This window comes from Papio anubis, chromosome 14 (assembly GCF_008728515.1).
Source record: "Papio anubis isolate 15944 chromosome 14, Panubis1.0, whole genome shotgun sequence".
In the NCBI taxonomy this organism is placed as follows: Eukaryota; Metazoa; Chordata; class Mammalia; order Primates; family Cercopithecidae; genus Papio; species Papio anubis.
This window is the reverse complement of record NC_044989.1, coordinates 65,490,794-65,562,479: the sequence shown is the minus strand read 5'-3', so window position 1 is coordinate 65,562,479 and position 71,686 is coordinate 65,490,794. Positions and strand designations below refer to the sequence as shown.

Below are 71,686 nucleotides of genomic sequence, written 5' to 3'. Positions count from 1 at the left end.
GCTGGGGAGGGCAGATCACCCGAAGTCAGGTGTTCAAAACCAGCCTGGCCAACGTGGTTGAAACCTCGTCTCTACTAAAAATATAACAATTAGTTGGGTGTGGTCGTGGGTGCCTGTAATAATCCCAGCTACTTGGGAGGCTGAGGTGGGAGAATCACTTGAACCCAGGAGGCGGAGGTTGCAGTGAACCAAGATCATGCCACCGCACTCCAGCCTGGGTGTTAGAGTGAGACTCCATCTCAAAAAAAAGAAAAAATTGGCCGGGCGCGGTGGCTCACCCCTGTAATCCCAGCACTTTGGGAGGCCAAGGCAGGCAAACCACAAGGTCAGGAAATCGAGACCATCCTGGCTAACACATTGAAACCCCGTCTCTACTAAAAATAAAAAAACTTAGCCAGGCGTCGTGGCAGGCGCCTGTAGTCCCAGCTACTCAGGAGGCTGAGGCAGGAGAATGGCGTGAACCCAGGAGGCGAGATTGCACCACTGCACTCCAGCCTGGGCGACAGAGCAAGACTCCTTCTCAAAAAAAAAAGAAAAAGAAAAAGAAAAAATTAAGTGGTGGTGGAAAGTATGATGGGTACAGGGGTTTCAGGTTGGAAGTCAGGCAGCCTGACAGTCCTACTACTACGTTGAAGTAGAAAATATTGACCATGTGACCACAGGCATAGCTTTCCTGACCATCCATTTCCTCCTCTCACAAATGGCCAGGGACAGTTTTCACTGCAGGCTCCGCTCTGGCTTTATGAAGAGTTCACTGCTGCCATCATTTCTAATTGGTTCTTGTCTCATTTAGACTGGCGGGGTGCCCAAGCCCAGTGTCTTTATTATCACCACAAAAAGTAGATATAATAACTACATTGCCCACCTCAAAGGATTTGGAAAGATCTTGTGCAGTAACTGAAAATACTTTCGGTCGGGCGCGGTGGCTCAAGCCTGTAATCCTAGCACTTTGGGAGGCCGAGACGGGCGAATCACGAGGTCAGGAGATCGAGACCATCCTGGCTAACATGGTGAAACCCCGACTCTACTAAAAAATACAAAAAACTAGCCAGGCGAGGTGGCGGGCGCCTGTAGTCTCAGCTACTCGGGAGGCTGAGGCAGGAGAATGGCGTAAACCCGGGAGGCGGAGCTTGCAGTGAGCTGAGATCCGGCCACTGCACTCCAGCCTGGGGGACAGAGCGACACTCCGTCTCAAAAAAAAAAAAAAAAAAAAAAAAAGAAAATACTTTCAAAAGCATAACAACTATAAAATGTGAGGTCCTGAGGAAGGGAGGGATTGGAAAATACTAAAGATGACAACCCAAAGACCAAAATCTGCATGGTTCCATCTGGGGACTTAGGGTGAGGTTATTTTTAAGTTTTTTTTTTTTTTTTTAAACTGAGTTTTTACTTTTTGCGGCCATTTAATTTGAAGGAAAACAAAGGCCATTATGGCCTTGAATTTTATCTCAGAGTTATTCAAATCCCTCTTTGGTCCCAGGAGAGTAAATTATAACAGAAAAGAAAAGAAAAAAAACCTCCTAAATAATTGGGTCGTCATGGCTTGGATCCATGTGAGCTCTTCTGGGACAAGATTTAATCACTTCATAAATTGCGTATGTTGATTGTGTTATAAATAATAATCCTGTGTGCCTCATTAAGCCCCAAATGCATGTTCTTGCGTGAAACGCATTCCTGTTCTTGCCAGCCTGACTAGATGCATTGTCTGTGGAGTTCCGTCTTGGGAAACAGGTGCGCCTGGCTCCATATTAGCCAGGTGCCAGATGTCTCAAGAGCAGTGAATTTATATGCTCATCAGTTTTGACAACCCATGCACTACATTAACTATCAAGACTTCTCTCGTTTAACTCCCACCTTAACTGGAGGGTCAATTAAAATTAATAAAAATTACTGGATAGGAAAAGTAGCTTGCCTCCTGAGACTTGGGGCAATCTGTCTTACGCTACATTTAAGACTTGAGATGGAGTTTTACAAAACGCAAGCCTGTCCTAATTTCTTCTAACAAAACCATTTAAAATGTATTTACCTTGAGCCAACTTTTTTTTTTTTTTTTGATGCAGCAATGTAAAATAAACCATTGGCTGGGTGAGGTGGCTCACGCCTGTAATCCCAACACTTTGGGACGCCAAGGTGGGCGGATCACCTGAGGTCAGGAGTTCAGGAACAGCCTGGTCAACATGGTGAAACCCTGTCCCTACTAAAAACACAAAAAAATTAGCCGAGTGTGGTGTCATGTGACTGTACTTCTAGCTACTTGGGAGGCTGAGACAGGAGAATCACTTGAACCCCGGAGACAGAGGTTGCAGTGAGCCGAAATTGTGCCACTGCACTCCAAAAGTAAATAAATAAGTAAACAAGTCATAGAAGTAGAATAGATTTTTCTTTTTCTTTTTCTTTTTTTTTTCTTTTTTTGAGATGGAGTCTCCCTCTGTCACCAGGCTGGAGTGCAGTGGCGCAATCTTGGCTCACAGCAACTTCTGCCTCCCGGGTTCAAGCGATTCTCTTGCCTCTGCCTCATGAGTAGCTAGGACTACAGGCGCATGCCAACACGCTCAGCTAATTTTTGTATTTTTAGTAGAGACGGGGTTTAACCACGTTTGCCAGGATGGTCTTGATCTCTTGACCTCATGATCTGCCCGCCCTGGCCTCCCAAAGTGCTGGGATTACAGACGTGAGCCACCGTGCCTAGCCCTAGATTGTCTTTTAATAATAAAGAATGTAATAAGGAATTCACATCTGTTTTATTTTTTTAATTTAATTTAATTTAGTTTTGTTTTTTTTTTTTGACAGAGTCTCACTCTCTGTTGCTCATACTGGAGTGTAGTGGCGCTATCTCAGCTCACTGCAACCTCTGCCTCCTGGGTTCAAGCGATTCTCCTGCCTCAGCTTCCTGAGTAGCTGGGATTACAGGCACCTGCCACCATGCCTGGCTAATTTTTGTATTTTTAGTAGAGACGGGGTTTTGCCATTTTGGTCTCGAACTCCTGACCTCATGTGATCCGCCCACCACGGCCTCTCAAAGTGCTGGGATTACAGGTGTGAGCCACGGCGTCCAGCCCCCACCTTTTTATACTGGCCACTTTACAAAAGATCTATTTACAGTAAAGTTGGACAATATGAAGTTTGCCTTCCTAAGACAGCAGCATAGGACGGTGCTAGTCAAACTGGGATCTACTGACTAGTACCAGTCTGCAAATGGTTTGCTACTTGTCCATGATAATATAAACACAGAAATTGAGAGTAACTTAATATCTAGGTAGATTTATAGCAATCTAAGTATGTGATTCTTTTTCTAGTACTTTATTTTCATTTCATTTCGCAAAAGCGTTGGTTCATGTTGGACTGGAAATTTAAGAAGCTGATCCTTCTCCGAGAGAGTGTTGTTGTGGGTGCTGTTGTGGGGACTTCTTTCAGCACTATGCCATCTTCTCCAAGTAGCACTGTCCTCGTACATGTTTTCAGGCACCAGAATTATGCTGTTCTGTTCTTAACTGTTCTGCTTCAAAGTGTGAAGACACACAACAACCAGAGTTTTCACAGAAGGATCATTTGAGGCCAGGAATTCAAGACCAGCCTGGGCAACATAGTGAGATCCTGTCTCTACAAAAAAAATTTTTTTTAATTAGCTTGGTGCTGTGCACGCATCTTTAGTCCTAGCTACTCAGGAGGCTGAGGTGGGAGGATCGCTTGAGCCCAGGAGTTCAAGTTTACAGTGAGCTATCATCATGCCACTGCACTCCAGCCTGGATGACAGAGCAAGATTCTGACTCAAACAAACAAACAAACACACAACAACAACAAGTCATGCCCTGTGTAAGGGGTGTGTGATACTCTGGCTTGGCCCTCTGTTTAGAGAGGTGCTAAGGAGTACCTTTTCTCTCTGGAGCCTTCATATTCCTCCCTTCTGTTCCAGGAGGTGGTATGTTTTTATCATTCTTGCATCAGAGATGAGTTTGGGCCGGGTGTGGTGGCTCATGCCTTTAATCCCAGGATTTTGGGAGGTCAAGGTGTGAGGATTACTTGAGCCCAGGAGTTCAAGACCAGCCAGGGGAACATGGTGAAACCCCATCTCCACAAAAAATACAAAAATTAGCCAGACATGGTGGTGCTCATCTGCGGTCCCAGCTACTAGGGAGGCTGAGGTGGGAGGACAGCTTGGGCCTGGGAGATGGAGGTTGCAGGAAGCTGAGATCTAGTAACAGAGTGAGACCCTGTCTCAAAAAAAAAAGGGGGGTGAAAAAGAACAACATATTAAGTCCTCTCTGGTCTTAAACTTTCCCCCTCTCTTCCCAGATGCATTTACTTTCACGAGGTTGGCAGGCACACTTCCTGTCTCTGTTTTTATACTTTCACTATTTTATTTATTTATTTGAACAAAAACTTACAGAGCACAATATCACTTTATTGCTGAATTACAAATCACTCCAAAACTTATTGGCTTAAAATAACAATTAATTGTATTATTATCTCTCACAATTCTCTGAGTTGGCTGGGCTCAGCTAGAAGGTTGTCTCATAAGCATGCATTCAGATGGCGGCAGGGGTTGTAGTTACCTTGAACGCTTCTTCATTCGTGGTGGGTGATGCTGGCTGTTGGCTAAGACCTCATCTGTGGCTGTCAGCTAGAATACCCACATGTAGGCCCTTCATGTGGCCTGGGCTTTTTCACAGCATGGTCACTAGATTCTAGGAGGGAATATTCCAAGAGGAGTAGGTGGAAGTTGTATTGCCTTTTATGACCTAACTTTGGAAGTCACATAGCATAATTTCCACCATAATCATAGGCCCACCCCGATTCAAACTCCTCTTCTTCTCTCTCTCTCTCTTTCTTTCTTTTTTTCTTTCTTTCTTTCTCTGGTCCAAAAATGACAGCCCCCATTTCTTGGTGAGATAAATATAAATGTCCCATTGTAAGAAGATGATGTACAATGAAAAATCCTGCCATGGCAATCTTGGAAAATACAGAATGCCACACACACTTATTATGTTTTGCATATCCATAATCAAGAGTGGTACTATTTTGTATGTTTTTAATTTTACATAAATGGCTTTATGTGGAATGTATTATTTTGTAGCACTTTTTGTTCAACTTCTAGTTTTAAGCTCTAGCAAGCTGATACATGAGGGCAAATTCATTTCTTTCTCTTTTTTCTTTCTTTCTTTTTCCTTTTTTGGAGACAGGGTCTAGCTCCATTTCCCAGGCTGGAGTGCAGTGGCACGATCTTGCTCACTGCAACTTCCCAGGTTCAAGTGATTCTTGTGCCTCCTGAGTAGCTGGGATTACGGTCATGCAACACTACACTCGGCTAACTTTGTATTTTAGTAGAGATGGGGTTTTGCCATGTTGGCCAGGCTGGTCTCAACTCCTGGCCTCAAGCAATCGACCCAAGTTGGCCTTCCAAAGTGCTAGGATTGCAGACCAAATTCATTGATTCTAATTTCTGCTTTGTATTGTATTCACAGTTGTACTGTATGATTTTTGCATTCGTTTGTAGGAATATACCACAGTAGCCGGGCGCGGTGGCTCAAGCCTGTAATCCCAGCACTTTGGGAGGCCGAGGCGGGTGGATCACGAGGTCAGGAGATCGAGACCATCCTGGCTAACATGGTGAAACCTGCCTCTACTAAAAAAATACAAACTGAAATGGGCGTAGGTGGCGGGCGCCAGAAGTCCCAGCCAGTCCTGAGGCTGAGGGCGGGAGAATGGCGGAACCCGGGAGGCTGGAGCTTGCAGTGAGCCGGGACCAAGCGCCACCGCGACCCAGCCTGGCGACACAGCCAGACTCCGTCTCAAAAAAAAAAAAAAAAAAAAAAAAAAAGGAATATACCACAGTATACCGTGTGTTTATTCCCCATGTCCATATATCATCTTTTTTTTTTTTTGAGATGCAGTCTCACTCTGTCGCCCAGGATGGAGTGCAGTGGCAGGATTTCGGCTCACTGCAACCTCTGCCTCCTGGGTTCAAGCAATTCTCTTGCCTCAGCCTCCCAAGTAGCTGGGACTACAGGCATGCGCTACCATGCCTGGCTAATTTTTCGTATCTTTAGTAGAGATGGGGGTTTCACCAGGCTGGCCCGGCTGGTCTCAAACTCCTGACTTCGTGATCCGCCCACCTCGGCCTCCCAAACTGCTGGGATTACAGGTGTGAGCCATCTCACCCAGCCCCATCTTCATTTGTAAATGAAATCATAAACGGGTGCGGAGGCTCATGCCTGTAATCCTAGCACTTTGGGAGGCAGAGTCGGGTGAATCCCTTGAGGCCAGGAGTTTGAGACCACCAGGGCAAAATGGTGAAACCCCATCTCTACAAAAAAGAGTAACCAGGTGTGGTGGTATGCCCCTATAGTCCCAGCTACTCAAGAGGGTGAGGTGGGAGGATTGCTTTTGCTGTGGAGGTGGAGGTTGCAATGAGCAGAGCTTGGGCAACAGAGTGAGATCCCATCTAAAAAAAAAAAAAAAAAAAACAAATCATACAGTACATTTATCCTTGAAAAAACCTACAGTGTCAGCACTTTCCCATGCCACCAAATATTCTCCCAACACAAAATTTTTAGTGGCTATGTTGTATTCATCTATTTTTCATGTGAATAGAACATAAACATTTAACTAAACTCTAAAACTTGAACTTTTAGGTTGTCTATACTTTTTTTCACTATTATAAATAAAGCCACCACAACTATCACTACATACAAATATTTGTGTGTATATACATATATATATAAGTTTTTCTTTGATTCAAGGGTAGATTGATAGAAATGTGTGTATATTTTTATTGTTTCCTTAGGAAAAACTCAAGAGGAATTATCAGATGAAAAGACTTAATCAATTTTGAGGCTTTCAATACATAAATAAGGGGGGCTGGGCGCGGTGGCTCACGCCTGTAATCCCAGCACTTTGGGAGGCTGAGGTGGGCAGATCACGAGGTCAGGAGATCGAGACCATCCAGCTAACATGGTGAAACCCCATCTCTACTCAAAATACAAAAAAGTTAGCCGGGCGTGGTGGTGGGTGGCTGTAGTCCCAGGTACTCGGGAGGCTGAGTTTAGGAGAATGGCATAAACCCAGGAGGTGGAGCTTGCAGTGAGCTGAGATCGCGCCACTGCACTCCAGCCTGGGTGACAGAGCGAGACACCATCTCAAAAACAAAACAAAACAAAAATCCATAAATAATGGATCCACATTTTATTTATTTGTAGATTGTAATTAATGTCAGAAACACCTGGGTATGCTCCACCTGACTGAAATAAAACCATGCCCATCAGCTGTAAGCTTCTGTGTGCCCTTCCCATTTGATATGATTTGGCTCTGTGTCCCCGTCCAAATCTCGTGTTGAATTGTAATCCCCAATGTTGGAGGAGGGGCCTGGTGGGATATGATTGGATCATGGGGGCAGGTCTCCCCTTGCTGTTCTCAGGATAGTGAGTGAGTTCTCATGAGATCTGGTTGTTTAAAAGTGTTTGGCACCTGCCCCCGCCCTTCCTCCTTCTCCAGCCATGTAAGACATGTCTGCTTCCCCTTCACCTTCTGCCACGATTGTCAGTTTCCTGAGGCTTCTTCAGCCATTTGTCCTATATAGCCTGCAAAATTGTGAGTCAATGAAACCTCTTTTCTTTATAAATTACTCAGCCTCAGGTAGTTCTTTATAGCAATGCAAGAACAGAGGAATACACCATTCCATCCCCCTTCCTTCCTCCAGAAAGCCCCACTATGCCAATTTTTTTTTTTTTTTTTTTTTTTTTAGGCACGGTCTCACTCTGTCACCCAGGCTGGAGTGCAGTGGTGCGATCTTGGCTCACCACAACCTCTGCCTTACGGGTTCAAGTGATTCTCCTGCCTCAGGTTCCCAAGTAGCTGGATTACAGGCGCCTGCCCCCATGCCTGGCTAATTTTTGTATTTTTAGTAGAGACAGGGTTTCACCACGTTGGTCAGGCTGGTCTTGAACTCCTAATGTCATTATTCGCCCGACTTGGCCCCCCAAAGTGCTGGGATTACAGGCATGAGCCACCACACTCGGCCATATGCCAAATTTTGTATTTATTATTCTCATGTACTTATAGGAACAAAATAAAAATATTTATCCTTTCCATGTATTTATATAGTCATATAAATTAAATCATACTATATGTATCCTTCTGCAACTTTGCTCAACATTATGTTTGTGAGATTTATTCATATTGACACATATAATACTAGTTTTTCACTTTCATTGCTCTGTAGTATTCCATTCTATAGATGTATGAAACTTCCTCTGCATCTATCTTTGCAATTTTTCTATACATTTAAAATTATGCCAAAATAAAAGTTTGAAAAATACGATTGCAATGAAAAAAATACTGAAATACAAAGAGGTGAGTTGATTGCTCAGGATCACACAATGAATACAATGGTTTATTGTATTCATTGGTTTATTGTATTCATTAATCTGGAACTAGAATCCAGGTCTCCAAACCAATGATACTTTTTCCTACGTGTCTCCAGTAGTCTGCCCTATTCCTGGTATCCATTTTTCTCCTGTTTGTTTATTTAATTTAATTCACTTATTTATTTTGAGACAGAGTCTTGCTCTTTTGCCCAGGCTGGAGTGCAGTGGCGCAATATCGGCTCACTGCAAACTCCACCTCCTGAGTTCAAGCGATTCTCCTGCCTCAGCCTCCCTCGTAGCTGGGATTATAGGCACATGCCACCATGCCCAGCTAATGGGATTTTGCCATGTTGGCCAGGCTGATCTCGAGCTCCTGACCTCAGGTGATCTGCCTGCCTTGGCCTCCAAAAGTACTGGGATTACAGGTATGAACCACTATGCCTGGCCATTCTCCTGTTTATATTGGAGATATATTAATAAATTAAACTTCTTTGGATCTTCTGAGTGAGAATCCGATAAGGTTGGTCTAACTACAGTCTTTCCTGCAACACTGAAGCCTACTCCCCCAATCTCAAAAACAATCATTTCAAACTTTCCCCCTGTCTCAATCCGCAGAGTCTACCACATTTCTCCTCACTTCCTCAAGGGGCCAGATCTAATTCCCAGCAAGAACATTCACCATCAGGGGAATTCCCCAACTTTTTATGACCCAAACTGCAAACCTATTTGTTTCCTCACCTGCCTGCCTTTCTCCAGCCATTAGCACTTCACCAGAAGGGGCACTCCCCATGCTGTCACAGGTTACACTCTTCACCTGTGTCCTGAATTTTCCCTACTGCCACCATCTCAGGGACCCATCTAGCAATAATTCTCACTCTTCTGTTCTCTCCAAGTTCTCCCTCTCTACTGAGGCCTTTAGACATATTCTGTGATCTTCTATTTTAAAAATAATTATTGATACTACATCTACCTTAAATACCTCCCTGGCCCTTCTTTCACAGCCAAACTTCCTGAAAACGTCATCTAACTTGTCTCTCCTTCACCTCTCACTTCCCCGTTCTTTTCCTATTTGATTTCTCTGACCATTTGACACTCTTAACTGTGTGTATTAGTCTCTTCCACACTGCTAATAAAAAATACCCGAGACTGGGTAATTTATAAAGGAAAAGAAATTTAATGGACTCACAGTTCCACATGGCTGGGGAGGCCTCACAATCATGGCGGAAGGCGGAAGGCCCACCTTACATGGGGGAAGGCAAGAAAGAATGAGAGCCAAGCAAAAGGAGAAACCCTTATAAAACCATCGGATGTCGTGAGACTTATTCACTACCACGAGAACAGTACAGGGGAAACTGCTCCCATGATTCAATTATCTCCCACTGGGTCCCACCCACAACACGTGGGAATTATGGGAGCTACAATTCAAGCTGAGATTTGCGTGGGGACACAGCCAAACCATATCACCATGCCATTCTTTTTCAAAAAGCAACTTTGGCAGAGCATGGTGACTGGCTCATGCCTGTAATCCCAGCACACTGGGAGGCCCAGGCAGGTGGATCACTTGAGGTCAGGAGTTCAAGACCAGCTTGGCCAACATGGTGAAACCCCATCTCTACTAAAAATACAAAAACTAGTCAGGCGCAGTGGCAGGCACCTGTAATCCCAGCTACTCAGGAGGCTGATGAAGGAGGATCACTTGAACCCAAGAGGCGGAGGCTACAGTGAGCTGAGATTGTGCCACTGCAATCCAGCCTGGGTGACAGAGCGAGACTCCATCTCAAAACAAAAACAAAAACAAATAAACAAACAAAAAATACCAGTTTTATTGAGATATAATTCACAAACCATGTAATTCATCAATTTAGGGTATACAATGCAATGGTGCACTTAGTGTGTTTACAGATATATGCACCCACACCACAGTTAATTTTAGATCATTTTCACCACTTCACAAAGAAATCCAGTAACTTTTACAATAGCTATCATGCCTTTTTCCCTCCACATCTTCCCACCACTCCAAGCCTGGAGCAACTATTAAACTTCTGTTTCTATAGATTAACCTATTCTGGCCGGGCGCAGTGGCTCACGCCTGTAATCCTAGCACTTTGGGAGGTTGAGGTCGGCAGATCACGAGGTCAGGAGTTCGAGACCAGCCTGCCAACGTGGTAAATCCCCATCTCTACTAAAAATACAAAAATTAGCTGGGTGTAATCTCACCTCCTTGTGAGGCTAAGGCAGGAGAATTGCTTGAACCTGGGAGGCGGAGGTTGCAGTGAACTGAGATCGCGCCACTGCACTCCAGCCTGGGTGACAGAGCGAGACCCCATCTCAGAAAAAAAAAAAAAAGGAGACCTTAAGACTGACAAAACACTCTTTGTAGCAATAAGATTGTTTCACGTGTCCGTGTGAAGAGACCCCCAAACAGGCTTTGTGTAAGCAACATGGCTGTTTATTTCACCTGGGTGCAGGTGGGCTGAGTCCGAAAAAGGAGTCAGCAAAGGGTGGTGGGATTGTCATTGGTTCTTACAGGTTTTGGGATAGGTGGTGAAGTTAAGAGCAATGTTTTGGGGGCAGGGGGTGAAGCTCACCAAGTACATTCTCAAGGGTGGGGAGAATTACAAAGAAACTTCTTAAGGGTGGGGGAGATTATAAAGAACCTTCTTAAGGGTGGGGGAGATTACAAAGTACATCCATCTGTTAGGGTGGGGCAGAAACAAATCACAATGGTGGAATGTCATCAGTTAAGCTATTTTCACTTCTGTGGATCTTCAGTTGCTTCAGGACATCTGGATGTATACGTGCAGGTCGCTGGGGATATGATGGCTTAGCTTGGGCTCAGAGGCCTGACGAAGATACCAACATGACAGAAAGCAGACCCAAAAAGAAACGAAAGTGTTTTACCCCAAAATACATTTATTTGACATACTTTGAAATGACCCTGCAAAACTGTCCCTTGTGGGGAAAATCTCCATTCTCTAGAGAATCCTCTTCCCTTTCTAGTTGTTTCCTGATCCAGGAAAGAATTATCTAAGAGTCTGACATCTTTTTAAGTCTAAGAAAGATTTACAATTCTATTCTCTCTGAGCCTGCTACCAGGAAGCTTCATCTGCATAATAAGAACCTTGGCCTCCACAACACCTTATCCACTTTATGGATACTTACTCCACTTTTATGGATTCCAGGTCTTTTAAGATGAACTCTTTCTACCAATTACCAATCAAAAAAATCTTTGAATCTACCTATGACCTAGAAGCCACTCCGCCCACCCCTTTGAGTTGTCCACCTCTCCAGACTGAAGCAATGTACATCTTACATGTATTGAACAATGTCTTATGTCTCCCTAAAATGTATAAAACCAAGCTGTAGCCCTACTGTCAGAGGTGTTCAAACAAGAGTGACTCTATTTTGAGTGAGGGCTAGGAAAATGAGGCTGAGACTTGCTAGGCTGCAGTCCCAGAAAGTTAGGTATTCCTAGCCTCTAGATGTTTACGGTTAAGGGAACAAATTAATAATGTTTACTAAAACAGACCCAGAGTTGGGAGTGTCCAGATATCCCGATATCTGGAGGACAAAGGCATTCCTAATTTTGCTTTAAAGATAATATCAATTCTTGCAAAATACAGTAATTAAGAAAATTAATCCTTTATCACAAACCATTGTAGCACAGCACATCTCCCCATATATACAAGCATTGTACCCAGGGTGGATGCATTGCTCCTCTTACTTTCGGGAACATCCTACTCTCTCTGTGGAGTAGCTGTTTTTTCACCCCTTTACTTTCTTAATAAACTTGCTTTTACTTTGCACTGTGGACTCACGCTGAATTCTTTCTTGCGTAAGATCCAAGAACCCTCTCTTGGGGTCTGTACTGGAACCCCTTTCCTGGAACACTATTACCTTGGGCACATATTCTCAGGATCTCCTGGGGCTGTGTCATAGACCATGGCCCCTCATATTTGGCTCGGAATAAATATCTTCAAATATTTTATGGAGTTTGACTCTTTTCGTTCACACATGCTACTTCATGTAGCATGGGAAACAATTCTCCAGGGGTCTCTCACATTTTTGCATGTATCCTAACCAGAGGCACTGACAGTCTCTTCCTTCCTCCCTTCCTTCCCTCCCTCCCTCCCTCCCTCTTTCCCTCCTTCCATCCTTCTCTCTCTCTTTTTTTTTTGAGGTGGAGTCTTGCTCTGTCTCCCAGGCTGGAGTGCAATGGCACAGTCTTGGCTTACTGCAACCTCCCAGGTTCAAGTGATTCTCCTGCCTCAGCCTCCTGAGTAGCTGGGACTACAGGTGTGTGCCACTACACCTAGCTAATTTTTGTATTCTTGTAGAGACAAGGCTTCACCACGTTGGCCAGGCTGGTCTTGAACTCCTGACCTCAGGTGATCCGCCCACCTCGGCCGCCCAAAGTGCTGGGATTACAGGTGTGAGCCACTGTACCTGGCCTTGTACTAGCTTTTCAACAATAAGAATGCCTCGGAAGATGGAGATAGCACCTTCCACCAGAGCAGAATGTAGGTTTGCTTGCTGTCCAGTATAATTAAGAGTGTTTCCCTCTTAGGTGAAGGTTGGGCAATGTGTTTGCTTGCAGCCCCCTATACAAAACTAGGGTTTTCTAAACTAGGGGTTTATTTCCTATAATGCAACCCACCAGGTGTGCAGGCATCACCTGGACCTCATTGTATCACCTATAGGAGGAATTGGGTGTTGAGGAACGAATGCAAGAAAATGACGATTCTTTGGCTACAACTATTGCTGTGAGTAATAAACTATCCTTTGACACAGATTTGTCGTTGGTCACTATCCACAAAATTGGCAGACCATTTGCAGCTATTTGCAGCTACTAGCTATTTGCAAGTAGAATAAAATCTCAAGCCCTTCACAGTTATTGACACAAAGCAGCTATTTATTAACATTCTTGGAGACTGGGCACGGTGGCTCATGCCTATAATTTCAACACTGTGGGAGGCCTAGGCAGAGGATCCCTTGAGCCCAGGAGTTTGAGACCAGCCTCGGCAACATAGGGAGACCCCATGTCTATAAAAAAAAAAAATACAAGAATTATTAGCCAAGCATGGTGGTGTGCACTTATGGTCCCAGCTACTCAGGAGGCTGAGGTGGGAAGATTGCTTGAGCCTGAGAACTTGAGGCTGCAGTGAGCTGTGATGGAGCCACTGCACTCCAGCCTGGGTGACAGAGCAAGACTCTGTCTCAAAAAAAAAAAAAAAAAAAAAAAATCACATTAATTATTTGGTAATCTGGAAGGAAATATTTTAAGCATTTTATACCTTGATATAATTAGTTGTCACTTATATATAGGTACTCTATGGTGTTTTATTTACGACATAGAAAGTTTTGGGTTAATGTGTAACCGATTACACATTTTCCTCTTTAAATAATACAAAATACTGAAGTGGGCAGATCTCCCGAGGTCAGGAATTTGAGACCAGCCTGGCCAACATGGTGAAACCCCGTCTCTAATAAAAATACCAACAAAAGTCAGGCATGGTGGCGCATGCCTGTAATCCCAGCTACTCGGGAGGCTGAGGTGAGAGAATTGCTTGAACCCAGGAGGCAGAGGTTGCAGTGAGCCAAGGTCATGCCACTGCACTCCAGTCTGGGCAACACAGCGAGACTCCGTCTCAAAAAAAAAAAAAAAAAGAAAGAAAAGAAAATAATAATAATACAAAATAGCCTCCCCATTTGAGTTTTCACACCACACAGAAAAGTTTCTGCTTTTCAAAAGAGTTTCTCTGCTATTGAGTGGTAGAAACCTGTGTATTTGTTCATACTTACTGGTATGTTGTTCCGGAAGTAACTTAACTCATCTTCTCAGGCATAAGCTTAGCAATGCCACAACCACCCCAAAAGCAAGAGTCGCATATTTTATTCCTTTGCATTCCCCTCATACTTCCTATATGCTTCTGCCCAAGTATAATCACTATGTCAATAAGGTGGATTGTGCTTTCCCAAGACGGCAGCAGTGATATTTCCCACTCCACACGCTTTTGTGCAATGCAACCATGTCACTCCCTTTCCAAGAGGTGGAGTCTATTTTTTTATCCCCTTGAATCTGCAAAGGCCCTGTGACTGCTCTGACAAATAGAATATGGCAAAAGTAACACTGGAGAAGTTCAGGCATAGTCCTTTACTGGCCTGGCAGCTTTTTGCTCCTGCCTCTTGGAACCTTTAGTTTCTGGGCTGCTTCCTCTGAGAATTCAACCTTCATGTTGTGAGAAGCCCAGGCCACACAGGGAAGCCACAAGTAGGTGGGTGCCCTGGGTGGCAGCCTCAGCTGTGCTCTTAACCAACAGTCAGCATCAACTACCAGATAGGTGAAAGAGCCATCTTAGATGTCTAATCTAGTTGAGTCTTCGGATGACTGCAGTTCCAGTTGGTGTATGACTGTAACTGCAAGAAAGACACCGAGCAAGAACTGCTAAACTAAACCCAACCAACTCCAAAAAACATAACAAAGTGTTATTTTAAGTGACATTGTTTTGGAGTAGCCTGTTGCACAGCCATAGATAACGGGAACAAAGAGGCCCCTGAATAAAGAATTTCACTTAAGCATGTAGTTTTAAACCCATCCTTACATCCTTAAAGGCAGGAAGCAAGTTTTACTCATGACCCAGCATGTCAGCTTGTACTTAGTAGACATTATTTAAGCATTTTTATGAATTAATAAACGTCTACAAAACTAAAATCACTATAAATGATGTATCTTCAACCCAAAACCATTTTGTTTGTTTTTGTTTTGTTTTGTTTTGTTTTGTTTGAGACAGAGTCTCCTTCTGTTGCCCACACTGGAGTGCAGTGGCGCGATCTCGGCTCACTGCAACCTCCGCCTCCGGGTTCAAGCGATTCTCCTGCATCAGTCTCCTGAGTAGCTACAGGCACACACCACCGTGCCCACTAATTTTTGTATTTTTAGTAGAGATGGGGTTTCTCCATGTTGGTCAGGCTCATCTCGAACTCCTGACCTCATGATTCATCCGCCTTGGCCTTCCAAAGTGCTGGGATTACAGGCATAAGCCACTGCTCCCGGCCCTTTTTTTTTTTTTTTTTAAAGAGACAGAGTCTTCCTCTGTCACCCAGGCTAGAGTATAATGGCACAATCATAGCTTACTGCAGTTGGCAGAGCATGGTGGCTCATGCCTGTAATCCCAGCACTTTGGGAGGCCAAGGAGGGTGGATCACCCGAGGTCAGGAGTTCAAGACGTACCTGGCCAACATGGTGAAACCCTGTCTCTACTAAAAATACAAAATTAGTTGGGCATGGTGGCACATGCCTATAAAAAATTCCAGGTGCTCAGGAGGCTGAGGCAGGAGAATTGCCTGAACCCGGGAGGTGGAGGTTGCAGTGAGCGGAGACTACGCCATTGCACTCCACTCTAGGAGACAAAGCAAAACTCCATCTCAAAGACAAAAAAAAAAAAAAAAAATTGTTTGCTTTCAAACCAAGCACTTAGAAATAGCTCTTCTTCCTTAATTTAAATTTATCTGGTTTCTTTTTGCTTCCTCTTGGGCATGGCCAGATCTCCAGCCCAGAATCCAGACAACCTGTTTGACCACAAGTTTGGGCTCATGTAGGAGGATATTCTGGAACTGGTTCTGCTCTGGTTGGGCAACAATTTGAATCTGATGTTATTGTGGTAGCTCAGCATGGAGGCTCATTCGCCAATGTTTTGAAGGGCTTGAGAGTGTTGATCATAATTCTGGAAATACAATCTTCAGATATCAGAGCATAAAGCATTTTTGTCTCAAAAAATAGTCATTGGGAAACATAGCAGTGGACAGTGTTGGGGTTCAGAAGCCAATACCCTCAAATATGGTGCTTTGACATCCTTACCTGAACCAGCAGCTTCCAGGCCTCTCTGATCTTCTCCCTGACCCCCACCCACCATCTCTCCCAAAGCACAGTAAAGTCCTTTATCTGCCTAAGATCTGGAACCACCAAAAGGAATAATTGTTTTTCTCCTAAGAATGTAACTATACCTGGGCTGGGCGCGGTGGCTCACGCCTGTAATCCCAACACTTTGGGAAGCCAAGGCAGGCGAATCACGAGGTCAGGAGTTTGAGACCAGCCTGACCAACATGGTGAAGCCCCGCCTCTACTAAAAATACAAAAATTAGCCAGGTGTGGTGGCACATGCCTGTAATCCCAGCTACTCAGGAGACTGAGGCAGGAGAATCGCTTGAACCCTTTGTATGCCTTTTCCCCTATTCATCTGCCTTTGGTGAGTTGAATTTTTTTTTTTTTTTTGAGATGGAGTCTCGCTTTGTTGCCCAGGTTGGAGTGTAATGGCGCAATCTCGGCTCACTACAACCTCCGCCTCCCTGGTTCAAGCGATTCTCCTGCCTCAGCCTCCCGAGTAGCTGGGACTACAGGCGCCTGCCACCACGCCCAGCTAAGTTTTTGTGTTTTTAGTAGAGACAGGGTTTCACCATGTTAGCCAGGATGGTCTCAATCTCCTTACCTCATGATCTGCCCGCCTCAGCCTCCCAAAGTGCGGGGATTGCAGGTGTGAGCCACTGTGCATGGCCAGTGAGTTGATTTTTTTTTTAGCAACTCTTCAGAGGGCAAAGGGGAAGTTTCCCTTGGCCTCTACAACAGAATGCTCTCCACCCCCTCCATCAGCCTTCATGCTGTGCCTCTACCCTGTCACTTCCTGTGCTCCAGCCCTGCTGATTTTGCAAGTCCTTAAATACATCATGTTCCTTCCTGCCGCAGGACCTTTGCACATGCTATCTCATCCTGCCACATCCACCTCTCCACTTCATCAAGCCAAACTCAGCATTTTGCATTAGTTCAAAGATGAGTTTCTCAAAGATGCTTTTTTGACCTCTGCAGAACTGGTAGGGTGCCCCAGTTACATGTTCCTATTGCACCCTGTATTTCTCCACAGCATGTTTTGTAACTGTAACTACATATCCTTAATTGTGTAATTACTTTATTTCTCCAAAGGTGCACATTTTTGACATGTTTATGACATAGCTTACCCTAAACATTAACATGGCTTACTATTGTACTGCCATCTTCAACGTAACTTTACTATTCCAGGAAACGCTGACTAATGAAGATAAAAGTTGAAAATAATTTTATTATTGATTTCAGGGACTTCCAGAAAGACCTGTCAATTCTTTAAAATAAGGCATCAAATGACAAATTGTATCCCAAGATTCTCTGAACCCCTTGCCTCAAATTGCTGTGCTTACCAATCCTAAATTATTGTATCATGACTCTTATCTTGGGCCAACCAAGTCTTCCCTTTTCCCTCATTAAAAGATTCTCCTTAAACCAAACTTGTACAGCTCAATAAATAGCCCAATCTTGCCCTTACTCTCCTCTGAGATGCTACAAAGACTGTCTAGAAAGTGCTCTGCCTTACCACAATAAGCAATAAACTAAATTTTGTCTCAGTGACGTTGCTTTGGTGATATTTTGGGGAAGGCATTTGTGATACTAATATCTAATCAATGTGTATATTTAATGTGGTAACACTTTTTTTTTCTTTCCTGAAAAGCTGTTATGAAACCCATTGTGGCAATCAATGGTGCCTCAGATTTGAGGAAATACAGTAATCGATCAATAGATGTCTCTCATGAGATTTTGTTTTTGTTTTTGAGACAGAGTCTTAGTGTGTTGCTCAGGCTGGAGTGCAATGGTGCGATTTCGGCTCACTGCACTCTCTGCTTCCTGGGTTCAAGTGATTCTTCTGCCTCAACCTCCCAAGTAGCTGGGATTATAGGTGCATGCCACTATGCCCAGGTAATTTTTGTATCTTAGTAGAAGTAAGATTTCATCATATTGGCCAGGCTGGTCTTGAACTCCTGACCTCAAGTGATCCACCCGCCTCAGCCTCCCAAAGTGCTAGGATTACCGACGTGAGCCACCACGCCCAGCCTCTCATGAGAATTTACATTCTCCATGAGTGTCTAGACTTGGTGAGTTTTGATCACTGGTATATCTCCATATCAGAACAGAATAGGTAGTTAATACATAATTGAGTGAATGAGTGGATCAATGAGTAGATGAAAGATCAATACAGAATGGATTTCATGGAGTATGCAAAGGCAACTCTTACTGATAAGACTTCCTGGCTGACCCTCTTGTGGCAAAGTGAGTAGGAAAAGATAACTGCACTTTCTTACCCTTCCACTCTAACCCAATTCCAGAGAATATTGCTCAATATATAACATTTTACATGGAGCTCTGGTGTGAACTCATATTGTCATGTAGCTGCTTATCTGCTGGTTCAGGGTTCTGATTTGCCCAGCCTAGTTATGTGGTATCACCATTAGATGAAATAAAAGTTGTCCACAGGATTGTCAATGACAAGGGAACGAAGATGGGTTCTTTGTAGCACATAGCATGTTGTTATGGCTTGACTGACAGAAGAGTGTCAGCCGACATTGAGTAACCAGTGAGGAAGGCTATGGTGCCACACCCACAGGTGGTGCCACAGCAGCAGCAATCTGTCATAAGAGAGCCATTATTGAGATTTATCAAACAATGGTTTGGTTGATACAAGCCTCTCATTGTTACATACATATTAGAATACAAGTGACCAGAGGACTGTTACTTGCTTTTTTATTGGGTTTATCTAGAAACTTCACATACTAAACATTTCCTCAGGGCTTAAAACATCCTCGGCACTGTGTAAAGTGCTTTCAGATATATAATTTTTTTTTTTTTTAGAGATGAGGTATTGCTGTGTTACACATGCTGGAATGCAGTGGCACACGACATCCCCCAAACTCCTGGGCTCAAGCAATCTTCCTACCTTAGCCTCCCAAAGTGCTGGGATTACAAGGCTGAGACACCACGCCCAGCTTTAATTACCTTTTAACTAATTTTCCTACCTCCAGTTTCCACAGAGCTCCCAAGAGTTCCTTCTAGAACACTGAACTGGGCCAGGCATGGTGGCTCACGCCTGTAATCCCAGCACTTTGGGAGGCCAAGGGAGGCGGATCACGAGGTCAGGAGTTCGAGACCAGTCTGGCCAACATACTGAAACCCTGCCTCTACTAAAATGCAAAAATTAGCCAGGCGTGGAGGCATGCATCTGTAATCCCAGCTACTAAGGAGGCTGAGGCAGGAGAATTGCTTGAACCCAGGAGGCAGAGGTTGCAGTGAGCCAAAATCGTGCCATTGGACTCTAGCCTGGGCGACAGAGCCAGACTCTGTCTCAAAAAATAAAATAAAATAAACACTGAACTGATGACCTCACATCCCTTCCTTCTCATTACTCTTCTTGCTCTCCACTGCCTACTGAATAGAGTCTAAATCCTTTAGCAGGCATCAGGGCTCCCCATGATCTGACCTTAGCCTAAATTTCTCCCACCTCATCTCCCATGGAACCTGTGATCACTATTCCTCAAACACATGTGCATTTTCACACATTTGTGATTCTGCTTACATCCTCTTGTCATTCTGAGATAAATGGCCTCCTCACTCCCATTTCTGCCAATGATCAAAATTGTATCCTCTTTTTAAGGCCTCACTCAAATACTACCTCCTTCATGAAACTGTTCCCAATTGTTTGAGTTGGAATTGTTTCTTTCCTCTGTACTTCCACTTTCATTTTTTTTAAGATGGATTCTCACTGTCGCCCAGGCTGGAGTGCAGTGATGCAATCTCAGCTTACTGCAACCTCTGCCTCCTGGGCTCAAGTGACACTCCTGCCTCAGTCTCCCAGGTAGCTGGGAACACAGATGTGTGTCACCACACCAGGCTAATTTTTGTATTATATTTTTGGTAGACATGGGATTTCACAGAGTCTAGCTCTGTCGCCAGGCTGGAGTGCAGTGGCCCTATCTCGGTTCACTGCAACCTCCGACTCCCTGTTCAAGCGATTCTCCTGCCTCAGCCTCTGGAGTAGCTGAGATTCTGTAATCTCACGCGCCATCACGCCCAGCTAATTTTTGTATTTTTTGGAGACGGAGTCTTGCTCTGTGGCCCAGGCTGGAGTGCAGTGGCGTGATCTTGGCTCACTGCAATCTCCGCCTCCCGGGTTTACACCATTCTCCTGCCTCAGCCTCCAGAGTAGCTGGGAGTACAAGCGCCCACCACCACGCCCGGCTAATTTTTGGTATTTTTAGTAGAGCCAGGGTTTCACCGTGTTAGCCAGGATGGTCTGGATTTCCTGACTTTGTGATTCGCCCGCCTGGGCCTCCCAAAGTGCTGGGATTACAGGCGTGAGCCATCGCGCCCGGTCGGAGGTAATTCTTCGTTGGGAAAGAAAATAGTTCATTAAAGGAAGTTTAGGAGTATACTTCCCAGGGAAGGACAGGCTGTATTTTTGGCTGAGGACGAGTTCTGGACAGTTTTCTGAGGGGTGTGTGTGTGTGTGTGTGTGTGTGCCTTTACTAGTGACTCAGGTCACAGTTTTCTGAGATTTTTTCCCCCCCAAGATGGAGTCTTGCTCTGTCGCCCAGGCTGGAGTGCAGTGGCCTCTCAGTTCACTGTAACTTCCGCCTCCCGGGTTCAAGCAATTCTTCTGCCTCAGCCTCCCGAGTAGCTGGGATTACAGGCACGTGCCACCATGCCCGGCTAATTTTTGTGTTTTTAGTAGAGAGGGTGTTTCACCATGTTGGCCCGGCTGGTCTTGAATTCCTGACCTCGTGATCCGTCCTCCTTGGCCTCCCAAAGTCCTGAGATTACAGGCGTGAGCCACCGCGCCTGGCCAGTTTTCTGAGTTTTTATTTGAAATCACAATAAGCAAGAAGGGTCATGGGCTTTAGAGTCCAGGTTAACGAACACTTTTTGGTGCCTATTACTGAACCATTCAGGGTATTCCTGGGGTGGTGACGGTGTTCATTTCAGAAGCCAACATGTGAAGAAACTCGGGTAACTTTTGATAAGTTCATCAACTAAGGCCCATGGCAGAATTTGAGGGTTAAGAGGTGTAATTAGTGTATGGGTAGAAATAAGTGCCTTCTTTCTATATTTTGGCGTTGTAGGAATCTAAAGTAATTCTGCGATAAGTCTCAGTAGACAATTTTCTTAGTTCTTAGAAGTTGGAAGATAAACTTTGGACAACGTATTACACTATGCCCTTTGTAATTAAATAACTCAAGATAATGTGTTAAAGTTTAGTGGAGATTTAAATTACTGAGCTGATTAAAGAGAGCTGTTAAGACCACATGTTTTTAAAAAATGAGTTAATATTACTCCCAGAAATTGTAGGCACCATATAGTGATGAATTGCATGTTTTTATTGCTTACTATTTTCCAGTCTTGCAGAAAGGCTCAGGATTAGCAGCAACTATAAATAATACATTACAATTCAACCTGAAGGCTGGGACGAAGGGAGGAGGACTTGAATTTTAGGCTGGCTCTGGGCTGTGCCTCTCCCATCCATGGGATGTGGAGCCATTGAAGGTTGTGGGGTCACGATGGAGGTGCTGTCTCAGAAAGATACATTCGACTGTGTGTGCAAATGGGCTGGGGCGGAGGAGAGAGAGAGAGAGGTAGAGTCCATCTGGAGACTACTGCAATAGCCATGCTGACGAGAGCGGGGCACAGTAAGAATGGGAAGAAATCCAATAAGAAAATGGCAGTGCGCGGGGCCAACAATGGACGATGACCGAATAGAGGTGGGTCTGGGTGAGTGACGAGAAGTGAAAGAACTGCTCCGTGCTGTCCAGGGAGCCCCTTGACTTCCCTTCTGTCCTTAGAGCGGACGTCCTCCGACCAGCCTCCAACCAGCGCCACCAGGGTGGCGCAAGCCTCAAGCTGGTCAGGTCAGCAAAAGTCGCACGGGAGGCAAGAGCCGACACGCGTGTCCCCCGGCCCCCTCTCCGCTCCCGCACGCCGGCAGTCCCTCAGTTTGACCACTCCCTCCGGTCCTTTGCCTCCCCCGACCCCCAGCCTCCATCGGCCGCCTGCACCACCCTCCGCCCCTCTCCGCCCCCTCCTCCGTGGGGCGCTGACTCGCCCGGCTGCCACGTTTCACTGATGACATCACCAGGGCCGCTCGGCCTTAGCCAATCCGCCAGGGGGAGTCCGAGCGAAGTCCTAGCCAGCGAGTCAGAGGGGAGGGGAGCAGGGAGGGGCGGAGGGTGGGGAGGTGAGGGAGCGGGGAATGGGGCGGACGACAACCCTTCAAGTACGCATGCCCCAGAGGCGCGGCGCTTGGCGGGAAGCTGAGTCCTGGCCTCCACGCCTCACTGTCTATCCTCAGCTCGCGTAGCCGCACTCGCGACTCCCTTTCCCGGCATGCCAGGCGGTGCGGCCGCCCTCTGGGCTGTGTAAAGGCCCCTCGGTCTAAGGCTTCCCTATTTCCTGGTTCGCCGGCGGCCATTTTGGGTGGAAGCGATAGCTGAGTGGCGGCGGCTGCTGATTGTGTTCTAGGGGACAGAGTAGGGGAAGACGTTTGCTCTCCCGGAACAGCCTATCTCATTCCTTTCTTTCGATTACCCGTGGCGCGGAGAGTCAAGGCGGCGGCTGCGGCAGCAAGGGCGGCGGTGGCGGCGGCGGCAGCTGCAGTGACATGTCCAGCATGAATCCCGAATAGTGAGTTCAGGAGAGCACCGGTCGGCTGGGTCCGTGGGCCAGCTTGGGGGATTTTAAAGGGGGCGAGGAGGGTTGGGGCGGAAGTCGGGGCATCGGCTGGGGTGAGGCGAGGGTGATGGGTCAGGAGAGGCTGGCGGCCGGGAGTCGGGCCCCATTGTCTGACGCGGAGGGGCGGCCGGGCGGGGGAGGGGTCGGGTCGGAGGGGTGAGCCGCCCGGGCCTGGACCGGGTCAGGTTGGAGGGCCTGACTGCGGGGCGGGTGCTGAGGAAGTCTGCCCAGGGGCCTGGGGCGGTGTGAAGAGGTAGCTTGTCTCGGAGGCAGTGACTTTTGAAGGAGGACTTGTTTCTAAGAGGAGGGGATGGGGTGGGAGAACCCTTCTAGAGGGCACTGGCAGACCCTGCGCCCGCACTCTGCGGAGCTGTCAGGATCCTCGGGGTGGAAACCAGCTTTACTTGTAAATCCTGAGCTTGTTGGCTCTCTCTTCTTCCATCCTCCCCGCCAGGTTTCAGGTAATATGGATGCTTTTCGGGACTGCGTGGGATTGAGGGGAATGAGTAGATAGGGAGAAGCAACTGAACATTTTTTAGTTCTCTTTTTGAGTTGTGCCTTGAACGAGTTCTTTAAGAGCTCGCCGGGTGCATTGCCCTCCTAAAAACCTGGGCATTTGTGAGTTTTTTTGTTTTGTTTTGTTTTGTTTTTTAAAGAGGACACCTAAGTCATTTTGTCTTCTGTAGGTCAAGGGAAAAAAAACCCAAAAAAACAACTAAAGCCAAGGAGTGTGTTTCTGATACTCGCAAATTAAAGGAAGCTTGCTGTCAAGTTGAAAGAGAAGCGAATGAGACCTATGATAGATCTGTATGTAGTTTTAGATTACCTGCTTGGATGCTTGCAGATAGGTAATGAGGTTCCATGACGTGTCATGAAAAGTTAATGCATTTCTTTTTCTTGCTTACTCAAGAAGTCACCACAGCAGATGTGACACACCTGGCACCTTTCCTGGGAACTGGTGTTCACTTCCTTTGGGTAGAGTTTGTTGGACTCTCCTCAGTGGCCATTTAAAAATTTCCTCTACAGTTTACATGTATGTAAAGTAATGAATAATTGTAAGAGACCGAATTGGTATTCCTTTTCAGTGTCAAAGGCCTTTGAGGGATGGGGGAAAATCAGTATTTGTTGTAAAAGTTGAGTTTATTTGCTGCTTTGGTCAATTACTGCTAAACATTTCCCCCTAAAAGGTCCACTCACCAGTTTAGCTGACTGTCATATGTGTGTCACATGGCTCTTGCAAAATGCTTTCTTCAAGTTTTGTAATACTGTGGCTTGATGCTGAAATCTCTTGCACTATACAGAAACCATAGTATTTTATTAGAATTTCATGCTTTAGAAGTTAAGGATAGTGTTGTTGTAGTGACATTTGCTGTGTTGACAGTTTAAAACAAATTTTTTTTTTCAAGGGCTCCAAGGACAAAGTTGGTTTTGCACAGTTGAATGGAGTTGAACTTGAGGTTCTTAATTTAGTAGTTTTCTTGGTAACAATAAAGAACATGAATTTACTGCTTTATCGAGGTTTATAGACCTCTACTGTTCAGGAAATTTTCTGAATTTGCTATATATATGTATGTTTATTACTGTAAATAAATCTTCAAGATTAGTCGAGAACTTTGACAAGTTACTCAGCCTCTGAATTTTTTTCCCCTTTTGTAAAATAGGATAATTGGAGTCATTATTCCTGTCAGGGTAGTGGTGAAATTCAAATGTATATAAAAGAATTTGGAAAACTGTATGAGCATTCTTCAGGTTGTATGCATCATTTTCATGAAAGGCATTCTATTAGTACTAGGATTTAGAAATATAATCCTTGCATTTAAGAAGTTTAGATATAGGCGGGGCGCCGAGGCTCAGGTCAGTAATCCCAGCACTTTGGGAGGCCAAGGCGGGCGGATCCCGAGGTCAGGAGATAGAGACCATCCTGGCTAACACGGTGAAACCCTGCCTCTACTAAAAATACAAAAAAATTAGCCGGGTGTGGTGGTGGGCGCCTGTAGCCCCAGCTACTCAGGCTGAGGCAAGAGAATGGCGTGAACCCAGAAGGCGGAGCTTGCAGTGGGCCAAGATCGGGCCACTGCACTTCAGCCTGGGCGACAGAGCAAGACTCCGTCTCAAAAAAAAAAAAAAGAAAAAAAAAATAATTTTTTTTTTTTGAGAGGGAGTTTCAATCTTGTTGCCCAGGCTGGAGTGCAATGGCGCAAATCTTGTCTCATCGGCACCTCCGCCTCCTGGGTTCAAGTGATTCTCCTGCCTCAGCTTCCTGAGTAGCTGGGATTACAGGCATGTGCCACCACGCCCGGCAAATTTTGTATTTTTAGTAGAGACGGCGTTTCTCCATGTTGGTCAGGCTGGTCTCAAACTCCCGAGGTGATCCGCCCGCCTCAGCTTCCCAAAGTGTTGGGATTACAGGCGTGAGCCACCGCACCCGGCAGAAATAGGTTTTATACATGTCGAATACCAGTAGATATAGCAAATTCCAGATGTATGGCATGGATGAGAGCAACAGGATTTCAGGGGGATGGTGGGTTGTGATTGGCTATCTGGGTTTTGAAAGACTTTATAGAAAAGAGACCTGAAAGGGAATTGTCAGCAATTAGATTTGGAGGAACAGAGGGAGTGAGGAGGAATTTTCAAGGAGGAGGAGGAGGAGGAGGAATGGCTCATAAATGGCAATGACAGTAATTAATAAGTAAATACGGTGTCAAATCATCCTTTCTTTTGAAGACTGACCTCAACGGGATCAAACCCAGAAACAGTTTTTATATTTTTTTCTGGAATCAAATACATGAGTATCTGGCCTACTATCTTTGTATTCTAGACTGTCTAGTAAAATAATACAGGAATTTGGGAAAACCTTTGCAAAAGTATTAGTGAAAATTACTTAGGAGGGTGAGAGGAAGTGAGGGATATTTTATTAGGGGAGGTCACAAGGGCAGTGAGCAATCAGATTTTCAGCTATCTGACTTTAGCGGTTTCTTTTTGTTTTAATGGAGCTTGTTATCTTTGTAAAAGTAATTAGAGAAAATTTGGAAAATAAAGGAAAGAAAGAAAAGTTCTTTCTTTGTTTATCACTAAAGTACAAGTTCATTCTTTTTTTAACATCTTGTTCCAAACTCCAAAGTCTTATGCTTTCTCTTCAATTAAAACTTTAATGGGTGGATGCTTTTCCTGCTTCCAGTATGTTATCTTAGTAACTTAACAATAGTATATTAGCTAATGTTTACAAATCTACTCCAGATGTTCCTTAACTTACTTTGGTTTATCATTACTAATTTATATTGTTTCTTTTAGAAATTTATAATCTGTGTTATGGGTGCTGCTAAATTTGGTAGTGAAAATGGAATCTTGACAAAAAAGATTCTGAAGCAACAGAATTTTTAGATTTATCTTGGTTTACATAAGGGTTGGTAGCTGTATTACTTTTTTTTTTTTTTGAGATGGAGTCTTGCTGTGTTGTCCAGGCCTTGGCCTCCCAAAGTTTTGGGATTACAGGCCTGAGCCACTGCGCCTGGCCATTTTTTTTTTTTTTTTCTGTTTTCTTTTCTTTTTGTTTGTTTTGAGATGGAGTCTCACTCTGTTGCCCAGGCTGGAGTGCAATGGTGCAATCTCGGCTCACTGCAATCTCTGCCTCCCAGGTTCAAGCGATTCTCCTGCCTTGGTCTCCCGATTAGCTGGGATTACAGGCATGTGCCACTATAACCAGTTAATTTTTGTATAGAGTACCTAGCCATCTCTACTAAAGAGATGTTGGTTAGGCCGAGGCAGGTGGATCACCTGAGGTCAGGAGTTCAAGACCAGCCTGGCCAATATGGCAAAACCCCATCTCTACTAAAATTACAAAAAATTATTTGGGTGTGGTGGCTGGTGCCTGTAATCCCAGCTACTTGGGAGGCTGAGGCAGGAGAATCTCTTGAACCTGGGAGGTGGAGGTTCCTGTGAGCCGAGATCACACCATTGCATTCCAGCCTGAGCAACAGAACAAGACTTGTCTCCAAAAAAAAAAAAGCAATTGAAAGTATAACCTGAACAGTTAAAAAAGTAGATAGAAAGGGCCGTCAAAGCTTTTTTTTTTTGAGGATCTGAAGAAAAATAGGGATTATTTTTGAGCTACGTTTTGAAGCAGGCAGTGATTATTTCAGCACATTAAGAAATGCTTAACATGGCCAGGAGCAGTGGCTCACACCTGTAATCTCAGCACTTTGGGAGGCCGAGGTGGGTGGATCATTTGAGGTCAGGAGTTCATGACCAGTCTGGTCATGGTGAGACACTGCCTCTATTAAAAATAAAAAAGTTGGCCGGGCGCGGTGGCTCAAGCCTGTAATCCCAGCACTTTGGGAGGCCGAGATGGGCGGATCACGAGGTCAGGAGATCGAGACCATCCTGGCTAACACGGTGAAACCCCGTCTCTACTAAGAAATACAAAAAATAGCCGGGCGAGGTGGCGGGCACCTGTAGTCCCAGCTACTCGGGAGGCTGAGGCCGGAGAATGGCGTGAACCCGGGAGGCAGAGCTTGCAGTGAGCTGAGATCCGGCCACTGCACTCCAGCCTGGGCTACAGAGCGAGACTCCGTCTCAAAAAAAAATAAAAAAATAAAAAATAAAAAAGTTAACCGGGTGTGGTGGTGCACGCCTGTAATCCCAGCTCCTCGGGAACCTGAGGCAGGAGAATCGCTTGAACCTGGGAGGTGGAGGCTGCAGTGAGTTGAGATCATGCCACTGCACTCCAGCCTGGGAGACAGAGTGAGATTCCTTCTCAAAAAAAAAAAAAAAAAAAAGAAAGAAATACTTAACATTATTCCCATGATTATTCTTATAACATTTTCCATAATCCACTGGCTTTTAGTGGATTTTTTTGGTGTCAAGAAAATAATTTTGATTGCTTCGTCTTTAAGGAATGTGTTAAGAATAAAGCATGTGTACCTGTCTTCAGTATACCAGCTAACTATAGGAGGAAGAAATATAGTAGTCTACTTGGATCAACTATAATTCTTTAATGCAGAAAAAGTTCGATTACTTTATTTTTAGTCCCTATCCCCTTAAGTATATCATGGCTCCAGAATCTCTCAAAATGTTATCAGTCTTTCAGACTTTGCTCTCCTTTCATGTTAGACTCAAGAAACATTTGACCTTTTTTTTTTTTCTTGCATTGTGTTTCAAATAATGTTTTTAAAAACTTAAGTGTTTGAAAGTGAAATCAGGTTGCCTTTGTGACTTTTGGTGGTGGTTTGAAAAACTCAGAAAAGTTTATAGAAGAAAGATAACTAGTATTCTTACTGTCCAGAATATGATTTTTTAATGTCTGTAGAATATCAACATCTGTAATTCTTCGGTAATTTTTCAGTAGTTGTATAGAGCCTTTAAAAATATATATATTGAGAATTTTGTGTGAATAAGATGATGAGATGATCTTGTAGGATCATATAAAGATAAGAACTGAGGCCCAGCACAGTGGCTCATGCCTATAATCACAGTACTTTGGGAGGCCCAGGCGGTGGATCACCTGAGGTCAGGAGTTTGAGACCTACCTGGCCAACATGGCAAAATCTGAAGTCAAGAGTTTGAGACCAGCCTGGCCAACATGGCAAAACCCCGTCTCTACTAAACATAGAAAAATTAGCTGGGTGTGGTTGTGCCTTCGTGTAGTCCCAGCTGCTTGGGAAGCTGAGGCAGGAGAATCTCTTGAACCCTGGAGGCGGAGGTTGCAGTGAGCTGAGATCAAGCCACTGCACTCTAGCCTGCGCAACAGAGCAAGACTCTGTCTCAAAATAAAATAAAATAAATGAAGATAAGAACTGAAATTTCATGTTAAAAATTTTTTTGTAGCGACTGGGCCTCCTATGTCGTGCAGGCTGGTCTCAAACTCCTGGCCTCAAGCGATCCTTCCGAAGCACTGGGTGGGTCACCATGCCCAGCCTGAAATTTTGCATTTAAAAATTTCCCCCTTTCGGCTGGGTGAGGTGGCTCACACCTGTAATAGCACTTTGGGAGGCCGAGGCAGGCGGATCACTTGAGGTCAGTTCTAGACCAGCCTGGCCAACGTGGCGAAACCCTGCCTCTACTAAAAACACCAAATTAGCTAGGCGCAGTGGTGTGCGCTTGTAGTCCCAAGCTACTCGGGAGGCTGAGACAAGAGAATCGCTTGAATCCGGTAGGAGGAGGTTGCCGTGAGCCGAGATTGGCCACTGCACTCCAGCCTGGGTGACAGAGTGAGATTCTGTCTCAAAAAATAAATAAATAAATAAATAAACATTTCCCGTTTTCATCAAATTAAGGGATGTTGGACAGTTTTTAACCATCAAATATTTTATTTTATTTTATTTTTTTTTTGAGACGGAGTCTTGCTCTGTCACCCAGGCTGGAGTGCTGTGGCCGGATCTCAGCTCACTGCAAGCTCCGCCTCCCGGGTTCCCGCCATTCTCCTGCCTCAGCCTCCGGAGTAGCTGGGACTACAGGCGCCCGCCACCTCGCCCGGCTGGTTTTTTTGTATTTTTTAGTAGAGACGGGGTTTCACCGTGTTCGCCAGGATGGTCTCGATCTCCTGACCTCGTGATCCGCCCATCTCGGCCTCCCAAAGTGCTGGGATTACAGGCTTGAGCCACCGCGCCCGGCCAAATATTTTATTTTATTTTATTTTTTACGTTGTCTTAAAGATGGAAGTGCTTCAAAATCAAATCTTCCCTTGCCAGTTCTCTACTTGGCTTCTTTTTTTTTCTTTTTGAGACAGAGTCTCGCTTTGTCGCTGGAGTGTGTTGGCATGATCTCGGCTCACTGCAACCTCCGCCCTCCAGGTTTAAGTGATTCTCCCGCCTCAGCCTCCCGAGTAGCTGGGAGTACAGGTGCGTGCCACCACACCTGGCTAATTTTTGTAGTTTTAGTAGAGACGGGATTTCACTATGTTGGCCAGGCTGGTCTCAAACTTCTGACCTTGTGATCCGCCCACCTCAGCCAAAGTACTGGGATTACTGGTGTGAGCCACGCGCCCGGCTGCTACTTGGCTTTTAAAGGGAATTTTGCTTTCTGAGTAATTTTATTTCTCAGATATCTTGGTCTTTTTAATTCTGGAAGCAATCTTAATAATTTACGTATGTGCTAACCTCCTGCTGTATTCACATTCCATAGCAATCTGTTGACTGTGTGTTGTGTATGTGTGTGTGTTTTCTCTCCTGGGGAGTTTTGACTATACCTATGTGATGGTTTCACTGTTTGTAGTTGCAATAGTTAAGTTTTATTTTGGATAGTAAAGAATAACTTTCTTTTTTTTTTTTTTGAGACGGAGTCTTGTTCTGTTGCCCAGGCTGGAGTGCAGTGGCACGGCCTTGGCTCATTGCAACTCTGCCTCCCGGGTTTACAACATTCTCCTGCCTCAGCCTCCCGATTAGCTGGGACTACAGGTGCCTGCCGCCACGCCTGACTAAAGTTTTGCATTTTTTGCTAGAGACAGGGTTTCACCGTGTTAGCCAGGATGGTCTCGATCTCCTAACCTCGTGATCTGCCCACCTTGGCCTCCCAAAGTGCTGAGATTCCAGGCGTGAGCCACCGCGCCTGGCCCGAGTGTCTGTTTTTTGAGATACAGGGTCTGACTTTGTCACCCAGGCTACAGTGCAGTGATGCATATAGCTTACTACAGCCTCCAACTCCTAGCCAGGTTTCAGTGATCCTCCCACCTCAGCCTCCTGAGTAGCTGAGACTACAAGCACATGCCACCACACCTGGCTATTTTTTTTTTTTTTTGTAGAGACGGGATTTCAATATGTTGCCCCAGGCTGGTCTCAAATTCCTGGTCTCAAGAGATCCACCTGCCTCAGCTGCCCAAAATGCTGGGATTATAGACATGAGCCCCATGCTTGGCTGAGTGTCTTAAGATGAAGAAAAACTGAAAATGGGTGTAGTGTGCCAATGCATGAGGTATTTTAAATGCATAGCTTACCAGCTTTTTTTTTTTTTTGAGACAGTCTCGCTGTGTCACCCAGGCTGGAGTGCAGGTGGCATGATCTTGGCTCATTTGCAACCTCTACCTCCCAGGTTCAAGCATTTCTCCTGCTTCAGCCTCCTGAGTAGTGGGGACTACAGGCGCCCACCACCGCGGCCACCTAATTTTTGTATTAGTAGAGGTGAGGTTTCACCATGTTGGCCAGGCTGGTCTCCAACTCCTGACCTCAGGTGATCTGCCTGCCTTGGTCCCCCAAAGTTCTAGGATTACAGGCGTGAGCCACTATGTTCAGCTGCTTATCAGCTTTTTACCACTTTGTCGGCACTACATTTTGGAATTTTCCTTTGAGAATTAGGCAAAATGCCCAGACTCCCCCCTCCCTTTAGAGGGAGAGGGGAGCAATTAGATTATTCCTTTGTTTCCCTATAGAAGGTGGAGCTGAGATTACTGCTTTGATATCTGGAATGTAATTTAGGGAAGAAAATTTAGGTCTTGGCCTTTCTTTGGAACCACCCTGGGAGTGTTGCAGATTATAAATAGGGTAATAGTGGAATGATATTAGGGAGAAAAAATGGTCCTGAGGAGCCAGAGAACTGTTGTTAGTTTGTTGACTGACTGAAACATGTGAGAAATAGGGTACGGAAGAAGTAGGAAATAAAGTTTTCCTTGGTCCTTTTGTGACAGGTTGGCTCAGCTGACTGGAACACCCTACACTGCTTTATTAAATCCAAGGTTGTGATAGGTTGCAGTTAAGTTTACTGTGTTCTATGCTTGTAGATTTCCTAATTAGGACAAGTAGTGTTACATATGCATGCCTTTATTCACAAGAGGGACCATTCTTTTGGAAACATCACTTTTTAATAATACTGGGTACTATTTAGCACTTACTCTCAGTGCCAGCCACTTGGCTATTTTTTTTTTTTTTCCCCGAGACAGGGTCTATCTCTGTCTCCCAGACTGGAGTGTGGTAGCACAGTCATGGCTCACTGCAGTCTCAACCTCCTGGACTCTAGTGATCCTTCTCTGTCAGCCTCCTGAGTAGCTGGCACCATGCCTGTCTAATTTTTTTTTAAGCGATGATATGTCAGTATGTTGCCTATCCTGGTCTCGAACACCTGGACTCAAGTGATCCTCCCACCTGGGCCTCTCAAAGTGTTGGGATTACAGGTGTGACCTGCCTCACTCGGCCATCTGTGGTCTTTACATAGGGCATTTTGTACAGTCTGCACCTCGAACTAGTGATCTTCAACAGTGAAACTCAATGAATTATTTAATTCATGTTTTCCAAGAACAATGATGAATTTAATTTCTCTGAATGTATTTCCTTTGTATAACAATAGTACTTAAGTGGAATTACTCTTTGTCCTTTCTACTCTGTGTATAGATATTTTCTAGTATCTTGATTTGGGACAGTTACATTTAAACCATTTATGGCCATGTAGCCATACCCACATTACATTTAATGCATCTGCTCCCTTTGTGTCTGTATACTCATAACATTTTGCATAAAGTTATAGGCGGTTCACACCAAGTCTGTTCATGAACCTCAGATTAAGAATACTTGATTTAGGAGATTGAAAACAGAAAAGAGAATGTTAACTGTCATTATCAGTATTAAAATGTGAAAATGTGAGAGTGACAAAGCTTAGCTTTAAATCTGGTATCCCAAACTAATTTGAGTTGTTTTTTTTTTTTTTTTGAGACAAGGTCTCGCTTTGTTGCCCAGGCTGGAGTGCAGTGGCGCGATCTTGGCTCACTGCAACCTCCACCTCCCAGGTTCAAGCGATTCTCCTGCCTCAGCCTCCAGAGTAGCTGGGATTACAGTCTGCGCCACCACGCCCAGCTAATTTTTGTATTTACAGTAAAGATGGAGTTTCACCTTGTTGGCCAGGCTGGTCTCAAACTCCTGACCTCGTGATCCTTCCACGTCGGCCTCCCAAAGTTCTGGGATTACAGGCATGAGCCACTGTTCCCGGCCTAATTTGAGTTTTAAAATGTGGAGTTTAAGATGTTAGTCTTGGCCGGGCGCGGTGGCTCAAGCCTGTAATCCCAGCACTTTGGGAGGCCGAGACGGGTGGATCATGAGGTCAGGAGATCGAGACCATCCTGGCTAACATGGTGAAACCCTGTCTCTACTAAAAAAATACAAAAAAACTGGCCGGGCGTGGTGGCGGGCGCCTGTAGTCCCAGCTACTCGGGAGGCTGAAGCAGGAAAATGGCGTAAACCCCGGAGGCGGAGCTTGCCGTGAGCTGAGATCCGGCCACTGCACTCCAACCTGGGCGACAGAGCGAGACTCCGTCTCAAAAAAATAGATGTTAGTCTTAAAGTGGGTTAGATGAAATTTATAAAAATAGTCAAATAGCTACATTTATAAAAGGCCATTTGAAACAATTTTGTGAAATATATAATGTGGATAATTATGTAGTGCTTTATGTGTAGATTGGTGGTTAGCATCTATCCTGATGAAGAGCAGTTGGATTCATTACTTACTAAAGCTAGTGAAATCTGAACTCCAAATTAGGCATTTTCACCAGGCTCTTTTGAGCTGAGCTAACTTACTCTCTCTTTTATTTTTATTTTTTAATTAACTAATTTTTTTTTTTTTTTTTTTTGAGACAGAGTCTCGCTCTGTCGCCCAGGCTGGAGTGCAGTGGCGCGATCTCGGCTCACTGCAAGCTCCGCCTCCCGGGTTCACGCCATTCTCCTGCCTCAGCCTCCCGAGTAGCTGGGACTACAGGCGCCCACAACCGCGCCCGGCTAATTTTTTGTATTTTTAGTAGAGACGGGGTTTCACCGTGGTCTCGATCTCCTGACCTTGTGATCCGCCCGCCTCGGCCTCCCAAAGTGCTGGGATTACAGGCGTGAGCCACCGCGCCCGGCTTTTTTTTTTTTTTTTTTTAGAGAGGCTCTCTCCATGTTACCCAGGCTTGTCTCGGCTCAAGCAATCCTCCTACCTTAGCCTCCCAAAGTGCTGGGATTAGAGTTGTGAACCACTGTGCCAGGTTGACCTTATTCTCTACTAACACAAGTGTTCTAATTTAATTTAAGCAGTGAATCACACTTTTCTTTGTATTTGGTCAGGTTCTGGGTGCTAGTTTATTTGATTCATTCTGATAGGCTTTTTGTTTTTGTTTTTGTTTTTTTGAGACAGAATCTAGCTCTGTCACCCAGGCTGGAGTGTAGTGGGGCTCGATTTCGGATCATTGTAACCTCTGCCTCCCAGGTTCAAGTGTTTCTCCTGCCTCAGCCTCCTGAGTAGCTGGGATTACAGGCGCCTACCACCATGTCCGGCTAATTTTGTGTATTTTTAGTAGAGATGGGGTTTCGCCATGTTGACCACGCTGGTCTCTAACTCCTGACCTCAGGTGATCTGCCTGCCTCAGCCTCCCAAAGTGCCGGGATTATAGGTGTGAGCCACCACACCAGGCGTCAAGAACTTTTTATTTTTGAGACAGGGTGTAACCCTGTCACCTAAGCTGGAGTACAGTAGTGAGATCACGGCTTACTGCAGCCTCAACTTGCCAGGCTCTGGTGATCCTCCCATCTCAGCCTTTGGAGTAATTAGGACTACAGGCACATGCCCATACCTGGCAGTTTTTGTTTTTGTTTTTTTTTTTCTTTTTCTTTTTGTAGAGACTGAGTTTTACATGTTGATCAGGCTGGTTTTGAATTCCTGAGCGCAAGCGATCTTCTCTTTGACCTTCCAACATGCTGGGATTACAGGAATGAGCCACTGTACCTGGCCTTTTCTACATTAAATATTTGTTATTAAAAAACAAACCCAGGCCGGGCGCGGTGGCTCACGCCTGTAATCCCAGCACTCTGGGAGGCCGAGGCGGGCGGATCATGAGGTCAGGAGATCGAGACCATCCTGGCCAACATGGTGAAACCCCATCTCTACTAAAGATACAAAAAATTAGCTGGGCGTGGTGGCGGGCGCCTATAGTCCCAGCTGCTTGGGAGGCTGAGGCAGGAGAGTAACATGAACCCGGGAGGCAGAGCTTGCAGTGAGCCGAGATTGCGCCACTGCACTCCAGCCTGGGCGAGACTCCGTCTCAAAAGTTGTAGTTGTCTATACATACATACAAAGGTACACACATGGAGAATTTTATCTTGGAGGAAGGCTTGGTAAAGAATATAGCCCTTTTGGCTGGGCGGGGGGCTCACGCCTGTAGTCCCAGCACTTTGGGAGGCCGAGGCGGATGGATCGCCTGAGCTCGGGAGTTCGAGACCATCCTGGGAAACACGGTGAAACCCTGTCTGTACTAAAATACAAAACATCAGCTGGGTGTGGCGGCATGTGCCTGTAGTCCCAGCTACTCAGGAGGCTGAGGCAGGAGAATTGCTTGAACCCTGAAGGCAAGGGTTGCAGTGAGCCGAGATTGTGCCACTGCACTCCAGCCTAGGCGACAGAGCAAAAAACTGTCTCAAGAAAAAACAAACAAAAAAGGAAAATAGCCCTTTTCTATCATCAGAGTACTAAGAGTTGAGTTTTTTTTTCCTGTTTTTTAAAAACTTTTGTTGTTGCTTGTTTTAAATTACGAAACATGGACTGTGGCCGGGCCTGTAATCTCAGCACTTTGGGAGGCCAAGGCGGGCGGATCACAAGGTTAGGAGATCGAGACCATCCTGGCTAACACAGTGAAACCCCGTCTCTACTAAAAAATACAAAAAATTAGCCAGGCATGGTGGCAGGCGCCTGTAGTCCCAGCTACTCCGGAGGCTGAGGCAGGAGAATGGCGAGAACCTGGGAGGCGGAGCTTGTAGTGAGCCAAGATGGTGCCACTGCACTCCAGCCTGGGTGACAGAGCAAGACTCCGTCTCCAAAAAAAAAATAAAACATGGACTGTGCTCCAGGGGCTTACAAATTAGTTAAGAAAATGACTCATGTTCAAACAAACATAATCAATATAACGATTAATACAAGTTAAATATTGTGATATGTTTACGAAACAGCGTGGCAAAATAGTGCGAAAGATTGGAGGAAGGCGCCTATAATTTCTGTTAACGAAAGTTTTAGTTATGTTGATTCAACTGGAGAGGAACAGAGCTCCCAAAGGACTCCCAAAGGACTCCAGAACACTAGATGTTTGTCTGAGTGGGGTCAGCAGAACTGAGTTCCCATCAGCCAGAAAGTTTATGTGTGTACATTATTTCCCTTAACCATCACAATAATCCTGTGAAGAAAATGTCCTAGTTTTACAAAACCAGCCGGAAAGTTTATGTGTACATTATTTCCCTTAACCGTCACAATAATCCTGTGAAGAAAATGTCCTAGTTTTACAAACAAGGAAACAGAGGCAGAGAAGAGTTAAATGACATGCCCAATGGCATTCAAAGTAAGCAGCTGAATTGGAATTTTAACTCAAAGACTTGGATGTCACAGTACAAGTAGGCTCTTTCTGCTTTACTACGTGTGGTTACTTCTAAGAATTTAACATTTTAGACTGGTTGTGGTGGCTCACTCCTGTAATCTTAGCACTTTCAGAGGTTGAGGTGGGTAAATCGCATGAGCCCAGGAGTTTGAGACCAACCTGGGCAACATGGTAAAACCTCGTCTCTACCAAAAATAAAAAAAAACTAGCTGGGCATGGTGGCATGCGCCTATGGTCCCAGCTACTTGGGAGGCTGAAATAGGAGGATTGCTTGAGCCTGGGAGGTGGAGGTTGCAGTGAGCCGAGATTGCACCATTGCGCTCTAGCCTAGGTGACAGAGTGACAGCCTATCTCAAAAAAAAAAAAAAAAGAAAAAAAAAATTTTAGTCAAGTAATTAGGCACTAACATTTTGTGGTCAGTTACTTTAAGAATTCATGATTGGAGGCCTGGTGTGGTGGGTCATGCCTATAATCCTAGCACTTTGGGAGGCTGAGGCAGGAGGATTGCTTGAGGCCAGGAGTTCATTCAAATCAGCCTGGGCAACCTAGTAAGATCCCCTCTCTACAAAAAATTAAAAAATTAGCTAGGTGTGGTGGTGTGCACCTGTAGTCCCAGCCACTCGGGAGTCTGAGGTGGGAGGATTGCCTGAGGCCAGGATTTTGAGACCTGGGCAACATATGAAGACCCTGTCTCAAAAAAAAAAACTAAAAAACTAAAAAAATAGCCAGGTGTGGTCGGTGTACTTGTGGTCCCAACTACTCGAGAGGCCGAGGCAAGAGGGTTGCTTGAGCCCAGAAGTTGGAGGCTGCCGTGGGCTGTGATTGCGCCACTGCACTTCAGCCTTGGTGACATAGCAAAACTGTGTCTTTGTGGTGGTGGTGGGTGGGGGTGGGGGAAGGATTTAAGAAGGGTTTGTGAGGTATGTATTATTTATAAATGGGCTTTTAACTTTACCCTTCACATCTTGGGTTGAAATTAATTGTATCCATTCTCAGTTTTTCTGTCTTGTTATATATTTAAACTTGGAGCCTTAGAAGTCATGGATGTCTTTCTATGAAAAGCAAATGAAGCAGAGAGCTGCCTTCTCTTGCAGTAGAGGGCACACTTTCAGAGCATGTTACTGTTTTATGCATTACTAGGCTTTGGGAGTTGTGACTTGTATGATCATAGTACTTATAACTGTTAGGCAATTTTTAAACTTTAACTTTAGATTATATATGTGTATATATATGTATTATATATCTGTGTTCCTTTGTCACCGATAATCTGAACAGAAGCTTTGGATAAATAGCTTCAAAGTTTTTGTCCAAACCTCTGAAATTTGTATTGTTACCTCATGGTTTTGGTAGGAGGAAGGAGAAATAACCATGGCCACTTATTGTGCTTCTGTATGTGCCAGACAGTATGTGCTAGATGTTTCAGAAACGTGATTTATAATCCTGACAAGAAGCCTAATTGGGTGGTAGTGGGTGCTAATTGAACCTTATAGATGAGGAAATTGAGGCTCATGGTGGTAAGTGAGTAACTTGCACCAAGATCCTATAGCTAGTATGCAGTAGAGCCTGAATTTAAGTACAGGTCTTCCAGGTCCAAACGCATGCAGACTTTGAGAGGTAAGGAGGTAGAGAACATTGAACACACCCTTCTTGGTGTGTTTTTCAGCAAATACTTGTTGTATGCAGATTAAAGACTGTCTACCCTTTTGTCATCTTGTGTCACTTGCTGCTTCCTTTGGCACTACCAAAATTTCTTTCAGAATTTCAGCTTTGAATTTTTATTTTTATTTTATTTATTTTTGTTTTGAGAAGGAGTCTCGCTCTGTTGCCAAGGCTGGAGTGCAGTGGCATGATATCGGCTCACTGCAACCTCGCCTCACAGGTTCAAGCAGTTCTCCCTGCCTCAGCCTCCTTAGTAGCTGGGACTAGAGGCGCCCACTACCACGTCCGACTAATTTTTGTATTTTTAGCAGAGATGGGGTTTTACCATGTTGGCCAGACTGGTTTCGAACTCTTGGCCTCAAGTGATCCACCCACTTCGGCCTCCCAAAATGCTGGGATTACAGGCGTGACTCACTGCACCTGGCCAGCTTTGAATTTTTAGAATACTGTTCTAAACATAACTGTATTGGAACCTGGAAAATTAATCTATTGTCTCTAAATATCAAATAAAAACATGTAATTTTAGTGGTTGATTATGGGAACCATTTTTTTTAAGATGGTTCATCTGAATGGAAACTTTTTTTAAAATTGCTTGACTATTTCCTTAAATTTGGAGAAAGACCATTGCCCTCTCAGATTCCTGGTAATTGATCATATTGACCATTTATATTGACTGGCAGGCTGCTTGTCCACAGCTGAATGTTTGTTTAATTTTTTTTTAATTATAAAAGTAATATGTGCTCACTGTAAAATTCACAGTACAGAAGCATATGAACTAACTAAAAGTTCTTACCTCTTGTCTCCAGCAAGGAGTGTTTCAACCTGAAGGTCGGTTTTGAATTGTGTTCTGTGGAGTGTACTTAAAGTGAGTGAAGAAGAAACATATATGTCAAACATGATCATTACAGCTGAAGTTTTTATTATTTTATACCCCAAGGTTATTAAAATAGTATGTAGTTTAGTTGTCTTGATAGTTTTCCCTTAAACTTTATTTGGCCAGTGTATCAGGATTTTGTTTTAAATTTGATATGTGAGCTTAGTCTTATGCTATTTTCAAAGAAGACATTTAGAAGAAGATAAAATAACATTCCTGTCTTAGTCTGTTTTCTGCTGCTATAACAGAATAGCACAGACTGGGTATAAACAGTAGAAGTTTATTTGGTCTGTGGTTCTGGAGGCTGGGAACTTCAAGAGCATGGTTCTGGCCTTTGTGCTGTTATCATATGGTGGAAGGTAGAAAGGCAAGTGAGTATGTCAAGACAGAGAGCACGAAGGGGCTTGAACTCACTTTTATAACAGAGTGACTCAGGAGAAAGCTAACCCACTTTTGAGAGAATGCATTAATCCATTCATGAGGGCCGAGCCCTCGTGACCTAATCACCTCTCATTAGGCTCTGCATCCTTACACTGTTGTATTGGGGATTAAGTGTCTAACACAGGAACTTCGGAGGATACATTTAAACCATAAGAATTCCTGTCATGCAAATGAATCCATTCTAGATGAAAGAGAATAAATATAGTTTCCATTGCGCTTTTTAGAATAGGCCTTTTCTAAGGTACTTACAGCTGATATTATAAAGTTTGTATTTCTGTTTGTATAAATTTATATTTGTATTTCTGTTTGTACAAATACAACTATACACTATAGTTCTCTGCTGTTAGACTTTTTTTCTTCCTTAGCATGTTTCCAAAGGGTGGAATATTGAAAGTTGGGTTAATGTCAAATAGCTTTCTTTTGTAAAGTGTTCATTGACATGTGAACCTTGTCTGAGAATCTAGATTTTATTTCATGAAAGAAGAAAACAGTATATTCTCATTTAACCCAAAATTTAACTTCATGTACTTGTGGCTGTATTGGGAGTATGCCATTGCTATCTGTTTACAACCTTGACCTACTCTACCTACTTAGAAGTAATTTGTGTTATGATCGGTGTGCTATGCTGACATATGCTGAACACATTTGTAAGGGTGTTAAGTCATTGAATAAAATGCTTTTCTTCTCCTTTCAAATAACATTTTTTTTCTCCTGGTTATAAAAGTCATACAAGCTTATTGCAGGTTGTTAAAAAGGTATAAAGAAGAAACCATCAATCCATTATAATCTTGCAGTTTAGATTTCCTGCTCCAGCCTCTGAGTGCTGAGATGAGCTAGCCATGCCTAGCTCCTCTAAAGACTTTTTAAAAAACAAAAATGAGGTTATACTTAAAAAAAAAAATTCCGTAATCCTTTCACATAACAGTGTTATTTTGGAGGTTTTAGAATTTCCAGTAGCATGTTAGATTCGGAAACAAGCTGATTCATCCTCTACTTTGTACTGTAGGCAAGAAAAGAATTTTACCTAAATAGAATTTTGAACCGAAAATCTGTTTTTCTAACTTTTTATTTAAAAAATATTGTTCCATGCTTTCACAATAGTGACTTTTAATTTATATATATATATATATATATATATATTTTTTTTTTTTGGAGACGGAGTCTCGCTCTGTCGCCCAGGCTGGAGTGCAGTGGCCGGATCTCAGCTCACTGCAAGCTCCGCCTCCTGGGTTTACGCCATTCTCCTGCCTCAGCCTCCCGAGTAGCTGGGACTATAGGCGCCCGCCACCTCGCCCGGCTAGTTTTTTGTATTTTTTAGTAGAGATGGGGTTTCACCGTGTTAGCCAGGATGGTCTCGATCTCCTGACCTCGTGATCCGCCCCCTCGGCCTCCCAAAGTGCTGGGATTACAGGCTTGAGCCACCGCGCCCGGCCCTAATTTTTATATTTTTAATTTAGAGATGGGGTCTCACTCTGTTGCCTAAGCTAGAGCAAGTGCAGTGGTTCTATCCTAGCTCACTGCAACCCGGAATTCCTGGGCTCAAGTTACCCTCCTCTCTCAGCCTCCTAAGTAGCTGGGGCTACAGGTGTGCACCACTGTACCAGGCTTTTTTTAAAAAGGTATAGGAAATGGTAGTGCTTGCATACAAAAATGGCATAGGTACATACGTCAGCAGACATCAAGACTATATTCAGATCATAAATGTACATATATGTACCAGTGCCATTTTTGCACGCCAACAAATAATGGAAATAGAACTCTAAACTGAAATTTGAAACAAGGGTTCTGGGGTGAGCCCTCTTACTGATTTGTAATTGAATATATATAGTTCAATTTTTTTCCCATCTGTTAAGCAAAAGATGATTCTAATGTTAGCAAAAACTCACATATCCTGTCATTGATCATTTTTTCCTTAAATTTTTTTAAGAGCTGGAGCTTCTCACTATGTTGCCCCGGCTGGTCTCGAACTCTTGGGCTCAAGTGATCCTCCAACCTCAGCCTCCCTAAGTGCTGGAATTAACAGGCCCAAGCTACCGTGCCTGCACCTGTCATCAGTCATTTAACTTCATGCAAACTGAGTAGAATAAAACTCATCCTTACTGTACCTTATTGCTTTTGTTTTATCGTTGGAATCTCAGTAGACCAAAAGTTGATTTATAGGAAAAACTGATAGCAAAAATAATTTTTCTCTTGTTGCTGTATTTGATGCCCACCATCTAGTTGTTAAAGCCTACTGTTAATTTCTCTCTGCCTACTTCTTTCTGTCCACGCTTATTCTATGCCATTCTTGCCTTAACTGTTTTTAGCTTTCTCATAGAGTGAACTTTTAAAATTAAAATATAATATCTGCTCATAGTATTATAAAATTCAAGCAGTTCAGCAGAATTTCACTGATAATAGAAATACTTGTACCTCAAAAGCAGCTTTATTTTACAAACCCAGCCCAATTTGTGATTAGATTTAACTTGAGAAAACGTGAAGTGTCTCTCATATTGTTTAAAAATATTGTAAGTTGCTGGGCATGGTGGCTCATGCCTATAATCCCAGCACTTTGGAAGGCTGAGGCAGGTGGATCACTTGAGGTCAGGAGTTTGAGACCAGCCAGGCCAACATAGTGAAACCCCATCTCTACTGAAATACAAAAATTAGCCAGGCGTGGTGGCACAAAACTGTAATCCCAGCTGCTCGGGACACTAAGGCAGGAGAAGTGCTTGAACCCGGGAGGTGGAGGTTGCAGTGAGCCGAGATCATGCCATTGCACTCCAGCCTAGGCGACAGAGCAAGACTCTGTCTCAAAAAAACAAAAAGACCGGGCATGGTGGCTCATGCCTGTAATCCCAGCACTTTGGGAGGCCGAGGCAAGTGGATCACCTGAGGTCAGAGTTTGAGACCAGCCTGACCAACATGAAGAAACCCCGTCTCTACTAAAAATACAAAATTAGCTGGGTGTGGTGGCACATGCCTGTAATGCCAGTTACTTAGGAGGCTGAGGCAGGAGAATCCCTTGAACCCGGGGGGTGGGGATTGCAGTGAGCTGAGATCCTGCTATTGTACTCCAGCCTGGGCAACAAGAGCAAAACTCCGTCAAAAAAAAAAAAAAAAAAAAAAAAAAAATATATATCTATATCATGAGCTAGCTTTTTGAAGTGATTGTCGTTTTTCGTTTTGTTTTGTTTTGTTTTTTGAGATGGAGTCTCGTTCTGTTGCCCAGGCTAAAGTGCAGTGGTGCGATCTCAGCTCACTGCAACCTCTGCCTCCCAGGTTCAAGTGATTCTCCTGCCTCAGCCTCCTGAGGTAGCTGAGACTACAGGTGCTTGCCACCACACCTGGCGAATTTTGTATTTTTAGTAGAGGCAGGGTTTCACTATGTTGGCCAGGCTGGTCTCGAACTCCTTACCTCAGGTGATCCGTCTGCCTGAGCCTCCCAAAGTGCTGGGATTACAGGCCTGAGCCTCGCCCGGCCTCCTCATAATTTTTTTAACCTTTATAAAAACCTTTTAAAACCTTTTCTAAAACCCTTTTTATTTTGAACTAAATTTAGATTTACTGAAATTGTGAAATCAATGTAGAGTTCTTGTATACCCTTCACTCCACTTCTCCTAATAGTTACATCTTACATACATGGTACTTTTGTCCAAATTAAGAAATAAATATTGGTACAGTGTTAACTAAACTATAGACTTAATCTGGTTTCTCTAATTTTTTCACTAATGTTCTTTTTCTATTCTAGGATCTAATTCAGTATACCATATTGTATTTAGTTCTAGGCCATGTTAGCCACCTTCAGTCTGTGACAGTTTCTCAGTCTTTCCTTCTTTTTCGTGATCTTGACACATTTGAAGAGTGCTGATAGGTATTTTGTAGAATGTCTGTCAGTTGTCTGTCAGTTTGCATTTGTCTGATGTTTTTTCTTTTTTTTTTTTTTTTTTGTGAGATGGCCTCACGCTCTGTTGCCTAGGCTGGAGTGAAGTGGTGTGTTCTTGGCTCACTGCAGCCACCACTTCCCAGGTTCAAGTGATTCTCCTGCCTCAGTGTCCCAAGTAGCTGAAACTACAGGCATGTGCCACCATGCCTGGCTAATTTTTTGTATTTTAGTAGAGAAGGGGTTTCACCGTGTTGCCCAGGCCGGTCTTGAACTCCTGAGCTCAGGCAATCCACCCGTGTTGGCCTCCCAAAGCACTAGGATTACAGGTGTGAGCCACCATGCCCGGCCAATATTTTGAGGGATATACTTTGATGAGGTCATGCAAATATCCTGTTTCCCCTTAGTTTTACCCATTAGCTTAGCATTTATCTAGTAAATCTTCCTTGCAGCAATTATTTTTTCTTTTTCTTTTTTCCTTAATTTTTTTTTTTTAAAGGGATGGATCTCACTGTGTTGCCCAAGTTGGAATGCTGTAGTGAGTTCATGGCTCACACAAACTCCTGGGCTCAAGTGATTCTTCTGCCTCAGCCTCTCAAGTAGCTGGGACTACAGGCATAGACCACCACACCCAACTGATGAAAAAAAGTATTTTTAGAGATGGGGGTCTTGCTGTATTGCTCAGGCTAGTCTTGAACTTCTGGCCTCATGTCATCCTTTTACCTCAGCCTTATAAGTAGGTGGGAGTTACAGGTGTGAGCCACCACACCCAGCATTGCAGCAATTATTAATGTAGTGCTACTGGTCATTTTCTGTTTTTCTCATTTCTTCAGCATGTATTATTGAAGTCCTATAAGGAAGACTTGTCTCTTCTCTCCCATTTATTTATTTAATCATTTATACTGGTAATGAATTCATGGGTATTTATTTTGTGAGTTATAATCTGATACATAGTTATTTACTATGTGCCTCAAATTGTTCTGGCTTGGCTTTTTTTGTTGTTGTTGTTGTTGTTTTTTTGAGACGGAGTCTTCCTCTGCTGCCCAGGCTGGAGTGCAGTGGTGCCATCTGTGCTCACTGCAACCTCCACCTCCTGGGTTCAAGCAATTCTCCTGCCTCAGCCTCCTGAGTAGCTGGGTCTACAGGCGCCTGCCACCATGCCTGACTAATTTTTTGTATTTTTAGTAGAGATGGGGTTTCACCCTGTTAGCCAGAATGGTCTCATCTCCTGACCTCATGATCCGCCCGCCTCAGCCTCCCAAAGTGCTGGGATTACAGGCGTGAGCCACCACGCCCGGACGATTCCTGTATCCTTTTAACATGCCATGCCCTCATCATTTTTTCCACCTAGTATTTTGGCCAAAAATGTTAATCAAGGATGGCACAAATTTTCTGTAGCTGTATCTCATGATGAAAGAGGCCTGATTAAAAATGTAAAACTAAAATGTTCCCTGATCTCTTAGCACATGCTTTGTAAAAGGCACAGTGCTAGATCCTTGTATACATAGATGCATAAGCCAGCTTACATTCCACACCCACAGATAGCTATGTCAAACATAAGGGTGGAGAAACACAGACTCCAAACTTCTGGAGGGTAGAAAATAATGAAGTTATAGTAGATAGAAGTACAAAAAGCTAGAGGAAGTTCTGATTTGGAAACAGTGGATGGGATTTACTAGAATAATTTAGGAGGGTGACAATTGTAAATCTTCAAAGGTTTCTTTTTCTTCTTCTTTTTTTTTTTTTTGAGAAGGAGTCTCGCTCTGTCGCCCAGGCTGGAGTGGAATGATGCAATCTCGGCTCACTGCAACCTCCGCCTCCTGGGTCCAAGTGATTCTCCTGCCTCAGCCACCCAAGTAGCTAGGATTACAGACATCTGGCACCATACTGAGCTAATTTTTGTATTTTTTTTTTTTTTTTTTTAGTAGAGACGGGGTTTCACCATGTTGGTCAGGCTGGTCTTGGACTCCTGACCTCAGGTGATCCACCCACCTCGGCCTCCCAAAGTGCTGGGATTACAGGTGTGAGCCACCGCACCCAGCCAAATCTTTATAGGTTTCTAAACTAGCATAATTTAGTTTTTTTCACTTAAGTCAAAATTATATTATTGTAGGATGAAAACTTGATCCAAATTCATGAGGAATGAAGAATAAATACATTTAAAGTCTAACCATTTGCTAAATTAGTCTTGGCTCTTTGTACCAAACTTCTGTCCTTGTGCTCTCTAATTTTATATTTGCATGTTTTCTATCAACATTTTTACTGTGTGGTGTTTTGTAAATTATAGAAACATTTTAAAGCAAACTCAGAGCAATGAATTCTCACGAATATTCAGTATATTTACAGTTGAGAAACTGCTTCTGTAGTAGGTGATTTAAAATGTCCCAATGCAAGTTAACATGTCACTGATCACACTATTTTGGTGTATGTCTTTGATAAGGGGAGGTGGGGAAGTTTGTGGGTTTGATTTTATTTGCCTTTCTCATGTGACTGTTATGCTAGTAAACAAATGGTTTGCGAGAGAACCAGTAGTCTTTTGCAAAGATTGTCTTACACAGAGCACTCAACTCTTCATATTATTTATAGTGGCTTAAATTTAAACCTTAAATTATTAGAAACTCATAAATAATGTTTTTTTTGGTTTGTTTTTTTGAGTTTCGCTCTTATTGTCCAGGCTGGAGTATAATGGTGTGATCTTGGTTCACCGCAGCCTCCACCTTCCGGGTTCAAACGATTCTCCTGCCTCTGCCTCCTGAGTAGCTGGGATTACAGGCATGTGCCACCATGCCTGCCTAATTTTGTATTTTTAGTAGAGATGGGGTTGCACCACGTTGGCCAGGCTGGTCTGGAACTCCCAACCTCAGGTGATCCACCTGCTTCAGCCTTCCAAAGTGCTGGGATTACAGGCTCACTGAGCCACTGCGCCCAGCCATAATGTTTAAAAATAACAGTGTGGTATTTGTAAAACTTAAAAAGAATGTAATGGTTGAAAAAGGTAGTTAAAAAAAATTGACTATTAATTTCTTGAATCCATAATGTAACTTGTAATGCAATTAGGAAGGCTTCATGTTTCTTTCTTTCTTTTTTTTTTTTTTTTTGAGATGGAGTTTTGCTCTTGTTGCCCAGGCTGGAGTGCATGATTTCAGCTCACTGCAACCTCCGCCTCCCAGGTTCAAGTGATTCTCCTGCCTCAGCCTCCCGAGTAGCTGGGATTACAGGTGCCTGCCACTACACCCAGCTAATCACCTGACCTCAGGGGGCCCATTCATGTTTTTTAAAGCTTGATGGTTGCTCTGAAATAGAGTTGTTGATTTTGTTTTTTTTTTTTGAAACTCCTCTTTTGCCCAGGCTGAGCTCACTGCAACCTCCACCTCCTGAGTTCAAGCAATTCTCATGGGTCAGCCTCCTGAGTAGCTGGAATTAAAGCTGCCCACCACCACATCTGGCTAATTTTAGTATTTTTAGTAGAGACAGGGTTTCACCATGTTGGCCAGGCTGGTCTGGAACTTCTGACCTCAGGCGTGAGCCACTGCGCCTGGCCTGAGTTGTTGATCTTTAAGGTGATACTTCAGACAACATCTGAGGCCCTGTACAGTCCTTTACTGTAACTGGGTCCAGTAAGGCGAATTCAGAGAATGTTTTTGAGTGTTTACTGGATGCCTGGCATGGTGCTCAGGGAGATTGGTACGTTAAGTCCAGTTGTTGTGTTGAAACTTGTTTAAAAACCTCCCAACTAAATCCCAGCTACTCAGGAGGCTGAGGCCTGAGAATCACTTGAACCCTGGAGGCAGAGGTTGCAGTGAGTCGCGATTGAGCCACTGCACTCCAGTCTGGGCGACAGAGTCAGACTCTGTAATAACAACAACAACATCCCCCCAAAAAACCAACCTACTATGCTAGTATCAATGCTGTGATAGTCTTGCTATCTTAATACATGTAAATTCTTAACATATACTCATTGTTAATGTTCGGTGTTTAGTATTCTTAAGAATGTTTGGCGCTGGGCGCTGTGGCTCACGCCTGTAATCCCAGCACTTTGGGAGGCTGAGGCAGGCGGATTACCTGAGGTCAGGAGTTTGAGACCAGCCTGGCCAACATGGTGAAATTCCTGTCTTTACTAGAAACACAAAAATTAGCTGGGCGTGGTGGCACATGCCTGTAATCCCAGCTACTTTGGAGGATGATGCAGGAGAATTGCTTGAACCTGGGAGGTGGAGGCTGCAGTGACCTGAGATTGCTTCAGTGCACTCCAGCCTGGGCGACAGAGCGAGACTCTTGTCTCAAAACAAACAAACAACAAAAGAATATTTGGGGCCGGGCACGGTGGCTCACACCTGTAATCCCAGCACTTTGGGAGGCCAAGGCGGGTAGATCGCTTGAGGTCAGGAGTTGGAGACCAGCCTGACCAACATAGTGAAACCCTGTGTTTACTAAAAACGCAAAAATTAGCCTGAGCAACAGAGCAAGACTCTGTCTCAAAAAAAGAAAAAAGAATATTTGGTTTAATTAAGAAGGAGCCTTATCAATAGTAGTAAAGTCAGCCAGCCAGCTGAATTGCCACATACAAATTGTTGATATTAGGTATCATTTATTAAGGATAATATTCTACAATAGCAATCTTTTTAAAAATTTTAAAATCTCAAACTGGAAAGGATGTCTAGTTCATTCTGTGCTTCAGTCCCCTCTTCTGATTTACTTGTTTAAAAGCTTTTTGTTGGCCGGGCGTGGTGGCTCAAGCCTGTAATCCCAGCACTTTGGGAGGCCGAGACAGGCGGATCACGAGGTCAGGAGATCGAGACCATCCTGGCTAACGTGGTGAAACCCCGTCTCTAATAAAAAATACAAAAAACTAGCCAGGCGAGGTGGCGGGCGCCTGTAGTCCCAGCTACTCGGGAGGCTGAGGCAGGAGAATGGCGTAAACCCGGGAGGCGGAGCTTGCAGTGAGCTGAGATCCGGCCACTGCACTCCAGCCTGGGTGACAGAGCAAGACTCCGTCTCAAAAAAAAAAAAAAAAAAAAAAAAGCTTTTTGTTTTCTTCTCTGACTTCTGTTTTGCTGCTGATAATTAAGGACAATAAGTATAACAATAAGTGTAATATGGTAGTTTGCTAAAACCAAAACAATGTTTTAAGTAATGCATATCATTATGTAAACCTACATAATAGTTAAATATTCACAAAGATAATCACTTAATGGAAGTTTTATATCCTCTCTTTTTTGGCAGTGCAATTAAAATAAAAAAATAAAAAGTTTTATATCTTGTTTATATGTACATAATTTTAATCTAAATTGTGACGTGGTTTTCACTTTAGCATTTTTTGGAAAGTAAATCAAAAAGAACAAATACAAAATCACGTGTATCTTCTACAAAACTGATATGTAAATTCTAAGGTTTTTGTCCTTTTGAAATTGCTTAAAAGAATGCATAGAACTGGTCTCAGTTGGAAAGGATCTATGAGGGATTTCCTTGGAGACCATGGATGAATAATATGTTGTCTTAGTTCCATGAAGTAATCTCTGGGGATAGTTTTTGAGTTAGGCCTGGCAATGTTAGAGATACATAAAGCGAGCCTCGTTTTATTGCTGGGCGCGGTGGCTTACACCTGTAATCCCAGCACTTTGGGAGACTGAGGCGGGCAGATCATGAGGTCAGGAGATTGAGACCGTCCTGGCCAACATGGTGAAATCCCGTCTCTACTAAAAATACAAAAATTAGCTGTACATGGTGGCGCATGCCTGTATTCCCAGCTACTTGGGAGGCTGAGGTAGAAGAATCACTTGAACCAGGGAGGCAGAGGTTGCAGTGAGCCGAGATCGCGCCACTGTACTCCAGCCTGGTGACAGAGCAAGACTCCATCTCAAAAAAAAAAAAAAAAAGAGCCTGGTTTTCAATGGTTCTGAAAAATGCTTTAATACAAGTGTAGAATGTTGGTCAAGTTTTGCACTTAAACAGCCTGTGAATTTACCACATTTCTAGTTTAAAATATAATAAGGGCTTTCAGAAGTTAAATGAACATTGTTTTGAGGGGAGAATTCAAGCTGGATGCTAGAGAAGGATCATGAAAACCCCTTCATTGGAGGAGTGCTGTGAAATTATTTGATCTTGGAATTTTTTTTTTTTTCCTCATTTTGAGACAGTTTCATTCTTATTGCCCAGGCTGGAGCTGGAGTGCAGCGTCTCAGGTTACTGCAACCTTTGCCTCCTGGGTTCAAGCAGTTCTTCTGCCTCAGCCTCCTGAGTAGCTGGGATTACAGGCACCCACCACCATGCTTGGCTAATTTTTGTATTTTTAATAGAGACGGGGTTTCACTGTGTTGGTCAGGCTGGTCTTGAATTCCTGACCTCAAGTGAACTGCCTGCCTTGGCTTCCCAAAGTGTTGGGATTACAGGTGTGAGCCACTGCGCCTGGCCTGATCTTAGAATTTGAAGGAGAGACTAATATTTCATGGGTAAAAACAATGAAAAGTTAGCTTTCTGTAATCTAATACTGTAGAGGAGTGGGATTTATTTAGAATGTTTTAAGTATCTTGGGCAGTCCAAGAGTGCATATCACTTATTTTTCTTTTCCTTCTTTCCTTTTAAGTGGAAGTTCACTGATGTTAGAGATCATAGGTGACATTGCCTACTTTTTACATATTCTGTCATGTTTAGTGATCTGTCAGAAGGGCTGCAGCTGTTCCCAGTTTTGGCTTAAGCCATGCATGGGCTTTATAGGAGATGTAGTCTTCACAGTGAGTTGTTATTTGTAGCTGTGTTTTTGTTGTTTATAGCTTACAATAATGCAGTATGCTTTTTATTAACATCATTTTCTTTTTCTTTTTGCAGTGATTATTTATTCAAGTTACTTCTGATTGGCGACTCTGGGGTTGGAAAGTCTTGCCTTCTTCTTAGGTTTGCAGTAAGTTGAAATTGAAATGCCTTTACAATTAATGGTATACTTAATGCTATGTATGTTTTCTAGGTAGACAAAAAAAATTAAAGTTTTATTCAGAATAAGTTAATTATTCCAGAATTTATATATTTAAGGACTCCAAATATGCATCCCCAGTGGTATCTTGGACTGTTAAATAAAAAATATTGCTGCTCTTAAATTCAGTGAAGTATGGTTTTAAAGTCAGAATGTCTAATATTTTTGGTCAGAGTCAAACAGCAGTTCCAATATAGGCACCAAGTTAAAAGGGTAGTTGTTGGCCTGTGTTGAAAGTGACTTGATGAAAATAAATCTTAAAGTTAAACTTTGGTAGAATAAAAAGAAAAAGCAGAGCCAGGTGGTACAGTGGCTCATGCCTGCAATCTCAGCTACTCAGGATGCTGGGGGTGGAAGGATCACTTGAGGCCAGGAGTTTGAGACCAACCTGGGCAACATAGCATGACTCTGTCTCTGGGGGGGGAAAAAAAAAATTAATTAATTAAAGAAAAAGTAGAGTCCTGGACAAACTTTGTTGGCCAGTGGCATAGTTCTAAATGCTGAAGCTGACAGATAGACTTCAGACTTAGCAGAATCCACAGTGTCCTTCATAGTCTTTATCAACTACCTTTACATTTAGCATGTTTCCTGGCCAGGCGTGGTGGCTCATGCCTATAATCCCAGCACTTTGGGGGGCCGAGATGGGTGGATCACAAGGTCAAAAGATCGAGACCATCCTGGCCAACATGGTGTGAAACCTTGTCTCTACTAAAAATACAGAAAATTAGCTGGGCATGGTAGCACATGCCTGTAGTCCCAGCTACTTGGGAGGCTGAGGCAGGAGAATCACTTGAACCCAGGAGGCGGAGGTTGCAGCGAGCTGAGATTGCGCCGCTGCACTCCAGCCTGGCAACAGAGCAAGACTCTCTCTCAAAAAAAAAAATATATATATATATATATGTGTGTGTGTGTGTGTGTGTGTGTGTGTGTATATATAAAAATTAGTGTGTTTCCCTTCTTACTGTCTAGATCATTGTTTCTCAGAGCAGGGACCAAAGACTCCTGGGGGTTACCAAGACCCTCTCCGGTAGCCCATGAGGTCAGAATATCCTAATAATACTAAGACATTAGTATTTGTAAGGAAATATTTACTTGGTAATAATACTAAAATAAAAGATGTTTGCCTTTTTCAGTGATGACATTGGCTCTGGTAGTACAAAAGCAATGTGGATAAAATTGCTGGTGGCTTGGTACACATCAAGGCAGTGCTAAGCTCCAGATTGTACTCATAGTGATGGCATTCTTTACCTCTGTGTACTCACAGGAACAACAGCAAACCCTGCCATTTTTTTTTTTTTTTTTTTTTGAGACGGAGTCTCGCTCTGTCACCCAGGCTGGAGTACAGTGGCGCGATCTCCGCTCACTGCAAGCTCCGCCTCCCGGGTTCGTGCCATTCTCCTGCCTCAGCCTCCCGAGTAGCTGGGACTACAGGCGCCGCCACCTCGCCCGGCTAATTTTTTTGTATTTTAAGTAGAGACGGGGTTTCACCGTGTTAGCCAGGATGGTCTCGATCTCCTGACCTCGTGATCCGCCCGTCTCAGCCTCCCAAAGTGCTGGGATTACAGGCTTGAGCCACCGCGCCCGGCCTAACCCTGCCATTTTTATTGAAGAATGTCCTTGACAAAACAGTTAAAATTATTAATTTTTGAAAAATGTTGATCCATGAGTATTCCTTTAAAAATATTTGTGAAGAAATGGGAAGTTCACATAAAACTTTTTTTTTTTTTTTTTGAGACAGAGTCTGACTCTGTCGCCAAGGCGAGAGTACAGCGGCATGGTCTCTGGCTCCCAGGCTGAAACCATTCTCCCACCTCAGCCTCCCAAGTGGCTGGGACCACAGGCATGCGTCATCATGCCTGGCTAATTTTTGTATTTTTTGTAGCGACAAGAGTCTCACTTTGTTGCCCAGGCTGGTCTCGAACTTCTGAGCTCAAGCGATCCACATGTCTCAGTCTCCCAAAGTGCTGGAGAAAGCACTTCTGACTGCATACTGGCTAGTGTGTTGGTTATTTTGGAAAAAAGAAAAGCATTTATAGTTTTTTGAGTTGTAAGCTGAGCTAACTGCTTTATTTTTTTCCATGGAATACCATTTTATTTTATTTTATTTTTTGAGATGGACTATTGCTCTCTTTCCCAGGCTGGAGTGCAATGGTGCGATCTTGGCTAACAGCAACCTCCACCTTCTGGGTTCAAGCAATTCTTCTGCCTCAGCCTCCCAAGCAGCTGGGATTATAGGCAGCAAGGCCAGCTAGTTTTTGTATTTTTAGTAGAGATGGGGTTTTACCATGTTGGCCAGGCTGATCTCGAACTCCTGGCCTCAGGTGATCCGCCTGCCTCAGCCTCCCAAAGTGCTGGGATTACAGGCGTGAGCCACCACGCCCGGCCTTTTTTTTTTTTTTTTTTTTTTTTTTAACTTGAAAGCAACAGCTAACAGACAAATTAGATTAGAATTGTACAGAATTGGCTATTTGACATATTTTCTCAGATGAACTGTGATAGTCATTTCAAGGGAAGTAGCTGCAAGCATTTGTTGGCTGAAATAAAATTTAAGTTTACAATGGAAAATTAGAATTTGAAAAAACTTACAGTTTACTGCTTGACAGTATCCTAAATACGTACGACTTTTCTGATGAGTGCCGATATTAATGAAGATTATTTAAAAAATGTGAAATATTGTATAATTCTTTTTATATAACAGTTAAAAATAAAACCGTGAAGTACTAGAATAAAACATAGGTGGCTCTTTAATCTTGGTGTATGAAGATATTTTCTAAAATAAGAAAAAATCAAAGAAATCACTGCTACATTTGATTGTATTTAAATTAATTTGTCATGGGCACAAAAATGTTAGAAAACTAATGGCACTAGCAAATAAATATATATGAGGATTGGTATTCTCAATATGTAAAGTACATTTGCACATCAATAAGAGAAGAATATTTGTCCTAATGGAAGTAGTGGCAAATACATCAGCAGTCAGTTGAAAAAAGAAGTAATACAAATTGCCAGTTGGGTGCGGTGGCTCATGCCTGTAATCCCAGCATTTTGGGAGGCTGAGGCTGGCGGATCACCTGAGGTCAGGAGTTTGAGACCAGCCTGACCAACATGGAGAAACCCCGTGTCTACTAAAAATACAAAATTAGTTGGGTGTGGTGGCGTATGCCTGTAATCCCAGCTACTCTGGAGGCTGAGGCAGGAGAATCGCTTGAACCTGGGAGGCGGAGGTTGTGGTGAGCTGAGATTGCACCTTTGCACTCCAACCTGGGCAACAAGAGCGAAACTCTGTCTCAAAAAAAAAAAAAAGAAGTAATACAAATTGCCAATAAACATGAAAAAAAAGCTCAACTTTGTTTGTAATTAAACGCCTTTAAGTTAAAATTAGGTATCATTTAATTTTTATTAAATTGGCAAATATTAAAATTAAGAATAATTCTTAAGCAACACTCAGTAGGTGGGAAGAATCTAGCTGTAGCCTGAGGTGTTTGTGCTTCAAGGAAAACCCTCTCTGGGATGCCCATTGCTTGAAGTCAGAGGTTTTCCAGTACTGCCTACATAGTAGGATACCTGGAAAGTATTTTTAAAATGCTGATCCCTATATCCTCAAAATATTAATAGAGACAGTTGTGGTGAGGACTATAATAAAGAAATGTGCAATAAGTTTTGAGGGCACAGAGGGAAGAATCTGTTGGCTGAGGAGTTGAAGAAATTGGGCACTCAGTATTGCCTGAGCTTAAAATCAGATGAATAAATGCCATATGACCTTGGGGCTGGGGAGTAAATAGGGTTATGCAGAAAGAGATAACTGAGGCTTTTGGGCAGAAGGAATAGTAACAGCTCAGAGGCATGGGAGTTAAGGTCATTTAGGGATTTATAAGAATTCAGTATTTATTTCTTTTTTATTTTTGAGATGGAGTCTAGTTCTGTCGTCCAGGCTGGAGTACAGTGGCACGATCTCGGCTCACTGCAACCTACACCTCCTGGGTTCAAGTGATTCTCCTGCCTCAGCCTCCTGAGTAGCTGGGATTACAGGCACCCGCCACCACACCCAGCTAATTTTTTTGTATTTTTAGTAGAGATGGGGTTTCACCATCCTGGCCAGGCTGATCTCGAACTCCTGTCCTTGTGATCCACTCACCTCAGCCTCCGAAAGTGCTGGTATTACAGGCGTGAGCCACCATGCCCCGCCCATATTTCTAAAAATGTTTTCTATAAAATGACATTGCCATTATCAACCTACAAAATACGTTTTCCATTGGTTGTTTTGTTGCTTAGTCTTTTAATCTAGAGTTTTATAACTTACCATATATATATATACACACACACACATATATATATATATGTTTTTTTTTGGAGACGAAGTCTCGCTCTGTCACCCAGGCTGGAGTGCAGTGGTGTGATTTTGGCTCACTGCAAGCTCCGCCTCCCGGGTTCATGCCATTCTCCTGCCTCAGCCTCCCGAGTAGCTGGGCCTATAGGCGCCTGTCACCACACCCGGCTAATTTTTTGTATTTTTAGTAGAGACGGGGTTTCACTGTGTTAGCCAGGATGGTCTCGATCTCCTGACCTTGTGATCCGCCCGCCTTGGTCTCCCAAAGTGCTGGGATTACAGGTGTGAGGCACCGCGCCCGGCCTTTATATATATATATTTTTATGCCATTGACTTTTTGCAGAAACTGGAGCATTTGTCCTGTAGATTGTCTAGTATTTTTGATTTGTTATTTTGCTTCCTTGTGATGTCCTTATGCTTATTTGTTTATTCCTCTTTCTGTAATTAGAAGATCTAGAACTACACTATCCTTAGAGTGGCTACTAGCTCTTTGTAGCTATTTAAATTTAGATTAATTAAAACTGAAAAAGTTTGGTGGCTCACACCTGTAATCCCAGCACTTTGGGAGGCCAAGGTGGGAGGATTGCTTGAGTGCAGGAGTTCAAGGCTTCAGTGAGCTGTGATTGTACTCTAGCTTGGGAGACATCGAGACCCTGTCCCATTAAGGGGGAAAAATAATAGAAAAACAATAAAAAATTTAGTTTCTTGTTTCACAAGCCGCATAGGGCTAATGGCTGCCATATTGGCTAGCACAGCTTATAGAACCTTTCCATTGTCACAGAAAGTTCTGTTTGGCAGTGCTGTTCTCATTAGACTTGATTCGATTAAGGTCCATCTTTGTTGACAGAATACTTCTTAGGTGGTGCTTTGTGGTTCACATAATGATAGCCTGGTCTGTTCATTCATGTATCTTTTCACAAGAAATATTTTTATTCCATTCTTAATAAAATTTCGTGGCAGGTACTTGCGAGAAGCAGTTATAATTTTAAAAGTTTAACATTGGGTTAAAAAATTAACAGGAAACATACATTCACAGGAAAGCTTGTGCACAAATGTTCATAGCTGCATTATTTGTAATAGCCAAAAAGTGGAAACAACCCAAATCAATTTATGAATAGATAAAATGTGGTATATTTGTACATGTAATATTATTCAGCCAATAAAATGGGCCAGGCATGGTGGCTCACACCTGTAATCCCAGCACTTTGAGAGGCTGAGGCAAGGGGATCACTTGAGGCCAGGAGTTTGAGACCAGCCTGACCATCATCACAAACCCCGTCTCTACTAAACATACATAAATTAGGCAGGTGTGGTGATGCATGCCTGTAGTCCCAACTACTCAGGTGGCTGAGTCATGAGGATCGCTTGAACCTAGGAGACAGAAGTTGCAGTGAACTGAGATCATGACAGTGCACTCCAGCCTGGGCAACAGAGCAACACCCTGCCTCAAAAAAAAAAAAAAAAAGAATGAAGTAATGAAGTACTGTTGCATGGTATAACATGGATGAACCTTGAAAATGTTCTGCTAAATGAAGGAAGGCAGACACAGAGGGCCAGATATTTTATGATTCCATTTATACGAAATGTCCAAAATTGGCAAATCTAAGGAGACAGAAAGTAGTTCAGTGGTTGCCAGGGTGTGAAGACGGGTTCTTTCTGGAACGGGTACAGGGTTCTTTCTGGAGTGATGAAAATATCCTGGAATTCGTGGTTATAGTTCGCAACCTTGTGAATGTATAAGAACCACTGAATTGTCCACTTCAAAAGGGTGACTTTTATGTTATGTGCATTATATCTAAAAAAAAAAAAATCATTAACTAGGAAGCAAGATTGACTTCTAAGAAAAAGTTCATAATAGTGGAGTGAAATGATTGTTGTTTTGTGGTGAATAAATTGGGTAGGTGGGTCACAAGAGTTTTGCTGATTAGTGATTAGAAAAATTATTCATAATCATTGAAAATATAAAATATTTTTCTATATGATGTATGTAAAGAATGTGGCAAGAGATGATGTTTGGAAAAAATAAAGAATGGCTATTGTAGAGATCTTAAGGAAAGAAGAAACTACAGTTAAGTAGTGCTTTCTAATCAGAATATAAAGAAAGTACTGAAAGTGGATGGAGTGACTGTTGTCAGCATGTTATACTTTATACATTTCATTCATAAACTTGGACTGTAGATAAAAGTAAACATGATTTTTTTATTTACTCTTGAACAGCAGTTTTTTTTTTTTCACTTAGATTTGCATCTGCTCCACTGAACGATACATTTAATTGTTAATTATTTCCCCCTTCAGGATGATACATATACAGAAAGCTACATCAGCACAATTGGTGTGGATTTCAAAATAAGAACTATAGAGTTAGACGGGAAAACAATCAAGCTTCAAATAGTAAGTGACTTTTGGCTAGTAATTTTTTTGGAATTTATTTTGGCAAATTTGTAATGTATTACTATTTTGTATATATTTAATATGCGAACAATTGAATGTAAAATGTCTTAAGAATCATGTACTTAAGATAGAATAGTTGAATAAGAATTATTTAGATTAAAAATATGTTTTCAAGATTACTTAAGCCTCACTGAATTTTCTGTTCATGAAGCAGAGAAACTCATGTTTTAAATCAAACTTGGTCCTCATCGTTTTCTTTTATCGGGGGAAATCTAAGTTCAAGTTTACCTTGTCCTACAGTGCAAATGTTACAGACCATTTTTGTTTGTCTTTTACTGTGCTAAGTGCATGGAACATTAAAGGAACCCTAGGAAGAGATTGTTCATATGTGGCTCAGTTGAAGAAAAGTACTTATGTAGTTCTGTTTTAAGTATTTTTATTAGATAGTGTGCACCAACTCTGTAGAAACACGGAATTTTGTTGGAAAGGAACTTAGTTTTTGTAACATGTTAATTTTACTGCTCAAAAAAATGAATGCTGAAAGATTTAATGACTTGCCTACAGTTACTGGTAGAACCAAGTGACCGAAGCTCTGTCTTCAATATTTTGTGTGTCTGTGCCATCCTATCCCCCTTATCCATCTTTATACCCCCAGCCCCCAATTAAATATAGGCAGGTATAATAGTTCAGTTGTGCCTCTTCAGTATGGGTCTGAGTCCTGTCAGTGTGGACATATCTGTGGTCTTTTAAAAAATAAATCAGTAGTTTTCAGAGTAGGCTATTAGCAAGAAGTAGGCTATAAACACAGGAAACCAGTGACTGTCCCTTTTCATGGAACTGATGACACGTGGAACTGGAAGGAGTCCTGTATTAGGAGTCAGAAGACTTAGATTTGTTGTCTTGGATCTCGTGTTTATTTGTTAGAGAATCATGGGTTTGTGTCTTGGGGGAAAAGGCCGAAGTAACCCTGAGACCCAGTTTCGTTTCTAAAGTGAGTGTGATGACACCTGATTTACTAATTTATAAGGTAGTTGTGAGAACCAAATCTAATAGCTTTATGTATGTGACAATACACGTGAAAGCCCTTTGTAAACTTTTGGGCAGTATATAGATACTACTTATGATATGACATGCCCAGATAAATGGGTGTTTGATAGGTTAAGTTGCTCCCTTATATGATTCTGATGAGGAAAAGAAGGTACGTTACAAAAGATAGGTGGATGTGGGTATTGATATAAGTAAATACACTTGATGTGTCAAATTAGGACTTGCAAGGATTTAGTTTTCAGAAATAGCTTGAAATACTTTCAATCAGTGAACAAATTACCATCCATATTTTTTCCCGCTATATAAGTACATTATCAACTTTTTATTTGGCAGCATAAAGAGTACATAAAGATCTACCCAAAACTGTACTTTAAAGTACTGGTATGGAATAATTGTATTATGTGTGTGTGATCATTGGCTTTCATAAGATTTGGGTGTGTATTTGTATGTGAAACATTCATATTTTGTTACTTTCCTGTGGCTGGAGGGGATCTTATAGGACACTCTTTGTCTTTCATCTTTAATAGGAATTTCTTTTCCATGCCTGAAGGCCTCATTTTGAACATTTTGTTTGTGTTTTTTATTTTTTGAGATATAGTATTGCTCTGTCTCCCAGGCTGGAGTGCAGTGGCGCGATTTCAGCTCACTGCAACCTCTGCCTCCTGGGTTCAAGTGATTCTCCTGCCTCAGCCTCCCTAATAGCTGGGATTACATGTGTGTACCACCATGCCCGGACAATTTTTTTTTTTTTTTTTTTTTTGAGATGGAGCCTTGCTGTGTCGCCCAGGCTGGAGTATAGTGGTGTGATCTCAGCTCACTGCAACCTCCTTCTCCCAGGTTCAAGTGCTTCTCTTGCCTCAGCCTCCTGAGTAGCTGGGATTATAGGCATGTGCCACCACGCCCTGCTAATTTTTTGGATTTTTAGTAGAGACAGGGTTTCACCATGTTGGTTAGGCTGGTTTCGAACTCCTGACCTCATGATCTGCCTGCCTCAGCTTCTCAAAGTGCTGGAATTACAGGCATGAGCCACCGTGCCCGGCCTTCGGATAAGTTTTGTATTTTTCATAGAGATGGGGTTTCGCCATGTTGGCCAGGCTGGGACTTCTAAACTCCTACCTCAAGTGATCCACCTATCTTGGGCCCAAAGTGCTGGTCTCTAAACTCCCACTCAAGTGATCCACCCATCTTGGCCACCCAAAGTGCTGGTCTCTAAACTCCTTACCTCAAGTGATCCACCCATCTTGGCCGCCCAAAGTGCTGGTCTCTAAACTCCTTACCTCAAGTGATCCACCCATCTTGGCCGCCCAAAGTGCTGGGATTACACGCCTGGCTTTTTGAACATTTTTAAGAGGCTTACCATTTTTTCAAAGTAGCTAGTTCCATTTTATATATAACTTCGGCCAGGCATGTTGGCTCACACCTGTAATCCCAGCACTTTGGGAGGGCTAGGTCAGAGAGTCACTTGAGGCCAGGAGTAAACATAGCTCCTGTGACCAACCTGATCAACATAGAGACTCCATCTCTACCAAAAAAAAAAAAAAAAGCCAGGTGTGGTGGTCCATGCCTGTCATGCCTGTAGTCCTAACTCCCCAGGAGACTGAGGTGGGAGGAACGTTTGAGCCCAGAAGACTGCAGTGAGGCAAGATTGCACCATTGCACCCCAGCTTTGGGGACAGAGTGAGACCCTGTCTCAAAAACAAAATAAGGCTGGGTGCAGTGGCTGTCCAGGCGTCGTGGTTCACGCTTATAGTCCTAGCACTTTGGGAGGCCAAGGTCGGCAGATTGCCTGAGCTCAGGAGGTCTAAGACCAGCCTGAGCAACATGGTGAAACCTAATCTCTGCAAAATATACAGAAAAAAACACAAAAAACACAAAACCTCTAGTTGCCAGTTACTTTTATTTATTTATTCCTAGTGATTCCTTTTTTTTTTCTTTTTTTTTGAGACAAAATCTCACTTTGTCTCCCAGGCTGGAGTGCAGTGGCACTATCTCAGCTCACTGCATTATTCTTTTAGAGACATGTTAATTCTTTATATTGAGCTTAAGCCTGTTTCCTTTTACTTCTGTCTCTTCTTATTCCTCTGCCTTGTGGAGCTGCCTGAATCAGATTAATTCCTCTTTTATTGGCAAGCCTGCCCTTCAGATTGATCTTATCACCACCTTTCTTCTACCTCTGAAGTTCCTCATTCTTTCCTGTAATGATATTTTCAGAACCTTGGGCAGTTTGGGTTATTCTTACATTTTATAAATGCCTTTTATTAAATTTGATTTCTTAAATCAAGTATGAGGTAAATCCTGTCTTGATTTGGAGCCTGAATGAATTTCTCTCCTGAAGTTCAAAGGCTCATGGCCCTTTATTATTATTAATCAAAGACATAACCATTTGTTGTTTCAGTAGCCATATCATTTCTGGTTTGGGTCTTAAGGTTTTTGATTTGTTTGTTTTTAATTAAAAGAGGGGTCTTGGCCGCATGCAGTTGCTCACCCCTGTAATCCCAGTACTTTGAGAGGCTCAGGCAGGCAGATCACTTGAGTTCATGAGTTCAAGACCAGTATGGGCAACATGGCGAAACCCTGTCTCTACCAAAAACACAAAATTCAGCCAGGCATGGTGGTGTGTCCCTGTAGTCCAAGGTACTCAAGAGGCTAAGGTGGGAGGATTGCTTGAGCCTGGAAATGGAGGTTGCAGTGAGCCAAGATCATGCCATTTGCACTCTAGCCTGGGCAACAGAGCGAGACCCTGTTTCAAAAAAAAAAGAAGGTCTTACTTTACACTTCTATGACTGGTGTTCTAAAAATCTAAACAGGCCAGGTGCGGTGGCTCATGCCTATAATCCCAGCACTTTGGGAGGAGGAGGCGCGCAGATCACGAGGTCAGGAGTTCATTACCCGCCTGGCCAACATAGTGAAGCCCCATCTCTACTAAAAGTACAAAAAAATTAGCTGGGCATGGTGGTTCGTGCCTGTAATCTCAGCTACTCAGGAGGCTATGGCAGGGGAATCGCTTGAACCCGAGAGGCGGAGATTGCAGTGAGCCAAGATTGCGCCATTGCACTCCAGCCTGGCGACAGAGCGAGACTCCATCTCAAAAAAAAAAAAAAAAAACCAAAAATCTAAGCACAAGATTTTACTTTTAATCCTATCTTTTCCTCTTGCTTGGCTTCAGTAATCCTTCAAGTTTTCTAGATCTTTTCAAAATCTTGATTCTGTTGATTTATATTTTAATTATCTTTTCCTTTCTGCTTTTCCTGTTCAGGTGTGACATCTGGGTCTTTATCTGAGTTTTGTTAGATTACAAAACATTCAGCAAGGTAGGGCAGGTACTGAGTCCAGTTGTACACCATGGAAAGCCTCTTTCTGTGATTGTTCATTCAAGAGGCTTTATGAAAATGTCTATATTATACCAGGCACTTGGAGGTTACAGAGATGAATAAAACATAGCCCATTAAGAGGCAGACAGTGGGAGAGATGAACATGGGAAAAAGTTACTCTGATTATGAGGGGTAATGAGAATTACATACGAAGGAAAGTACTGTTAGTACTGTTAGGATTTAGAGTCAGGAAAGTTTTCAGAGTAGCAAGGAAACGTCAGAAATTTTACTCTTTCTGCCAGGCATGGTGCATGTATTATTCTGTTCTCACACTGCCACAAGGAACTGACCAAAACTCGGTGATTTATTAAAAAAAGGTTTAATTGACTCAGCTCTGCATGGTTGGGGAGGCCTCAGGAAACTTACCATGGCAGAAAGGGAAGCAGGCACGTCTTACATGGCAGGAGTCCGAGAGAGTGTGTGAAGGAAGCGAAGGGCGCTCAGATCTTGTGAGAATTCATTCACTATCACTCGAATGGGGGAAACCGTCGCCATAATCCAATCACTTCCCTCAGTCAACAAGTGGGGATTATAACTTGAGATGAGATTTGGGTGGGGACACGGAGCCAAACCGTATCAGTGCCTGTAGTCCCAGTTACTTGGGAGGCTGAGGCAGGAGGAACACTCGAGCCCAGGAGTTCAAGATCTGCCTGGGCAACATAGCAATACCTCCATTAAAAAAAAAAAAAAAAAAAAAAAAAGGAAATTTTACTTTTTGGATGCTATTGCTTACTTTAGTCAGCTATAACTTCTTGTTGACTTTTTAGTCAAAAAACAATTTTTCCTTCTATCTTTGTGAAAGGGGTTGGTGAGCAAGGAAGAAAAGGAAATTATTTTACTGAGCAGTTTCTATAGTCAGGCGCATTTTACAAACATTAGTTCATTTTAAACCCCTCTAGCTGTTGTACAAGGTGAATACTATCTAGCATTTACAGATGAAGAAACTGTTAGGTGATTCTCCCTAATATTAAATAACCAGGAACCTAGATTTGATGTTTTGAAGTCAGGGTGGCTTGATTCTAGAGTTCATGGTCCCTCCAAAGATACACTGAAAGACTTTGAGCCTCTTTTTTTCTTCTTTTATTGAGACAGCATCTGGCTCTGTTGCCCAGGGTGCAGTGGCATGATCTCAGCTCACTGCAACCTCTGCCTCCTGGGCTCAAGTGATTCTCCTGCCTCAGCCTCCCAAGTAGCTGTGACCACAGGCACACACCACCATACCTGGCATACCTGGCTAATTTTTGGGTTTTCTAGTAAAAGACGAGGTTTCACCATGTCATGAGACCAGCAATGCCCAGACTGGTCTCAAACTCCTGAGCTCAAGTGATCTGCCTGCCTTGGCCTCTCGAAGTGCTGAGATTACAGGTGTGAGCCACCGCGCCTGGCCTTGAGCCTCTTTATTGATTACTGTCTAACTAGTCTTCTGAGCTCCCAGGCTTAGTAATTTGGACAGAAAAGGAAATAAAGCTGTGGTGATTTGTATTTTTGTTTATTTGCTTTTTTAGATTAACAATTATTGACATTTTACATTATTTGTCTTATTCTAGTAGTAGAGTATATTAAATTATAGACATTTGATATTTTACTCCAAAATGCTTCAATATGCATCTCTATTTTGTTACCACATCAAATAGAACTGACATTAATTCCTTAATACCCAGCTTATCTTCCAGTTTACCCAAAATTGCAACTTGTTTTTAGCTCTATGTTGGCTGGGTCAGGAAAAGAAAGCGATTTCACTGAATACTACTGAACTTTTTTTTTTTTTAAGTTTTGTCATTTAAAATCTTAGTGAGGCTCAGTCCACGATCATTCCCCTTGTTAAAACCAAGGCTTTGTCTGGGCAGGGTGGCTCACGCCTGTAATCCCAACACTTTGGGAGGTCAAGGCAGGTGGATCACATGAGGTCTGGAGTTCGAGACCAGCCTGGCCAACATGGGGAAACCCCGTCTCTACTAAAAATACAAAAATTAGCCTGGTGTAGTGGTGGGTGTCTGTAATCCCAGCTGTTTGGGAGGCTGAGGCAGGAGAATCACTTAAACCTGGGAGGCGGATGTTGTAGTGAGCCAAGATCACGCCATTGCACTCTAGCCTGGGAGACAGAGCAAGACTCTGTCTCAAAAAAAACGAAAACAAAAACAACAAAAAAACCAAACCAAAGCTTTTTACATCTAAAAATTGAGTTTGCGTCTAGATATTTTTAACTTTTTTTGTTTTGTTTTTTAAGAGATAGGGTCGGCCGGGCGCGGTGGCTCAAGCCTGTAATCCCAGCACTTTGGGAGGCCGAGGCGGGTGGATCACGAGGTCAGGAGATCGAGACTATCCTGGCTAACATGGTGAAACCCCGTCTCTACTAAAAATACAAAAAACTAGCCGGGCGTGGTGGCGGGCGCCTGTAGTCTCAGCTACTTGGGAGGCTGAGGCGGGAGAATGGTGTGAACCCGGGAGGCGGAGCTTGCAGTGAGCCAAGATCACGCCACTGCACTCCAGCCTGGGAGCACAGCGAGACTCCGTCTCAAAAAAAAAAGAGATAGGGTCTCCCTCTGTCCCCTAGGCTGGAGCGCAGTGGCAAAATAATAGCTCACTGTAACCACAAACTCCTGGGCGTAAGCAGTCCTCCTAAATAGCTGCAACTACAGGTGTGCACCACCTTGCGCAACTAATTTTTTTAATTTAGTTGAGACAGGGTCTTGCTGTGTTGCGTAGGTTGGTTTCCAACTTCTGCCCTCAAGCGATCTTCCTGCTTTGGCCTCCCAAAGTGCTGGGATTACAGGCATGAGCCACTGCACCTGGCTAACAGTTTTCTCTTTTTTTTTTTTTTTTGAGATGGAGTCTCATTCTGTCCCCCAAACTGAAGTGTAATGGTGCGATCTCGGCTCACTGCAACCTCCGCCTCCCGGGTTCAAGCTATTCTTCTGCCTCAGCCACCCGAGTAGCTGGGATTACAGGCGCGCACCATGCATGGCTAATTTTTGTATTTTTAGTAGAGATGGGGTTTTATCATGTTGGTCAGGCTGGTCTCAAACTCCTGACCTCGTGATCCGACCACCTTAGCCTCCCAAAGTGTTGGGATTACAGGAGGGAGCCACCGCGCCCAGTCCCAACAGTTTTGTTTTTTTTTTTTTTTTTTGAGACAGAGTCTCGCTCTGTTGCCCAGGCTGGAATGCAGTGGCCGAATCTCAGTTCACTGCAAGCTCCGCCTCCCAGGTTTGCACCATTCTCCTGCCTCAGCCTCCTGAGTAGCTGGGACCCGCCACCTCGCCTGGCTAGTTTTTTGTGTTTTTTAGTAGAGACGGGGTTTCTCTGTGTTAGCCGGGATGGTCTCAATCTCCTGACCTTGTGATTCACCCGTCTCGGCCTCCTGAAGTGCTGGGATTACAGGCTTGAGCCACCGCGCTCGGCCCCAACAGTTTTTTTAAACCCAGAACTATAATGCAATAATGTTAGCATTTGTTTTTGGAATTTGAGCCTAACTAGTTGAAAGGCAGTTAAGTTGCTCTTAAAATACATTTTATAAAAGTGTTTGGAATCATCTTCCTTACATTGTTTTCTCTAGGATGAAGACAACACCTGGCCAGGCATGGTGGCTCATGCCAGTAATGCCAGCACTTTGGGAGAATTGCTTGAGTCCAGGAATTTGAGACCAGCCTGGGCAATATAGCAAAACTCTGTCTCTACAAAAAAGAAAAAATTAGCTGAGTGTGGTGGCATGTACCTATAGTCCCAGCTCCTCAGGAGGCTCAGGTGGGAGGATTGCTTGAGCTGGGGAGGTTGAAGCTGCAGTGAGCCATGATCATGCCACTGCACTCAGCCTGGATGACAGATCTGAGACCCTGCTTGAAGGGGGGAAGAAAAAGACACCTGCTTGGGATAATTAAAGTTCTGTCTTGACTGGTAGTTATTTGAATCAGGTCCCTCCAATGCTAATTTAATCATGGTAGAATGTGCAAGCAAGTGAGTTTGTCTTACATGGAAGAGTTCTGTGTTCAAGGGCTTTAGGCCAGTGACATTCCTCAACACGGTGCTAAAGGCGGTAGGGAATGTGAAAAGTATGACATACTTCCTGCTCTCAACAGCTTGTAATTTTAGTATTATCGTAAGCTCAGTTGTAGGTACTACCTTCTTTTCTGGACTTCCAGGTACTTATTACTGTGCAATATAGTGGTATGAGTTGAGGACTAATGTTTCTATATCACATCCTGATAATCTCCACAGTTATGAAAACTAAACTATTTCCCCTCCCTCCTACACTTTTCCCCAACTTTATTTTAATGGAATTGTTTGGATTTCTTGATTGTTTTGTAATAGTGGGACACAGCAGGCCAGGAAAGATTTCGAACAATCACCTCCAGTTATTACAGAGGAGCCCATGGCATCATAGTTGTGTATGATGTGACAGATCAGGTAAGTTCCAAGAGGAGATTGTGTTACAGTGACCAAGTAGGAAGTCATTATTCGATTAATGTAAGATTCATTCTACTTCGCATATAAGCCATCAGTATTAACTTTATGGCAGAAAACTTTGTCCACTCTCAAATATAAATGTGAATCACTTAAAAGACATTTTTTTTCCTGTAATAAATAGAACATCAGTAATAAGTTTTACATTTGCTTTCAAGGGATTCTGGTTGTATTTATTATGAACTAAATAACTGATCAAATAGCCAAGACTCTAACATATAGGCAAGAGTTTGTAGGGAATCGTGAGTTGCTTGACTTATATTGTATTCTTGGTGTTAACAGGAATATGGCCTGGTAATCAGAATTGCTAAAAGTGGGATTTGGGGGTCTCTGCCTGTGGAGGATGTGGTTCAGAAAAAAAGGATTTGAATAGGATAAGCTGTAGGAGGATCTTAGTATGAGAATGAGTATCTGAAGATTAGCTGTGAGAGGGCAGGGCGATGGAGGGAACAATCTGGGACAGTGAAGCATGTATAGTCCAGGGGCCATAACTGTTTTTTTGTTATTATTATTTTTAATCAGAAACTTAGATTTCGATGTCCTTTCTTTTTTTTTTTTTTTTTTTTTTGAGACGGAGTCTCGCTCTGTCACCCGGGCTGGAGTGCAGTGGCCGGATCTCAGCTCACTGCAAGCTCCGCCTCCCGGGTTTATGCCATTCTCCTGCCTCAGCCTCCCAAGTAACTGGGACTACAGGCGCCCGCCATCTCGCCCGGCTAGTTTTTTGTATTTTTTAGTAGAGACGGGGTTTCACCGTGTTTGCCAGGATGGTCTCGATCTTCTGACCTCGTGATCCACCCGTCTCGGCCTCCCAAAGTGCTGGGATTACAGGCTTGAGCCACCGCACCCGGCCCTCGATGTCCTTTCTATCAAAGGACAGAAGAGAAACATTCAAAATTGGAATTTATTTTTCTTTTGGCAAATGTTAAATCTCACCTCTAATATGAAATCATAGCTAATTAGGAGATAACTTACATGTAAACATTTTGATTCAGTGCCATTAGAAGTGCTGGGTGGGTGATATCTGCAAGAGAAAAAAAATGATGCTAGTTTAAAAAAATCTCTAGTCATATTGCCGTGAAATACTTTTAAATGAAAACTTTCCTCCTGTAAATATGACTGTGGATAAGAAAATAAGTATATTTAATAACATTTTGACATGTCTAGTAGTAACAGTAGGTCATCTTATTCATAAACCAAAATTTTATCAAATTTCAAGCCGGGTGCAGTGGCTCACACCTGTAATCCCCACACTTTGGGAGGCCGAGCCGGGTGGATCACCTGAGGCCAGGAGTTAGAGACCAGGCTGGCCAACATGACAAAACCCCATCTCTACTAAAAATACAAAAATTAGGCCGGGCGCGGTGGCTCAAGCCTGTAATCCCAGCACTTTGGGAGGCCGAGACGGGCGGATCACGAGGTCAGGAGATCGAGACCATCCTGGCTAACACGGTGAAACCCCGTCTCTACTAAAAAAATACAAAAAACTAGCCGGGCGAGGTGGCAGACGCCTGTAGTCCCAGCTACTCAAGAGGCTGAGGCAGGAGAATGGCGTAAACCCGGGAGGCGGAGCTTGCAGTGAGCTGAGATCTGGCCACTGCACTCCAGCCTGGGTGACAGAGCCAGACTCTGTCTCCAAAACAAAAACAAAAACAAAAACAAACCAAAAATTAGCCAGGCGTGACAAAAATTAGCCAGGTGTGACAAAAATTAGCCAGGCGTGACAAAAATTAGCCAGGTGTGGGGGCGCGTGCCTGTAATCCTAGCAGTCACTTGGGAGGCTAAGACAGGAGAATCACTTGAGCCCAGGAGGCAGAGGTTGCAGTGAGCCGAGATCGTGCCATTGTACTCCAGCCTGGATGACAGAACAAGACTTTGTCTCCCAAAAAAAAAAAAAAAAAAAAAAAAAAATTATCAAATTTCAAAACCAGGTTTTGTAGTACATTTAAATTGCATATTCCAAAGCAGTTGGGTTTGCCTGAGTTGCAGTTTAATATTAAGCTGTATTTCCCTTTCAAATAAGGGATTTTCATCATTAAGCCTGTAAATTCTAGTTTGTCATCATTTAGATATTCATAGTCATTTTAATATATCTGTTTACGGCCAGCCACAGTGGCTAACACCTGTAAACTCAGCATTTTTGAGGCCAAGGTGGGCCGATTGTTTGAGCTCAGGAGTTTCAGACCAGCCTGGGCAACATAGTGAAACCCCATCTATACAAAAAGTCCAAAAAAAAAATAGCCAGGTGTGGTGGCATGTGCCTGTAGTCCCAGCTATCCCGGAGGCTGAAGCGGGAGGATGGCTTGAGCTTGGGAGGTCAAGGGTGCAGTGAGCTGTGATTGTGCCACTGCGCCCTGGCCTAGGTAACAGAGCAAGACCCTGTCTCAAAAAAAAAAAAAAAAAAAAATCCCCTTCACTCCTTTGCAGTGGTTATTTTGTACCTAGAGTTGTCTCACTAGCTCTTTGTTATTTGTCTGTTAGGTCAGGAAGGTTGTTTCCATTTATTCCAGAACCATATTATCAAACTTTCAAATGTCTTTTTAGGAGTCCTTCAATAATGTTAAACAGTGGCTGCAGGAAATAGATCGTTATGCCAGTGAAAATGTCAACAAATTGTTGGTAGGGAACAAATGTGATCTGACCACAAAGAAAGTAGTAGACTACACAACAGCAAAGGTATGTTTAAAGTTTAATTTTCATATTGAATTTGAAGGTGTTGAATTATGTATGGGTTCTACAGTAATACTAAGGCCACAGCCACCTTAACTTTTAAAAATATGTGCACTAGAATACTGTGACAGTGACAATTCGTGTAACATCTGTTTGGATCCAGTGAACTTATTAGTTCCTCACGCTCCTTTATGGATGGTAGAAATGCACTAAGTAGTAGTGAAAAAGATTTTTCAGTGTTAATTGTGCCTCATTATTCTCTTAGGAATTTGCTGATTCCCTTGGAATTCCGTTTTTGGAAACCAGTGCTAAGAATGCAACGAATGTAGAACAGTCTTTCATGACGATGGCAGCTGAGATTAAAAAGCGAATGGGTCCCGGAGCAACAGCTGGTGGTGCTGAGAAGTCCAATGTTAAAATTCAGAGCACTCCGGTCAAGCAGTCAGGCGGAGGTTGCTGCTAAAATTTGCCTCCGTCCTTTTCTCACAGCAATGAATTTGCAATCTGAACCCAAGTGAAAAAACAAAATTGCCTGAATTGTACTGTATGTAGCTGCACTACAACAGATTCTTACCGTCTCCACAAAGGTCAGAGATTGTAAATGGTCAATACTGACTTTTTTTTTATTCCCTTGACTCAAGACAGCTAACTTCATTTTCAGAACTGTTTTAAACCTTTGTGTGCTGGTTTATAAAATAATGTGTGTAATCCTTGTTGCTTTCCTGATACCAGACTGTTTCCCGTGGTTGGTTAGAATATATTTTGTTTTGATGTTTATATTGGCATGTTTAGATGTCAGGTTTAGTCTTCTGAAGATGAAGTTCAGCCATTTTGTATCAAACAGCACAAGCAGTGTCTGTCACTTTCCATGCATAAAGTTTAGTGAGATGTTATATGTAAGATCTGATTTGCTAGTTCTTCCTTGTAGAGTTATAAATGGAAAGATTACACTATCTGATTAATAGTTTCTTCATACTCTGCATATAATTTGTGGCTGCAGAATATTGTAATTTGTTGCACACTATGTAACAAAACAACTGAAGATATGTTTAATAAATATTGTACTTATTGGAAGTAATATCAAACTGTATGGTGATAAGTATTGTTTTAATTCTTATGGTTAAAGGGAAATAGAGCCTTGCATTATATTCAACACAGCCATTTGTGTGTGCACAATGCAAACTAAGGTATTCTAGACCTATCTTAGAGCAGCATCCAGTATTTGCTTTCTAGATAATATGCCCAATAACATGACCTAGAGAGGCTTCTGTGCTGTGTAGGGATTTAACCAACTTCAGTGGTTCAGGGAGCTCAAACTATATGGAAAACAAGTTTAGAATATATGCTATCTAGCCCATTATCTCTGATCCTTCTCTAAAACCATTTGAAATGGCTTCATTGATCAACATTTCACAAATGCATCTGTGGTAGAGGTAGAAAGCAGCACCTTTCCTAACTGGCAAATGATCAGACTAATGTGTGCTAATGTTTTTCTTCCATGCTTTCAGTCAGATTGAACTATTTTATCCTCCACAGTTGCTTAACTTGGTGTTGGAGGAGGGTTTAAGCATTAAAATAGGAAGCAGGAAATTTGATTTCTCTTAATTTTAGAAATTATATCCCTAAAAATTAAAACATGAATACTGGGTGGTAATGATAATTGAGGGAAATGTATTTATTTTGGTGACATTTTGCATGTGTGAAGATTTTCTGAAATAGGACCTTCAAGATCCTAGGGGTCTTTGTTTTTTAATTGTGAGGAATAAAAAATCTGCCCACACTGGCATTTTAAGGTGACTGAGGTCAAAGGTTGTTTCCTTAGGTTGAAATAGCAGCCAAACATTCTTCACACAGGGGCTTGGGATATGGCTGCTGGCAACACATTTTGTTGTGGGCTCCTTAATTTAATGATAAAATTTAAGCTAAACACAAGCCAAAAATTAATAGGTTTTTTAATTTTTATTTTTCACTAAACAGGCAATTGAAATACATGGTACAAAAATAAGTGGTAAGACTTAATTGTAAAATGAAATGGACAGAATATTCAATTTTCCATCTATGAAAATTTCACAATAAAAATCATAGTTTACTTTGTATTATAGGCGTGCTTGGTGGATCTATTCATCCTCACGTAAGGCAACCGACAAATTCCTGAAGTTACCAATAGTTATTTTGGTGAAGATCTTTAATGCTTCAAAAGTTTTGTTTCTGCCTTAATACAGTATAAAGGGGGAAAGAGTTCAGAAACTATTTTCTAAAGTAGCAAAATGACACAAAACGAATGTCAAGATATTGTGATGCCATGCCGTGCACTTCAGTTTTATACAGTAAAAGTTGTTTAAATCGTCAGCTTATTCTTGGTGAGTTAGCGGAAACATTACATGAACTTAAGATGAGCATATTTACAGACTTAAGTTTAGAAAATTCCAGCTTTTCCCATGGCAGTAAAGATTGGGATTTACAACAAATTTCAGCATGCCGCAAGATCTGCTTCTATGTGTATGCCAATAAATGCGGTTCTGGAAAAAATATATTCCCCTTTATACCCACATTTTCAAGTACAAACGGTTCAAGGCTGCTATGGGCTTTAATAATCTGTTCACTTAGTAAAGGGAATTATCACTTGTTCTAAATATAAGGTGCTGCTGTAAAATAGTTTACATAGTGAAGAGTGTTCTTAAATCTAAGCAGCTGCACACTGTGAAATCCTTTCAGAATGACAGTCATTGTGGTCCGAGCAGTAATTTCCTATTCTTTCACCCTGGATTGAATTTCCCTTAGCCTATATCTTGCCTTTCCAGCGTATCTTACATCAAACCTTTGTGTTCCATTCCCACCTGAGCTTCACAATAGCCCTGTATTGACATCGTCTTCCATTTGCTGAGCTTACCCATCGATCTCCAAGAACCCAGATCTTGAAACTGCTGATCCAGCTTTGAGTATCATCACTTCCCTGTGGATTCAACTTCCATTAATTTTATTTATTTTTTTTTTTTTTGAGACGGAGTCTCGCTCTGTCGCCCAGGCTGGAGTGCAGTGGCCGGATCTCAGCTCACTGCAAGCTCCGCCTCCTGGGTTTACGCCATTCTCCTGCCTCAGCCTCCCGAGTAGCTGGGACTACAGGCGCCCACCACCTCACCCGGCTAGTTTTTTGTATTTTTTAGTAGAGACGGGGTTTCACCGTGTTAGCCAGGATGGTCTCGATCTCCTGACCTCGTGATCCGCCCGTCTCGGCCTCCCAAAGTGCTGGGATTACAGGCTTGAGCCACCGCGCCCGGCCTCAACTTCCATTAATTTTAAGGGACTACTAAGTTATTCCAGTGTGGCACCACAGTGCAATTAGCAAGCTCAGCTACTTGACTCTAACTTGGCCAT

At 43.1% G+C, this 71,686-nt stretch overlaps 1 protein-coding gene across 3 annotated transcripts; it reads left to right on the top strand.

The window, feature by feature from the left end:
- Positions 1-22,376: 22,376 nt before the first annotated feature.
- RAB1A (RAB1A, member RAS oncogene family) lies at positions 22,377-70,407 on the top strand. Of its 3 annotated transcripts, none has more exons than XM_003908736.3 (6): positions 22,377-22,890; positions 49,906-49,978; positions 56,670-56,765; positions 65,492-65,587; positions 68,186-68,317; positions 68,577-70,407. In XM_003908736.3, exons 1-6 carry the CDS (start codon positions 22,868-22,870, stop codon positions 68,772-68,774), a joined length of 618 nt encoding a protein of 205 aa, XP_003908785.1. In that variant the 5' UTR covers positions 22,377-22,867; the 3' UTR covers positions 68,775-70,407. The 3 variants fall into 3 exon arrangements, with proteins under 3 accessions (XP_003908785.1, XP_021780581.1, XP_009182585.1); XM_009184321.2 differs by lacking the exon at positions 22,377-22,890 and adding an exon at positions 23,711-23,745; XM_021924889.2 differs by lacking the exon at positions 65,492-65,587 and having other exon boundaries at positions 22,486-22,890.
- The last annotated feature ends 1,279 nt before the right edge of the window (positions 70,408-71,686 follow it).

Bases quoted from the DNA above. Each gene is read 5' to 3' on its own strand.
- RAB1A (XM_003908736.3), top strand. From the start codon at position 22,868: ATGTCCAGCATGAATCCCGAATA. The intron at 56,766-65,491 runs GTAAGTGACTTT...GTTTTGTAATAG, and splicing joins AAACAATCAAGCTTCAAATA to TGGGACACAGCAGGCCAGGA. The intron at 68,318-68,576 runs GTATGTTTAAAG...TTATTCTCTTAG, and splicing joins TAGACTACACAACAGCAAAG to GAATTTGCTGATTCCCTTGG.